The sequence below is a fragment of the Strix uralensis genome, chromosome 1, assembly GCF_047716275.1.
Source record: "Strix uralensis isolate ZFMK-TIS-50842 chromosome 1, bStrUra1, whole genome shotgun sequence".
Classification (NCBI taxonomy): Eukaryota; Metazoa; Chordata; class Aves; order Strigiformes; family Strigidae; genus Strix; species Strix uralensis.
Window position 1 is genome coordinate 53,574,303 of NC_133972.1, and position 60,948 is coordinate 53,635,250.

At 40.6% G+C, this 60,948-nt stretch overlaps 1 protein-coding gene and 1 non-coding gene across 2 annotated transcripts; one reads left to right on the forward strand and one right to left on the reverse strand.

The window, feature by feature from the left end:
• Positions 1 to 30,191: 30,191 nt before the first annotated feature.
• Positions 30,192 to 45,959, forward strand: RAB18 (RAB18, member RAS oncogene family). Its single transcript, XM_074866761.1, has 7 exons — positions 30,192 to 30,396; positions 33,049 to 33,104; positions 38,489 to 38,550; positions 40,529 to 40,601; positions 42,427 to 42,545; positions 42,626 to 42,692; positions 44,203 to 45,959. The coding sequence occupies exons 1-7, from the start codon at positions 30,206 to 30,208 to the stop codon at positions 44,379 to 44,381; spliced, it is 747 nt and encodes a 248-aa protein (XP_074722862.1). The 5' UTR covers positions 30,192 to 30,205; the 3' UTR covers positions 44,382 to 45,959.
• Positions 45,960 to 50,008: 4,049 nt separating this feature from the next.
• On the reverse strand, positions 50,009 to 50,082 carry TRNAN-GUU (transfer RNA asparagine (anticodon GUU)). The gene has a single exon. It is a non-coding gene; the product is annotated as a tRNA-Asn (tRNA).
• Between the last annotated feature and the right edge of the window lie 10,866 nt (positions 50,083 to 60,948).

Consider the following 60,948-nt stretch of genomic DNA (forward strand, 5'->3'; position numbering starts at 1 on the left):
AGCATTATACATCCCCTGGGTATCAGTGTTGAACCATGAATGTTAGCTGCATATAACATTTCAAAGCAGTTGTACTGTTAGCACAAGTACAAACACACTTGATTAAACCATCCTACACTATGAAAAGAAGTTACAAACAATAGATTCAGGGCCAGTTTTTCTCCTTGGCATAGACCTGTTCATAAGGCTTCAAGTAGGTCAATTTACAGGCATAATCTAGGAGAGAGATGAAGTGGTGACACAAACTGTGCTGTTCAGTGAGTAAATTGTACTCCATTGCTAAATTATTTTTGTTTTTCCATTTGTTTTCCTACTACTAAGCAGTGGGGTTTGTGTTATTTGTACAAACTAGCAGGGAGACTTTGCAATACAGAAGTCCTGACACTACTCAAACATGCAGTCATATGCTCAGATCATTCCATGCTCTTTCCACTAAGGCTGATGGCACCCAGCTCTGTCAAATAAGCCATACATGGCCCATTGCTAGTAAAAACACTCTTTTTCCATTAATGGATCCTGACAGGAGGGAAGAGAAGAATCATCCCACAATCTACTGTCTTGAGGTTGCCATTGACAAAACATTTTACCTAAATATTTTCAGGCATTTGATGAGGATCCAGTATCAGATGGATTGGAAAAGGAATAGAAATGACAGGAAGATTGTGAAGATTTTTGGGAGAGACCTGAAAAATGAAAATGTCTTTTCCAGATCTTTCCAACATTCCTCAAATTGGCTGAAAAAGGGAAGGCATTTTGCATCTAAAGACTATTTTAGTAGAGAATCCAGAAAGTGCTACTGGGGGAAAAAACTTACCTTTGAAAACATCTTGGCTATCAAAGGAAAGAATTAGACTGTCACTTGGACGATTAAATTATTTGAAATATGAAGGATACTATTGAAAGGGGTATTGGAGATGATGGATTATACCTATTTGCTACACAGTGACAAAATAGATGCATAGTAGTATGGTTTCTAGTGTGCCTCTTTTTTATTTCTAGTGATTTATTGGCAGAAGGCCTGTAAAAATAACGGAAAATCAAACAAAGCAACCAGTTAGTTAAAAAATGATAGCATTAATACTCTTAATCTGTTCAAAAGCTGTATTTTTATTTAAAATAATATTAGTCACTTTTTAAACAGGGTATTGTATGCTTTGTCTGAGGTCAGAGCAGGTACATGGTGTTTGCATAACTCACAGGGTACAAAGCTCTCTCTGCTATTTCTGGATGCTCAGAACACCACTGAACCAAGACTGCATGTTTATAATGCACGTTTTCTTCTTGAAGCTCATGTATATCTCTGATTATAATTCCTACAAATTACTTGAATGCCTCCGTGCAGTTTAAAGTCATGTGTCAAAGTCAAGTCTTTTTAAAGAAGTGATTTGCAGAAAATGAAAATACACTAAGCCTTTTTATCTTAAATCTCGTCCTCTCAGCAGAAGAAAAGAATCTGAATAGAAGAATACAAACCTGCTCTTATGAAAACCAGTGGAAAATGTATAAGAGGAAAAAAACACATCAACTGCTAATATTGGCAATCTAAATCTTTTGGACACTCTAATAATGAGAATTGAGAGAATGTGTGTTCTGCTGATGAGATATCTCCACTGATGGAGAAGGAACAACCTGAAAATGTATGAAAATTTAGGGGGTACAGTCTAAAAATAATTTACCAGAAAAAACAAGTTTTGAAAAGCCCCATTTCAAAAGTCTGTTTTTACAATGAGGGATGCAAAATAATTCATCAAGTGCTTAATCACAAACTTCTATAGTTTCTTGGCTGCTTGCTAATATGAGTATTACCATCCAGACTGATTTAGTTGGCTCAGCTCTTCCCTTGATGGCTTAAATGATTTACTATCCATCCTTCTGAGAACACAGGCTCCAGGAACACTTGTTCCAATCTCTAGGACATGCCTGCACTGTGCCTGCTCTGAAGAAGGTGGGTTTTTTTTTTGGCTTTCTTATACTTTGGATCAAACTGCTGACAAAAACACACTCATAGGTTGTGAGATAGATTTGCACGTGCCATTTGGTCCAGTTAAAATGCTACAAGCATACTAAGGCTTGCTGAGGACTGAATATCCTCTTGCATCAGGAAAGTTGAGAGTATTAGACTGACTAAGTTTGTCTACATTTACAACAGATAGTAGGTCTGTGACAGCTGAGCTAGGGACAGCATGAATTTAGTAGGGCATATACCATATTTTGTGAGGAATAAGTGCAATGTGTATAAGATTAGAAGCACCTCCATTGTCTTCTTGGTCTCTTTAGCCACCCTTTTGTAAATATCTTTCTATAAAGATTTCAGATTCAAGAGACTTGACCTCAGGATATCAGGATAAATTTGAAGCAATCCCAACTCTGTGCCTGCCTTTTTCTGCCTGGAGAGCCTCCTGGTTTGCTCCAGACCAGCCTGCTGTGTGAACCATCAGGCAGCTGGGGCTCAGAAGACCATATACTGGGGAGAGGATTCCACTCCCTGCTGTTGGAGGGATTTCTGCTCTTCTCTCACTCTTGGCTTAGGGTATGGTACCTTTGGTTTCAGCCCTCTATTCTTCTCAGTCATGCAGGAACGGTGAGGAACAGAGGGAACAGGCAGCTTCCTTTAATTGAAGCATTGTTTTGAATTAACAATAGCAGCATAATAACACCTAAGAGAAAAGGATTTTAAGTAGCGGAGTTTTATATCACATATGTGAGTACCTGCCATCCTGATCTCTAGCAACTTCAAATCCCTAAAGACTCTTCAGGCAGTTCCCCTGCTCCAAACTGCCCCAATCTTCTGGCTCTATGTGCCCACCTTGCTTTTAAGTCTCTCACCTGCTTACAGCATATGTCCTTTTAATTTGCCGTGTTCATTAATTTGCTGATCTCTTTCCACTGTGTTCACAAGAAAACCCATTTCAGTGAGTTCAGCAGTGGCGTAAGGGTAAAACATCTGAGTGAATACCCTTTCTATCATTGGTGTTAGTAGATCTGCAGTCTCCAGGCACTGTCATGTCCTGCTTATTCTTCCAGTGTGCTGTTAAACTAAATCAACAGATTTATACAGAAATACACCAGTAACAAGCACACAGTCATACCCGATTCAGAAAATAACAGAGAGCAGCTGTGATATAGGAAGAGTTGGTAATGCTAACCTTAAAATTGCTGGATCATTCTCTTGTCATTATTTAACTTGAGAAATGACATAACAAGACAACTCCTTTGGGCCAAACTCGGTGTTTTTCATAGTTAAGACTTTTCTGTTAAATGGGAGTTTTGACTTCAGAGTCCAATTCAAGCTCTGTATTAGAGAAAGAGAGAGAAATTGACTGTTGAAATAGAAGCAGGCAGGTAAAACAATTGGAAGCTCTCCTGGATCTGTAAGTGTAATGTTGCGTTTTCTACTCCAGACTCTGCTTTCCTGACTAACCTGTTTGTATATACTTATAGAAATAACCCTTTATTCTGTACAATTTGAGTACATCCACTGTCTTGTCTGCTTTTTCTCTTCTTTTTTTCATGTATTAGTGATGCTCAAAATCATACAGTCAGAAAAGCTAACCTGTTTTACACTTTATGTGTGTAATACAGGAGCACCAAAGGTTATAACAGTTATTCCATTTGCACAGACTAATGTTTGCAAAACATGGCCATAACATTTTTGTTGATCACTGTGATACATTTGCATGCACATTGTTTGATATCAGCAAAGAATATACTTCCTTTGTAACCAAGGGACCTTACATGCAGTCTCTAAGTAGCCCTTTCAATAGGCAGAATTAAACCAAGTTACTACGTGACTGGAAAATCTCTAAAGAACAAGCTTAGGAAATGGCACAGGTGATTTGATAGTTTGAACTGTACCATCAGAGCAGACTGAATGAGCATCCCAGGCCTGTTCTGAGGAAGGCGCTCACCGTATTTTAGATAAGACATAAAACTGAGACCCTTGCTGCTTGTGATCATCAGAGAGCTCAAACTACTTTTGTAGTGTCAACACCAATACGGTGGCCAAGAGTCACACATGTCATTACTTCCCACCTACCCAAATCCCCCAGCTGTTTCAGTGGTATATGATACCCTTCTCTACTTCCAACTCTAAGCTCATGTTCAAAATCATTCACTGTTAAGCAGCTACTGCACTCCCTTTTGGGGTGGGAATCCCTAACTCTTGGGGCTACTGTATAACATTTAATATTTCATCCTTCAACATCCTCTGAAGGAAGGAGACATAAAAGACCAGAAGGGGTACGTGAATGCATGTGTATTTAAAAGCTTGCTACGTAACTCCAGAGCTGAACGCCTCTCATGGCTGCCAGCAGTTTAAATCTCGAGCAGAACTTTGCAGGAGACTCACAGTCGTGATACAAGTGAATTTTCTGAAACCTTGACATTTTTCCTGCTCTTCCCTCAGAGGATAAAATAGGTCAGTTCTACGTATGAGTGTGAATTTTGTGGTTTGGTCTCTTTGCACAGAATCCAGTCCCAAGGTGTCACTGGCAATGACATTACACTGTCTTGGCTATAAACTGATCTTCAAAATACTTTTGTTTCTTCTTTGTAACTCTACAGCAAAGCCCCTGCTAACTTTAGACTGGCTTTCCAGTCTTTCTGGAGTTAATTCTTCCAAAGTCACTATCACCACTATGGAAATGAAGAGAAAGAGTGGGACAGGAATCTGGTAGCTGGCTGTTTTCTCTTACCGGATGTGAGAGGGATGAAAGCAATGTCCTAGTTCAGTGGCCCTTGGCAGATTGCTGCCAGCTTTCTTGGCCTTTTTTAAAATTCTGGTAACTTTTTGGATTTTTCAAGAAGATTGGATCCTTGTGGGTATTTTCCCATTGAGTGCATTGAGTTCTGTGCATTTCAACCATATTTTACTGAACTTTTGGACATTGTGTCCTCCAGGAAAACATAATCTCACAGGAAGTTCCTCCAAGCACCCAGCAATTAGTGAAGTTTTAGCTAGCAGGTAACTGATACTTGGGGGAAAACAGTTTCATTCTGCAAGTAGATAGGGCTGCTATTTATTTCTCATTCCCCTTCTAGTCTCCATTTCTTTTGCCCTTTCCAGTTATTTCTTTATTTCTAATGGAAATAAGCATGGAGTAGCTTTCTTTGCAAGACATCTTAGCAGCAATTACTTGGTTGGAAACTTAGATAGATACTTAGGAACCTTGCTTAAGTGGAATCCATGGTGGAAGACATCCAGGAAAATCTATTGGCAGCTCAGATTGTACTGAGTAGTGTTAGAAGATTTAAGTCTCTCCAGAGATGCTTAAATCTCAACTAGATTCGGCAACTTCAGCATCTGGTGCAACTCTTGTTAAAAAGTAAAAAAAAAAACTTTAAAAAGAAAGATAAAAGTCAAATAAATGTAAGATAGTAATAAACCATGCTAAAGTACAATATCAATACTCATATGAAAGGTGGAACTGGCAGCATGGAATCTGGAAAGGGAACAAGAGATGCAACTGAAACCATATCAGAAACAAATGTCACCAGTCAGTCACTAGGCAAAGATTTTCAAATAGCAGGTCTCTGTACAGGTGCATGGAGTATTGGCAACAGAACAAGAAAAGTTCAGCTGTGACTCAATTTCACTGGGAAGGAGAGAAAGTTATTGATGTAATGAACACAATGAACACAGTTAAGTTTCAGGACTGTCATCCATGTTTTTGTGCATCTGGAACATATTTTTCTTGGAGCACAAGTAGAGATAAATCCCCATTTGAAGCCCAAGGAAGTCAACAGAAGTCTTTAAATTGACTTCAGTGGGTTTTTCACCCAGCCTTTGACTGGCACATGACGTAAGCAGAAGTCTTAAACAAGAATCAAATTAATTCTTTTGGCTTGCCCTGTTGCAGACACCTTTCCTAGCATTTTGGATGGGGAAGCAGCAAAATTTTTATGAAAATATTTTGCTTTCTTGCAATGCATGTGAGGCAAATGCATTGTTGGTGACAAAACCAACAATACCAGGGCCTTATAAACAGCAAGAAATAATAGAGGGATGTGGCTCTACCAGAGCTAAGCCATGCATTTAATTTAAACCTGGATCATTTGCTAACCTGGAGGCAGAGTGCCCAATGCCAGGCACTAATAAACCCTCAATGCCCAGCCATCAGGAGGGTGCCACAGGGACTTAAAATACCAATTTCAGGAGCTCAGAGGTTTCATGGTATTATCCACTATAGTTTTACCTCATTCAGTGGTGCTTAAGTTTCTTTTGGGCTTTCCATGAGTAGGCACTGACCCAGTATTTGGCCTTTAATGAAGAACAGAAGCATTAAATGCTCTTAAGTTTTCCAATAAAGAAGTGAGCCATTACTGAAATTCACTCATTTTATCCTAATAACATTGCATTTCCTGCCAATAGTTTAAAATATGCCGTTATTCTCCCTGAAAAGAAAAAGGTCTTAGCTCTAAAATAAGACTCTGGAAATGATATAATATAAACATGTGCTGACATTAATTACTGTAATATTTATCTATAAAACAGATGGTAGTGCTTTCAAAAATGTGTGAGCAATGATCAGAATGAATTCATTAGGCATTTATACTGCTGTCATGTACTCGCATAGGTGTTGCCTTGGACCCTGCTATATGCTAAGGGGCTCTTTCTTTTTAAGTGAGGTTTTACCAAACAGATGGAAAACATTATTAACTACTGTTTTCCTTTCTTGTCAAAGATGTTTTGTCTAATCATTGCTATAATTACACATCCACATTGTAGTAAATCATGCTGTATAAACATTTAGAACAGAGTGGATTATTAGGGTGAAATGCAAAGTATTCCAGACATTAAAACAAAACAAATACGGACTGGACTCTGCTGAATAATAACAATTTTCAACATCAAGGACAGACAAAACATAATTTAATAGCTTTGGCTTTTCTTTCTTCCATTTATGTTCCATTATTCCATGTACAATGTATCCTGGGTGCTTTCAAATGTCTCCCTCCCCTTTCTTTGTGTGAATATTTTAGTGAGGAGACATTTTCCTTTATACAGCAGCTCCCTTCAACATCTTGCTGCCACTGTTTTCTTCTTTCAATTTAATATATGACCACAAAAACATTCAGGAACAAAGTGGACAACAATGAAATCTAATGGAGGCCCTTTGTTTCCTAAGATAGCCACAAAATTTCCCTTCAGTGGTTTGATCAGGGTAACCAACTATTTTGGGACCAGATCAGCAGTACTCAACTTGTCCACCTGTAGCTCCACATCTGTCAGGTTCAGAATCACAAAATATCAGCATGAAAAAATGCCTTTCTGTCAGGCTTGTGACTCCACTCAAAGGCTACCACAGCCCCACTTTGGGTCACAACCTCAGTTTGGGAATTGCTGGCAAGGGTGGTGGTTCAGTGCAGTTCACACCATGGAGCTGCGCTTGGCCCTATTTGGCCCAGCAGTGCATGCAGTGGGGATGCTTTTGATTTCACATCTATGGTGTGGATGCCTATATTTGTGCTGGTCATCCTTTAAAGGCAGGGGAAACAAATAGGAACTTTTATGGCACTGGATTGACTGTACTGACAGGGTGAATTCTGCTCTGGTGCCCAGATCTTTCTACTTCAAGGATCTCTGAACTTCTAGGATTTAAAAGGTCCTGCTTGAAACTAATATCTTCCTATTATCTCAAATGCTTGTGAATATTGTCTTACAATGTCAGAAAATTGAGTTGTTTTCCCTCCGTAGACATCACGAAAGGTGTCTGTTCAATGTTACAGAGAAAATCCAGATTCCATTAGAGACTGGAAGAACATTTATTGCATCTTACATATGGTTCACACTTGAAAAACAACAAATACCTTAACACTTTGTACAGCTTTAGGACAATTTTCACATCTTCTTTTCTAAGAGTTAGGCTGCATCAACATTTTTCCGTTCTAACTTAGTTAAAGATTATTGCATCAGCTGTTTTTTGCAAGATCAAAAATTTATGATAGCTATAGGAGCTATGGCCAGACACTAAAATACAAAAAGGTTTCATTGGGTTTAGACATTTTCTGCATACTTTTGCATCCAAAATAGCATTGTGCAGTGTCCTGCTATTCCTGAAAGACACTATGGCCAACTGCAGAACTAGCAGAATATCAGTGATAGTGGGCAAATGAAGTTGGTTTGTAGGGAAGATGAAATACTAAAAAAACCCAAACAATCCCCCCAGGGAGATAGATAAGTAACTTGTATGAAAAGCAAACTAACTATATTCAATGGGAGAGGAAGTCTGTCTGTACAGAATTGATTCACCAAGCAGTAACAGCTTGATCCCTTGGTCTTCTGTAGTTCACAGAATTGCAGAATTGTCTAGGTTGGAAAAGACCTTGAAGATCATCTAGTCCAACCATTAACCTAACACTGACAGTTCCCAACTACACCATACCCTCAGCGCTATGTCGACCCTACTCTTAAACACCTCCAGGGATGGGGACTCCACCACTGCCCTGGGCAGCCCATTCCAATGCCTAACAACCTGTTCTGTAAAGAAATACTTCCTAATATCTAGTCTAAACCTTCTCTGGCGCAGCTTGAGGCCATTACCTCTTATCCTGTTGCTTATTACTTGGTTAAAGAGACTCATCCCCAGCTCTCTGCAACCTCCTTTCAGGTAATTGTAGAGGGTGATGAGGTCTCCCCTCAGCCTCCTCTTCTCCAGACTAAACAACCCCAGTTCCCTCAGCCGCTCCTCGTACATGTGCTCCAGACCCTTCACCAGCTTCGTTGCCCTTCTCTGGACACGCTCAAGTAACTCAATGTCCTTTTAGTAGTGAGGGGCCCAAAACTGAACACAGTAATCAAGGTGCGCAGTATCAAGATCTACTTAAAGAATAAAAATGATGGGTTTTTTTTTTTTTTTGTTTAAAAAAAAAAAAAGCCCAGGAAAGCCAGATTTAACTTTCATGATATTTTCAAAGAAATTAGTGTAATTTTCCTCCTTGTATGAATTCTGCTTTTATTCCTATTAAAAAAAAAAAAAGCAGTACAAAACAATGTTTTGCTGCTACAGATTAATATATTTCGATCTACAAACATTTACATAGTGTGTGGAAGTTGATCACGGCTTAGATTTTATCAGCGATGTTCTCTTTGTTGTAATTCCATGTTACCTGAGGAAAACAAAGAGTACAGAGCTGGCTATTTCTGCAAGCTGACTACAAAGTCTACAACAAATGGTGAGAGTTACGGCTTGATTAGTGTCTGCTACAGTGTAAAAACTCATGCAAATTGTTACTAGATCAAAAAAGGTTGATCATCAGTAAATCTGTTATACCTTTCCACAGATGCATTTTTTTACAACTTCTACAGGGCATACCTCAAAAGCCTACCTTCTCAGCTCTCCTACGTGGGTGGCAGAGGGTTTACTCAGCTTAGTTTTGCTGTGTTGAAATGACCCTGCAGTACTATGCCATTTACTGGCAAGGCAGTAGGTGTTTAATGTTGTTCTTCCAAAGCACATTAAGGCCACTGCAACTTTCCTGGCTCAGGAGATGCATTTCCAGCTGCTGCTTCGCCCTGCCAGTATTGCACAAGGACTGCCCCATGTGTTTACCCTTTGTGCCCAATACTGCACTGAGGTGAGGCTGACCGGATGACAGCTCCCTACTTAAATACTGGTGCACAGGGAGGATCAGTCTGTTTGCAGTGGCATGCTCTTAGGGACATATCAGAGCGCCCTCTAACCTTTCAGTAAACACTGTTAAGGACTGCCATGCCACTTATCGCTACCGACAGCAGTAGAGAGGCCTGTGTCTTCTGAAAAAGTGGATATTCAGGATGTCTTTGTGAAGACCCACTGAAATCATGAAAGGAAAAGCTAAGGAATGTCCTACCTGGTACACAAATCCATGACACATGAAGAATATCTCATGAAGGCGCTCTCATACTATGAGAAAGCCAAAACCAGACCTCTGGCTGCTTTGAAGCCACCAGTTTGTATTGGAATAGGCTGGACAATTTGTGGAGCCACCCTCATGCCACCTTTTAAGGCTGACATCAGCAAGCTACCAAGGGCACTGGGACTGACTGATAACAGCAGGACCTCATTCTATACCAGAACGCCTTTGATACAAAGTCTACGGCAGAAGGAAAAGAAATCAGCACTAACTCCTCACCTGGCCACCCTGATGGGGAACCCTCCTCTGGTAAGTACTGTTCTTGTATCACATAGTGGAGCAGATTGTCTGTAGACCCTTCTGGAGCACACATCTGTTAACAACTTTCCTGTTACTGTGGTAAAAGGGTTTCTATGATGCTGCTGGAATTTTCTATTTATAAGCTCCTAAGAGATATGATGATGATATGGTAAATATTATAATATACGGCTAGTGTTTAGGGCTAAAACTCTTTTTTTGGGTGCTAGCTGGATATTGCCATTTTGGGCAGATTTGGGCCACTAAACAGTCTTTTCAATGTTGAAAGTGTATAAGGGAGGTATCACTCTGGAAACAGTGTTTGGAAATGCTGTCCTGCTTTTCCTTTCCACAGACCTCTCCTCATTTCTTTCTGTCAGCTGTCAGCCATAACAAACTCTTACCACTAAAATGTAGCTGGGTAGGTGGATCAGGAGTGGTTGTGGGGGAAGGAGCTGTTTAAGACACTGCTGCTCTAAGAAAGCAGAAGTTCTTAATCATCGAGCCACATGTCTCTCTCTCTCTGTTTGCCGTGGGTGACACAAAACAGCACATATATTCCCCTGCTCTTCAGTGCACCAACTTCAATAATACTACCTCTACTGAAAATGCATTGAGGACTGTGATAACGAGACATAATTTCAACTTGCTTGTTTAGTAGTTGGACTAGTGTCCTGCTTCTCAATGGAGGAGGACAGGGAACTGAGTGTAAAAGCGTCATCTTGATTTCACAGCTGACCCAGCAAAGACCTTCTCTGTGGCCCAAGTGAACGTAGGAGAGAAATGTGAAATACGGAGTTAGGTCCTGGGAATTTTGAGGGGACAAACAACCTTACCTGAAAACCTGCTCTGACAGTGCCTTCCTGCATTCAGGGCACTTGCTTTACAGCCTGCACAGAGTGTAGGTGCTGCGAGCAGCTCCTTCCCACTCAGCTTATGGAGTTTGGAGAACAGAGACTTCTGGGAACAGACCTTCGAATTTCCAGTCCTACAAAAAGGCTTACACCTTGGCATTTGACTTTTTGAGTTACCAGAAGGCTGTCAGGAAGGAAAACCTGGGGTGAAAGTCAGGTGAAACACACCTCAAGTTGGTTAGGTCCTTACTGTAGGAAGAAGGACCAGTCAAAGTTTCAGCTGGTAACCAGATTTATCTGAGCAGTGAGGGGAGCCCACTCAGTGGGTGCTGCAGAGGTGAGCTCTGTGCCCACTGCTGCTGAGCTCCACAGCTTCACTGGCATCAGGGAGTTCTGCAGGCAGCAACACTGTTGCTACCAGGCCAGCAGCACAGCCCTTTGCTACCTGCTGAGGACCTCAAAGGCAGGATTGCAGAAAAGGCAACTGACCTAAAAATGATTCCCATACTAGTGTCTACTCAGCATGGTCTTTCCTAGTATTATTGTTACTGTTTTCCTACTGTTACCGCCATTGATGGGGTATGGGCTAGTACCACTGAAAAAAACACTACAAACACAAAACCTGGTAGGTTTGCTCTATTGCAAAGCTTTTGGCAGACTGTCAAATATATCACTAGAAACTGCCAGCTCCAATAGTGTTTTCTCTGTGCTAGCCAGTAAGAGATCAATAGCAGTGCTAATCATGAAAGTAAGGAGAGATCATAAGAGAGCAGTAAAACAAGGGAAATTGTGAGTTTCACCTGTCATTCCTGTTGATTCTGGATGGTTTCTGCTAGTAATTTCATAATGCATCATGAATTTCCATAAGGCAGAGGGCCCAGCACATGCATAAAAAAACTTTTGGAATTTTTGCCCGTAGGGTTGAATGCTTAATATAGAGAAAAATTTTGATCTATGGAAATACAGGCTGAGATTGCAGTAGGGGACAATTAGCCATCTGGTCACAGGTATTACAGGTTGTCTGGTAAGCCCCAGTGCAGTGCAGAGAACTGTAACCTCCACACATGAGCAGACAGGCCCTATGGCTGCCCCAACAGCCTCTTCAGCTGCTGTTTAGCTTTGGTTAAATGATTCAAAGCTTCTGCCAGTGTGAAACCAGGCACAGGTCCTGGCAGCTGAGTTCAGAGGTTATCCATACTTACACTATGAGTTATGCCAACTCTGCAGGAGTCTAGCTTGATTTGCAGACAAAAGGGACAGAAGATGGGCTAAATTACACAGGATTAGACTCACATAGCTGCATTTCAATATTTGCATCCGTGTGTCATGACGCACAGCAGAGCCATTGATTTTTCCCGGATGCCAGCCAGTGGGGGCACTGCAGGGACAGGACACAATTGGGGAGAAAAAAGGGCTCATATTCCCCCTCAGCAGCCTCCTCCAACCTTCTGTGCTCAGCATGAAGTTGAGAGCAAAAGCTGAAAGACTCTTCAATGTTTCTCTGCTGGGAGGACACTCGTCAGGAGATGGGGTTCATGCCAGGGCTGAGGAGGAAGCAACCAGGAAAGAAGCTTCCAGACAGAAATTATAAAACAATCCCAAAGAGCAGACTTCAGCCATCAGTTTAGATCACAGGAAACAATTTATGAGCCTATCATGTTCTGTTTTTCACTAGACTGAACGCTGAGTATGCAGACATTACATGGTCAGGTTTCTTCCCCAACACATGTACACATATCGCTTGCCGGGATGGAAGGTGATGTGCCAAGCAGCCGGATTTCAGATGTGCAAACGTATAGGGCAGAGAAAAAAAAGTAAGGATGATACTGTTTATACAGTGAAAGGACTAGGCACTCAGACTTTTAAAAGATAGGGTAGAAAAAGCCACATTATAATACTTTTGATAAAAGGAAGTAGCATAGACTTTACAGAACTAGGAGGAAAAGGCCATATACTTTTACTGAAAAATTTTGTGTTGCATTTCATCTGTAATGAACCTAGAGGAACTACGGAAATAGGTTCATCCAGCCCTTGATTGCTTACTTAGAAGAATTATAGAATTTATATCCAGACCATGTCTCATCTCAGACAATGTACTTTTCTGTCATTCATTCAGACACACACAACTGTAATATATTCAGGTCAATCAAAGATGTATTCTGTGGCATGATCAATATGCATGTTGAACCAACTTTAGAAGGAAAGTGCAAGGTCCAAAAGCTGTAGAAACAATAAATAAAACATCACACTACCAGAAGGTGACAATTTATGTTTTACTCGTTATTCATTTCTCAATTTATCCCCCAAGAGTTCAAAAAGTTCAAGCAATTTCTATACTTCTAATACTTTTAGAGTTATGCTGTAGCAGAAAATAATCTGTGATCCTTTATGGAGTCTTATTAGATCAAAGTTTCTGAATTCTGGATGCCTTCTAAACTTGAAATATTTAAATAGTCAATGTGAAATTCTTCTTCTGACATCTGTTAGTAAAACAATAGCTAATGATCACAGTGCTGAGAAGTATCTGTGTTCTTAGCAAGCTGTCAGATTTTATCAGTCTTTGAAAAATTTTTGTAAAAACTTTTCTTTTCTTAAACAATCCTGTTTTGACTTGGATTGTATCAGTCTCCACATCACCACTCAAGAAAAATTAAACTAGACAACAAGCTCGGAGTTGTATATAACCCCAAAGTAATTTAAAAACAATGGAAGATTATATCACCTGTGGATATATGATCTGTTTGTTCTGAACTCCCAGGACAGTGCAATGAGCCCAGTAGTGTATGTGATGTCTGGAGAAGATGTCATCCACTGCCCAAAGCTGCTGGTTCCTGTTCCATGTGCAGGGGTATTATTAGGTGATATAATTTTGATGATGCAATGTTTGAAATTTTGTATCCTGTTTCCATAGTTTTGGTGGGTGGAATTCCTAGGCTGAAATTACCTTTATGTGGTTGAATTAATCTCTCCCATTAAAAGGGGTTGTTTTTATCACTTGTCTGCAGAATCTAAAATAGCAGTACTCCAAGCAGATGGCTATCCTCTTTGTCACAAGACAGAGATTCTGACTTACAGATTGTATTTATGACTCAAGATAGATCTTGGTGGTGACTATTTGCTCATATAAATATTTGCACAAATTTTCCCAGAAATAAAGCTAAACTAAAAATGGAAGAAAATTGTTTGAGTTAAAAAGTCCTTTTTTCTGCTTCGTTTACATAATTAAGATGGAGAAGTGCAAGCTACTCCAATAGTAGACTGCTGTGGAAATAAAGGTATTTTCTTGCAGACATAAAGCTTACAAATTTCCGGTTGTCTGCATAACCTGAAATTGTCTAAATTCATACTGAATGAGGACTGCAAAAACAGCTCAAGCGAACCTAAAACTGTGCTGCCACTGCCAGTGGGGCAACCCCCTCACCCCCTTTGGTTACATGCTCCTGCCACTTCACCTGCACCAGCTCTGCCCTTATAGTGCAGCCACGGGGAAGTGGGACTGACTTGCTGATCTGACAGAAACCTTCCTTCTGCGAGGTTTGTTTTCAGTCAGGAATTGGAGCTTTCCCGCTGCACATGATCAGGCGGCAGTGGGAACATGTATCTGTGAGCGGGAATAAAGATAAAGTCCACGCTTTCGGCCACAGTATGGTCTCAGAGAGGCTTCTGCAGCCTGTGGAGTGCTCCCTGCGTGCCTGTGCTGTTGGAGGATATATTAAGACAATTTGGGCAGCTAATAAAGCCACCCCTTAGCTTTAGTCAAAACAAGATTGTAGGAGCTGCACAAACTCTTTACTTCATGTTGTAGCACTTGAATCATGTAACCCATTTGCTGTATTGGCAAATATATTTCTCTCCTGAAAAAATGCTGCTAAGAAATAATGGATTAGGGAGGAGGCCTTCATTCTGAGAGGGGAGAGAATAACATGATATGTTTCCTAAAATATAGATGGTTATAATCTCAACTTTTGCCCTGGACCTATTCAATCTCTTGTACAAGTTACTAATTAAACCATGCTTTAGTTTTTGCTTAAGAGTCTGTAACACTTTAAAGCCTGTAGGTCCATGTATCATCTAGGCAGAGTTTACCCGCTCCTTTCATGATACATATGAGCATCTGAATTACACAGCAGGATGAGGCTCATTTTGTTTATACTAGTTGAATTGATAGGATATTTTTACTAATAGACACACATCTTAATTTAGCACATTTTTATGCAAGGAAGAAAAACTCCTCTAATTTTGTTTCTTGAAAGGGCAAACCCTGGAACCTGCATTCAGCCTAATCATTCATCTTCATAGAAGGGCCTTTCCATGGAATCTGTGGGGAAAAAATGAACCTTTTCTATGTTGCTACTACAGTCTCAGGGCTACATTAGCTTGTGCAGCTAATCTATTGCAACTCCATGGAGGTAGCGAGGGAATGGCTAGCAGATCTGGGCTGCCCGGTTCTCCCTAGTAGTTACTAGTTATTATAACATCTGGCAGAACACCCCTGCACTGTCTGCTCCCAAAGCATAGAGTCCAGGTACAATTTCCTTTTGCTGTTCCTCAGATGTCACAGGCAGCACAGCAGGACCATGCCTTCAGGCTGTATTGAGGATCTGATTGAGTTTCACTAGAATATGATCTTAGCAGACAATGCAACTTTAAAATAAAGGGAAGCTATGAAGAAGTAGCCAGTATCACTTATGTCTGTAATGCAGGAAGTGCCTTTCACATGTCTAGTAGCCATCTGCCAATGTGCCCTGCAAGCAGAAAGCTTAAGGTGTCTAAAGGTCAAAAGGAAGTTTTCTAATACCAACTTTCTTTGCTTTTGTAGGGCTTTTAAGAGACAATCCAGCATATGGAGCTAAAGTTTCACACTATTTCTGCCTCACGTTATGGCTCTATAGCAATGTCTAGCTCTTTCATGATGCTTTCCGTCACTAGAAACATTCTGTAATGGAGCGTATTTTCTTGTTTCAAATTTACAGATATTGAAGAAAGAAAGGTAATAATAGCATAAATACATAAAGTCATTTTTATAGGTCATCCAGCTAACTGCCTCAAAATTGAACCCTGGCCACCAAATTCTCATGGTGTGATCTAGCCACTACATGACAGGGCCTTCCCTATGTGTACTCGGCCAGAGTGATACAGCTATTGTTTGTATGGGAAGTCATATCTCATGAAACATCCCATAGCCAGGCTCAGGGAGAGATTGTTTATTTTAAACAGAAAGGGTAAAATAATAAGAAGCTCTAAGCAATTTTCAGAGCTGTTGACTTGCACGTGTATTTAAGAAAACATACTATTATAGATCTGTGCTTGCTTATTTGGCTAGAAAGTAGGTTGTTGCTTAGATTTCAAGGCAGGGGGAATTTCTGATCTGTTCAGACCTTTCTATCTGGTTGAAAAGCTTCCTCTGGTTTCCTGACCAGCTTCCTCTGTATTATCTCCCTTCCACAAATCGTTCTTCAAGGTCACCCTTGTATCCTGACCTCAGGACACAGCTCTCCCCATTTCCAAGATCCCTCCAGCTAGGTGAGCTCTACCAAGACTTCCCTGAGAACAGCTCCACCCTAATTCATGTTTCTTTGTACTAGAAGCTGACATTTTCTGATAAATTACATCATCCTTCCTAGAGAAGTACAGAGAAATACTGGAGTATCTCAAATAGCTCAAGATGCTGAATGTTGGTTATCACTAATAAATTAGTCTCCATCTATTTTTGAAAACAAAGAAGAAACTACAGGCCATTTCTGCCTATACAAGTCCATGAACACATCCTGAATAGCAAAACATTTTGTAAAAATACCTCCCTACGTATAGCATTGTGCATTCTCCATTCAATACAACCCACTGAATCAGACTAAATGAACAAAAATTTACTGAAAATATATGCTTGCAATTGCTTGTTCAGTGAGTCTTAAAACACTAAGCAAAATAAGGTGAGGCACCAAGAAACCACAGTTGAGACCAAATTAAAAATTAAAAAAAAAAAAAGGAAAGAGACAAAACCAACAGAAGGGCTAAAAATCCAGGAATTATGTGCCAGGGGTCACTTCAGAGTGTGAAGGAAACAGAGTGCATGATACATGGGAGGAAACCATTATGACTTAGTTGTGCTTATACAGAAATCACTGTAAGATTTATCAGTAGTTCCCCAGGAGCAGGACCAAACCCTGTATAAGTGGGTAGTGAATGAAAACAAGAGTTCTGGTACTGGACTGCTAACAGTTTACATCCTCTTGTGCTCATTGTGTGCATTCAGATATAATGACATATAGAGATTCAAAATAACAAAACCTCACAATTTAATAGTTCTAGAAAAAGTCGCTAGGTTCCTGGAAGACAATTTAACATCAAGGTTTCTTTTCCCCTATGGAAAAATCTAATAATTTCTTAATACCATGTGAAGAATTTCTCTAATTTCACAAACTACAGTTGCATGCAAATGTACTGAAACAGACTGTAAACCTCAGAAATTCTCTGCAAGTAAAAAACTTTATATGAACTTTGTCGTGCTGACATTTCAGTCAAGAAGAGATTCATTTCACTGATCTTAACAGGAGCTGAAAAAAAGTCCAAATGTGAAGTGATTGTAACTCTTTATGTTCAGTAATAAAGATGAAAAAGCACCACCACTGTATTGTCTACTAATAACTGAATAACACTATGCACCTGAAATTAATGGAAAAACCAACAACCAAACAAACTCAAAAGCCCACAGAAGCCCAGAACCCCTGACTGCCCGTGGAAATGCCAAATAACACGTTTGCTGAAATGCAATAGCATTATTCATGCATCGTCAAGTATTAGTCAAGACAGAGACATAGGTATCATGCCTTGAAAAAATATTTTGTTTGAGGAAGGTGCACGGATTATTAAAAGGTCACAGAAAACAGGAAATGACTCATATCTCCTGCCACTTACAGGGATGAAAATACTGTGCCTCATCAGCTCAAATTGTAATGGTGATGATTTAAACCTGTATTATCTTGTTAAAACCACTGTGAAGGCAAAGGATACATAAGATCAAAGGATCAAATACATACGAGATCTGCAAAAGTGCTTCCAAAGCTCAGTGTGCTTCTAGGACCTGAGGTGGAAAGCTCAAGTGACAAATGGAAACCAAAGGTTTAAAGTCCTTAGCAAATACTAAGTAGCAATTGGTAATTGAAACGCTTGTGGGAAAAACTACTTTGACACAATAGATGGTGGATGATGGAACAAAAGATCTTGAAGGTTGAATACAAGACCTTGGGGACTATAGTGCTATATCCAAAGACTAAATGACAGATCTAAAAACTGTAACTTCATTCAGGTTACCGGACATACTATAAACACAGAGTCGAGCAGACGAAACCAGAGAATCAAGGGGAAGTATTACAGTGATGCAGGAAACCCAGTGGAAAAGTAATCTTTTCAAACCCATGGGAAACAAAAAACTTTGTGTAACTATATATGTTGTATAACAGAGGAGGCTTAGGGGAAAGACAAGGAATAATCCTCTCATGCCAGGAAAATTCAGTCATCTAATTCAAACTCCTGGTCCAGAAGAACATATTTTGGTTTGTTTGCAAGTGTTTTGGCTTACATGTTGTCATGAGGAGATGACAGCAGATTATACTTAATGCTGCCATCCAGGACATAAAGCCTGATCACTATTTGGAGACAGATATCACCAAGAAAAACTCAGTATGTTATAGGGAAAATTCTTGCCTGCATAAGTAGGGCTTGTTTTCTCTTTCAACAATTTCAGAGGCCCTATGATTTTGCAGAAATGAATACGGTTGGGCTCCATTCTAATGAAAGTCTCCATGCATTTGTGCAGTGGAAATATAGAAATAATAGGAAATCAGTACCTCAGCTTGGTATTAAGGAGGCTTGCTCATTTACTGTTTCCTATCAAATGAGAAGTAAGGAAAAAGATTCTGAACATGAGCTGTAGATTCCCATTACAATTTTTTGCAACAATATAAGGGTACTATTAGCATCACTACAATTTGACTGTGTCCATCTATGTTTTGGCTTCAGTTTTAAATGGAGATTGTATTTTGCCTTGCTTTCTCTTTTAAATTGGTCTTCAAGGTTGATGTGTTACAGAGTTTCTGGCTTCTACCCCAAAGAGCTGCACTTCAGCAGTTGTTAAAGAGCTGCCTACAAAGTTTACTGATAACACTTGGGAGACAGGGATTATACAAATATATTACAAAATCATTGTCATTTCTTATGATAGACTTGATAGCAAGAAGTACTGCCTAGCTACACCTCTTCTTAACAGGGAGTTGCAACAGGCTACCAGCATGCCTCAGTAGAAAGTTTCATAATAATAGCATATTCTAAGTGCAAGAGAAATGTGATGAAAGTGCAAAAGAGTTACTCAACCACAGTACTGCGACTCCTTCCAAAACCTTGATGTGCTGCCGTTTTATAAGGGAAGATCTAATGATGCACAATGTTTGTTATTATGCTGCCATGGCCACCTTATGAGGAACGTGCTTAAGGGAAAGTCGAATAAAGACGGCACAGTTACACTAACCTTGGCATAAGCCCTCTGTTGGACACAGAAACAAGGGTCCTTTGCCGAGTATATTGGTGGATGAAATAAGCTGTGCTTTTAAAGGAGAGAAGGACATCACATTCTTTGCACTGTATTTCTTTTTAATGCCACTTTGAAGGCACTCTGTCTGCTGGAGGTATTGCCAGAGACAGATGGCCCATCCTGAGTGAGATGCCCATTTCCACTGTCTCCCTTTGCCACATTCATGCTATCATAAATGAACTGCTACATGGTTTCTCTTACAGGTTTTTACATTCCTATCTTATCACCCAGCATGTGTGTTAGAGCAACCTTTAAGCCACATGGTTATTATGACTATTAGTATTAAGGCATTTCCTGGTTGGAAACTGATTACTTAACACGCAAACATCAACAGTGTAGGATTGGGAGTGTGCAACGGACTGCCTGACCAAGGCTATCCCAGGGACAGTGATGTGACAAGCCTCTGAGCCATGGTGACTCTCTTGGAGAGGCTGAGAGGACAGGAAACTCAAATAATAATGAAAACCTCATTTACCTCCAAGGTAAGTTAGATAAAACATCATGTCTAGACTTGGTGCTAGGAATGAAGATTTGAATTTCAAAAATAACTTCTGTGCTAAACAAGTAGTTCAGCACAGGAGGAAGAACAATTATTGATATTGTCCTGGATGACAGGAACAGTCAGAATGTAACTATAAAAAAGCTGTACTGTAAGAATTATATTGAACAACCTTGCAAAAATGACAAAACAAGGAAAATCCAGTACCTAAAAAAGAAAAAGATGGAGACGACTTAAAAGAAGACTAAAGGGTAGAGTGTAGGCAAAATGCAGACTACTTAAAGACACCATACTTGAAGCTCAGTGTAACTGTAAACCACCTGTCAGTAGCAGCTTTTGAAAGATTTAAAGGGCCAACATGGGTAAACAGCAAGATAGAGGAGATTTTAAAATTAAGAACGTATCCCTCGTGGCACTGAAGGCCAACAGTTTCCTGGTTTGTATTAGGAAAAGAATTGCCAGCAGGTTGAGGGAGGTGATCCTCCTCCTCTACTCAGGTAGAGGCCACACTGGAGTGTTGGGTCCAGTTCATCAGAAAGATACTGGCTTAATGAAGCCAGTTCAGTGAAGGGCTGTGATTATGATGAAGGGACTGGAGCTTCTTTCATACGAGGAGAGATTAGGAGACCTGGGACTGTTTAGCCTGGAGAAGAGAAGGCTCAGGGGGATCTTATCAATGTGTATAAATATCTGATGGGAGAGAATGGAGAAGAGGAGTCAGGCTCTTCTCTGTGGTGCTGAGTGACGGCACAAGAGGCAATGGGCATGAACTAAAATACATGAAATTCCATTTGAACACAAGGAAACACTTCTTTTACTCTGAGGATGGTCAAACACTGGAATATGTTGCCCAGAGAGGTTGTGGAGTCTCCATCATTGGAGACACTCAAAAGCTGCCTGGATATGGTCCTAGGCAACCTGCTCTAGCTGACTCTGCTTGAACAGGGCGGTTAGACTAGATGATGTCCAAAGGTCCCTTCCAACATCATTGATTCTGTGATTCTTCAGAAAGTTGAAGCCTCATTTCCACTGCCTCCCTTTGCCACATTCATGCTACAATAATGGCTTCTGCAAAGTTAATTAATTCTGCACAAATGCATCAGAGCTCTTTGAGAAGCCAATGCCACATACAGCTGATGCATTCTACTTTGCATTCAATAGGTGTTCAACAAGAGTCTTCATCAAAGATCATAAGGAAACTAAGCTGCCATGGAAAGAGAGAGATCTTCATGTGGATAAGTAACTGGTTAGGAGATAGAAAGCAAAGGACAGGAGTTAAAGGGAGTGGGGATTCACAAGTGGCATCTGAGAGGGAGACAAAATGGCAAGACAAAATTCAGCATATGTAAGTGAAAAGTAATTCATCCTGGCAGAAACTGTCACACAAAGAAACAGAGAGCTGTGATTGTTAGCCTGGAGAAGAGAAAGCTCAGGGTGCATCTTATCGCCCATATATAAGAAGGGTCGGAAGGATGATCCGGGAAATTACAGGCCTGTCAGCTTGACGTCGGTGCCTGGGAAGCTGATGGAGCAGCTCATCCTGAGTACCATCATACAACACGTGCGGGATAACCAGATGATCAGGCCCAGTCAGCGTGGGTTTATGAAAGGCAGGTCCTGCCTGACAAACCTGATCTCCTTCTATGACAGGGCGACCTGCTTATTGGATGAGGGAGAGGCTGTGGACGTAGTTTACCTTGACTTCAGTAAGGCCTTTGACACCGTTTCCCACAGCATTCTCCTGGCAAAACTGGCTGCTCGAGGCTTGGATGATCGCATGCTTTGCTGGGTAAAAAACTGTCTGGATGGCCGGGCCCAGAGAGTTGTGGTGAATGGAGTTAAATCCGGTTGGTGGCCAGTCACGAGTGGTGTCCCCCAGGGCTCGGTTTTGGGGCCACTCCTGTTTAACATCTTTATTGATGACCTAGACAAGGGGATCGAGTGCACCCTCAGTAAGTTTGCAGACAACACCAAGTTGGGTGGGAGTGTTGATCGGCTCGAGGGTAGGGAGGCTCTGCAGAGAGACCTGGACAGGCTGGAGCAATGGGTTAAGGCCAACTGTAGGAGTTTCAATAAGGCCAAATGCCGGGTGCTGCACTTGGGCCACAACAACCCCCAGCAGCGCTACAGGCTTGGGGAGGAGTGGCTGGAGAGCTGCCAGTCAGAGAGGGACCTGGGGGTGTTGATTGACAGCCGGCTGAACATGAGCCAGCAGTGTGCCCAGGTGGCCAAGAAGGACAATGGCATCCTGGCTTGCATCAGAAATAGCGTGGCCAGCAGGGACAGGGAAGTGATCTTAACCCTGTACTCGGCACTGGTGAGGCCGCACCTTGATTCCTGTGTTCAGTTTTGGGCCCCTCACTACTAAAAGGACATTGAATTACTCAAGCGTGTCCAGAGAAGGGCAACGAAGCTGGTGAAGGGTCTGGAGCACATGTCGTACGAGGAGCGGCTGAGGGAACTGGGGTTGTTTAGTCTGGAGAAGAGGAGGCTGAGGGGAGACCTCATCGCCCTCTACAACTACCTGAAAGGAGGTTGCAGAGAGCTGGGGATGAGCCTCTTTAACCAAGTAATAAGTGATAGGACAAGAGGTAAAGGCCTCAAGTTGCACCAGGGAAGGTTTAGACTAGATATTAGGAAGTATTGCTTTCCAGAACGGGCTGTTAGGTGTTGGAATGGGCTGCCCAGGGCAGTGGTGGAGTCCCCATCCCTGGAGGTGTTTAAAAGGCGGGTTGACATAGCGCTTAGGGATACGTTGTAATTGGGAACTGTCAGTGCTAGGTTAACAGTTGGACTAGATGATCTTCAAGGTCCTTTCCAACCTAGATGATTCTGTTCTGTTCTGTTCTGTTATCAATATGTACCAATACCTGATGGGAGTAAGTAAAGAAGATGGAACCAGACTCTTCTCAGCAGTGCCCAGTGACAGGACAGGTAGCAACGGGCCAAATTAAAATGCAAGAAATTCTGTCCTTCCATTCTGTGATTCTGTTTAAAAAATATCCTAAATGTACATTTGTAATGAAAAGCTTTGACCTGGCTGTCACCACTCCAGAACAAATGAGAGGGCAGGATTTCAAACAGATAAATACTGGTTAAAACGTATGAGTAAAAAGACAGGAATAAATAGGCAAAGGAAGGAAGTAGAAAAAATTATAATACATAGGTCTATGAAAACATCAGCTCATGGCTAACTGGTAACCAATAAAATAGACTGTTAGAAAGCATTAGAAAACACTCATAGAATAAACCAGAAAACATCCCATTCTCAGTCGTAGGGGCACTCATTTTTTGTGTACTTTGTCTAGCTCTAGTCTTCTCACCTGAAAAAGGATACAGCAGGAAAGCAACTGTACAGCAAAGTGAAAATAGGATAATTAAAATTCTAATGGCTTCCATATGAGGAATGATTAAATACACCACAATTCTTCTGGCTGAAAAAAATAAAACTGTGGGAGGATATGATGGAGATCTACAAAATCATGTGTGGCATAGAGTAAGCAAATAGACAGTTGCTCACGGTCACACCTAATTTGAGAAGGGAAATCAAATGAAGGCAGCAGGCAGAAAGTATAAAACGAAAATAAGGATGTATATGTAGTTAACCTGTGCAACTCTTTGCCACAGGAGGCTCTAACTGTTATTTTGGTTTCACAATACATGGATGAGAAATTCTATGAAGATAAATACTGCTATTATTTAAGAGGTATACAGCTATTGTATATGAAGATGCCATCACTATGGGCTCAAAACTGCTGGTCTGCAGTAATATTCTGGGCAAGTATCATTACATGCTTGTCCTGTTCGTATGCTGTTGCCTAGGCAAAGCTGCTCGCTGCCACTGGTGACAGATGGACTTTGCTCTGACCCAATAAAACTGGTTGCCATAGTAGGCCTTGATTTGCCTCCATTTGAATTTACATTTCTGCATGCATTTCTTCCAGGGAGTGTTACAGATGTAATGCAGATTGTTGTTTGGCTTACTTGGCAATCCCTGCCTTGATACTGTGTCTCTGTCCTTTGTCCACTAGATCCTCTGATTTATCAGGGATTGCTTCACAGTGTGTTGTGCAAAGGGCGAGATACTGATGACAGTGGATTACTTAATCCACTCCGTCCCGTTCCAACAGCTAATCCTGCAGGCACATGCGACCTAATGCTAGATGAGGTACGTTATCCCTTCAGAGGGGATTATAGATAAGATGTTTCACAGTAGAGAAGGGGTTATTTCTTCCCTTCCCCCCTTAACGTTAACCATGTTAAGTAGTGAAAGCAACTGCAGATGGAGAGATGAATATGTTCTTTACTAAATGCAAAGTCACTCCATTCCAGATTTCCCCCCCTTGAAATGATCCTTTAAAGTACACCCTCTCTGAAAAGGGGAAGAGTTCTTTCAGAACAGCTGCTTTCTGAGAAGGAACCCTTTCCTTCTGAAAAACACAGATTTTGCTAAAGCAGAAAGGTACTGCACACAGATGCGTGCCTACTGTGTCTCCTTTAGCAAGTTAATTGTAGTCATAAAACGCATCTTGAGCTCTCTCACCAACATAGGGAGCCCAGAGCGAATCCTAAAGAGGCCTTTGAAAAACTGAGGAACCAATGTGGAAATAGTAAGCTTTGGAAATGTATTACTACTTTTTATTTCATTAAGACAAAGGGGAAGCACTTCATATCAACCTTGTCTGTCAAATATTCTGTCAAATTTTTTTTCCTGTCTTTTGATCTCAGTGGCAAATATATTGTGTTGCAGTGGATACAAATATTCTTGTCATGAAAAAAGAACAATTCACAGCACCCACTGTTCAGTATGTTCATGAAGTGCACATGAAGTGCAACTGTGGGAAAACATCCAAACTTTGTTGTTCTTCCGACACCCTTTGAAAACTGTTGTCTCACCCTTTTCATTGTTGACAAGCAGTAGATGATAGATGTACTTCAAATACGAAAGCTGTTTTCTTATTATTTAAAATGTAATTAATGTTTTGTACGGAATCTAACAATGCTAAACAGGAATGTACTTCTGTATCATTATTGTTTACATATTTCGATGGTTGCTTTAGAGACATTTAAAAAAAGAGTATTTAGCATCCAGTCTTAAAAGCTGCCCTTGGTTTAAAGGTTCTTGACATGATGCAGAAAGATAAGCTGTCATTTTAAGACTACTTCTTGCATAGTTGGGATTAAATGATAAATCAATTTATCTGAACAAATTTCAGTGTAAGTAGGAGGTGGCTAGACTTTTTCACCATTTTCCAGCAAAGAAGTAAGATGTGGTGTCTCTTGAGTGTTACACATTGTTTCTAGCAAAATAACATTTCAAAGCCTGCAACTAAGTTTTTCATATTACCTTCACCAAGCAAATTATAAGAGCACAAAATCAGGAATCTACTCATGATCATTATGCAATACTCAGTTAATGACCTCAAAATACATGTTGTTTTTTTCTGAAAAATACTGGTATATCACTCTCATACACAACTGTAGCTTTTTGAGTGGCTGAAACACTATTTTTCTTGTTGTTCTTCCCCAAATAGCTGATTCCTGTCTGTTACAACCCCAGTGCTGTGTGTAATTCACTGTGTTGACTATAAGCAGTGTATTTTAATTGCTCAGAGCTAATGTGCTTATAGTCTTAAATCCCCCTTACTGTTCACAGATACTGAGCAGGCACTGAGAGGATCAACAGATGGGAGTGTCCAGCTCTGGCTGCTGTTGGAGGTGGGGAGAGAAACATTATTACTTAGCTGGTTCACAAAAATAGGCTGGATTCTTTAGAAAAGGAGTGGCTGGCCACAGCAGGGTCATTTACATTGCAGTGTGGTCTCCAGAGAAATCCTGCCCAGTTCTGGGACTGCAGCAGCACTTTCACTCCTCGCTATTATTTGCTGAATGTGAAATCATATGGATGTGTTGACTGCGTTTAAGGATGTCACACAGAAAAGGAACATCCCTGACACACTTGCCAATAGTCACTTTTATAAACTTTGCAAATTACTGCATGAAGAATTAAAAAAGAATGAACATGTGTATGTGTGTCATTTCTGCTAGGAGGGACCGGTGATCTTAGCAATCATGCTTGTTTCACTGTGAATCATAACTCCTGACTCACTGCCACGGCAACATATAGGTCAGCCTCAAGATCCAGTATTGGGAGAGCAGGATTACACTGTGCAACATGAGACGTTCTCTCTGAAGTGGCTGAGCTTCCCAGCTTCTGCTGGACGCTGTGCATAGTTGGCATAACTGAGAAAATCTTTGAAAGTACCAAAGAATGAAGCACTTTGACACCTGGAGACGTGCATCCCCCTGAGACTTTTGTGTACCTAAACAATCTAAACAGAACCTACACATTTCAAGGCCTCTTTTTACTTGTAATGTCATTGGTGAAGGGAGAGAGAGGAGGGTAGCCGTGCAGTTATGTAGCCACTCTCCCATCATGAATTTCACAGCTCATGCTAATCGAGGCAGTGCTGGCAGGGAAAACACAAACCCTGAACTCCCTTGACACATCAGCCCTTGCTGCTTCTGCAGTCTTCTATAGCAAGTGTCATTATCCCCATGTTTAAGCTGTGGAAGCCAAGGCAGATGGTTCAAGTGAACTTACCAAAGGCTCCCAGGTGCCTTTCAGACACAGAATGGGGCTGGAGGAGCCCTTTGTTGTTTATTCCAGGTTGTCTCTCACATTACTGACTCATTACTGACACTCTCATCTCTGTTGCTAAGGTTACACTGCAGCTAGTGCAGCAGGAACAAACTGGAGGGAGGTCTTTCTACCCTTTATTTGCTCAGGGTGGCTGTCTAATGGCACTGTGCTATGCAACTGGTCTGAGGTTCCCTGCAGACACGCAAAGTGTGATGGCCCTTTCATTATAGATGCCAACCCTAAGGGAAGGACTAAATAATTCCCCATCTTTTGAGAGATGTAATCACAGTTACTCAGTCTCAATGACCTGTTTTCATGGTCAAGGATATAGCCAAGTCTGTAACATAGTGGACAGGGAATTCTGATGCTGAGAATACAGAAGCTATCATTGTTAAGAAGTTTTCCCTTCTTTGTCACATCCCTGAAGTAATCAAAACTTCAGAAACTCAGATCGCATACATTTGTGTGAGCTGAGATGGAGCTGACATTTTTTCTACTTCTCTGAGCCCTGTTCCTGGCCAGGAACCAGGCAGCCTTCATGAAAGACTGTCAAAGGCACGAGGGGAAACTCTGAAGTGCAAATTTCATCTCTCTCTTCTCAATACGTGGTGGGGCACTGCCTTGGAACCAGTTATGCTAGTTTTCTACCATCGGACTGCTTCCCTTAGCAGTGTATGAAGAATAAGGAAAGTATATGCATAATTATTTACAAATACTATAGGAGGACAAGTTGATCTGCTTGGTGCAATTCAGGGATCACTGAGAACAAATCAAAAGGAAACAGCATAGCATAAAAAAAAAAAAAAAGGCAGTTGAAAGATCCCTGGTGTTGTTCTAGAAAGACTAATTATCAGGGAGGGCTAACCAAGCTCTTACGGCTTGATGCTCCCACATCTGAGGTCAGGATCAAATAGGATAGTAAATGATTAAAAGAAAAAAAACCCTCCAGCCTTATTGAAGAAAGGGATTGGGTTAGTTGTCATGAGTAACCAAGGACTCCTGATGAGTAGTGGAAATCATACAAGAAAACAGGCAGACACCCATGAATTACAGCTGGCTAGATGTCTCTCACAGCTCAGAGATGGCTTCACTGAAAGAACCCTATAAAAGCTTGATAGGAAAATAAGTACATATTTTTCCCCGATTCATGAACATCTCTCAGTGAATAAATAATACTCTTATTTTGAAGGAGTTAGATCTGAGTGACTTAATTATGAACTACCACTGGGTCCTGTAATAGGGATGAAAAATGCACAACACAGCCTGGCTTTCCAGAGTTAAAATAGATACACAGACAGCAAAGAAGTCGACTGCAGCAGCCAGATCCCATCTCAGAGTGAGAGGACTACATAGTTCCATCTGAAGGAGAACAACACAGAGAAACACCTATTCTTAAAAGGGATGCTTAGGAAGGTCTAAAGTACCACATCCATAAGCATGAGCTATGGGACTGTTCATTTAGAGCAGGTTTTGCCTCCTTTCTTGTGTCTGCTAATCATTAAGGTCAAGGATCTGAATGCCATCCTGGCCAACCCTTCATTCTGAGTGAGGTATAGAATTATAATCTGAATCAGGACCAATATCCATATTGAATAGTTTGATTCTATGGCTACAATGGAAAAAAATCAAATCCCAGAATACAAATACTCTTCAACTTCAAGGGATTCAGTATCCTTAGTAGAACACTTTGCTGTGTGGGAATACAACAGAAGGTTGTCGAGGAGGACTGTAAACACGCTCAAGTAACTTGCATCTGGGTTGCCAAAACCCACATATACCACATTAATTGTTGTTTAGGTTTGTGTGCTAGATGGGTAGAATGTCTGTGCTTAGATAACATAGGCCTGTGAGAGCCGCAGAGGCACCCATCGAACATCCTTGAAATTCCTGACCTCCTGTGGGAAAGATCAAAGCACAGTGGGAAAGTGCAGCTGTGAAAATCCCCGATACATACAGGCGAAAGCAGCAGGTTTGAGATCTTTTCTTTCTTCTCCTCTTTCTGGCTAGCAAGGACCGAGGTCTGCGGTATCTGTGTTCCCGCTTGTGTGCCTCTGCCTGGGTGCTGCTGCAGAGATCCCCTGGGTCACAAGGTAATGAGAATAAATTTGCTCTTTGCATTTCATCCGTGGTTTTGTGGTTGTTCCTGCGTTCTGCCTGTGCCAGCTCTCACACCTTCCAAATTCATATTCTCATCCTGTTCCATGCTAAAACCCCACAGCGCCTGCACACTTCAACAAAAATTACAGGGTATAGACATACTGCTTTCTTGTACGACTGCAAAGCACAATCCAAACCACAAAAACTAACTCACACCTTCAACAAATCTTAGATTATCACTAATAAACAGGCACAGTCCTGGTATAAACACAGCAAGCCATTTGCACATGTTTAATTATAGAATATGCCTCCATAATTTAATAGGATAATTATTGTTACTGTACTCATCCTGGGAGTTTTCTGAGGTAAAAGAGGCAGGAATGAAGATCCTGAAAGTGGAAGGAGCAAGGCACCAGAGATGTTTACCACACAAAAGAATGGTTACTGTGTTGACCCTGTAACTCTTTTGAAGGCAACTGCCCAGCAAAACCAGGACTGTGCTAGAACCATGCCCTCTGCAGCCAGCATTCTGACAGAAACCACCACAGTCTCACAAGTACACCTGCCTTGTGCAACCTGCTGGCATGGCTTCATCTCTTTTATTCGGTGTGACTGCAGAAGAGCCTAAGGCCCTTTCCTGTGCTACCGAGTCTGTCTGTGGAGATGAACAGAGGCTGCTGAGGTGGCCCAAGGACTATAGCACAGACCAAGGGTAATTTCAGACTCACATCAGGCATGCGCTTGATTAACTTTAAAAGGGTTGCACTTGCTTACACATGGTCTGAGGTAGGTTTCATGCCATAATAGCAGGTTAGCTGAATTGGTTATAAAGAGGCTCTCTCAGTAGAATCAGTTTTAGAATATTTAGGGCTTTTAATGGAGGATGGAAGATTCTGCTGGCAGGAAAGTGTGTAGTGTCACATATCAACTGGCCTACGCGGCTGGACATGGGGGGAGGTGTAACCAAACGAGCCCATTTTTCTGGTGGTGGGTTGCTGACTAGTTGTTCTTCACCTCGAGAGGTGGCTGCTGGCTAGCTACCATGGTGCGCCTCAACCCTCCTCCTTCCCCTCCGCAATTTCACCCGGTTTCTCTTCTCCACCGACCCCGATTCCTGACGCCAGCAAACACCGGCAGCCCGAGGGGAGTCTCCCCACCCACCGCCAGCGGACAGCGGGCGGGACGCGACCGCCCCGCAGCGCCCGGCGGAGCCGCCCCCTCGGCCCCGCACCCGCCCGCGTCCTGCCGCGCACGCGCACTGCCTCGGCCGGGGTAAACAGGCGGCGGGCGGCTCCGCGGGGCTCCCGTCCCTCTGCGCGTGCGCCACCCGCCGGGGCGGGGCTGTTTGTCTCCCCCCCCTCCCGCCGCGGGCACACCTGAGGCGCCCGCGGCGCATGCGCGGGGCAGGCGGCGAGAGGAGAGGGGCGGCGGGGCGCGCAGGCGCAGGCGGTGCCGCGCAGCCTGCGCAGGGAGCGGCGGTTGGGGTTTGGCCGGGCCGGGCCGGGCGCGCTGACGGGATGGACGAGGACGTGCTGACTACCCTGAAGATCCTCATCATCGGCGAGAGCGGCGTTGGCAAGTCCAGGTGAGGGGGCGGTCGCCTCCCCCGGCTTCTCCTGCCACGACGCGGGGCGCCGGTCGGGCCGGGCCTGGTCCGGTCCCCAGCGGCGCCGCGCTGGACAACCCCAGCTCCGCCTCGGCGGCCGCCCGGCCTGGGCGCGGCCTGCCCTCGGGAGGGCGAGGCCCAGCGGGGGGGGGCTTCCTCGCCCCTGCTCGGCCAGCCCTCCTGCAGGCGAGAGGACGCCCCTGCTCGGGGCTGCCTGCCCCTGCCTCAGCCCTTCCCCAGCCGCCGGCCCCGCGGCGGGGAGGGCAGAGCTGGTGTCTGCCAGGCCCGGTTGGAAGCAGGCGAAGCAGAGCTCTGCCGGCCGGGCCGGGGGGATCCGGGCTGCTCTCTGTCCGGTGCAGCCTTGTGTCGTGTGAAGACGGGCGCACTTGTACATCGCCGCAGCACTTTGGGGTTAATCTAGTTCATAGTATGTACTTGTAGTGACCCAGCACTGGGGGGGGGGAAGGCATATAAGATAGGCACTGAAGTAGTTCTACCACTGATCCTTCTGCTGAGTAATTATATTCTTTCTCAAGTACTTCGAGGTTGATTTCCTCCCCCATCGCCTGCCCTTCCATGGCTTTTGTCTAAGCTACCTTTTTTGTCTTGATTACTATTTTTTCCTTTATTTTTTTGTTAGTGCCATAGATACTAATAAAGAAAGTGGGAAATAAATGCAGGAGGACATCTGGGAATGTACAGTAGTCATGTTAGATTTGATGTTTTTATGTCGGTAATCTGAGTCTTCCACCATGACCCAAAATAACATACAAGTTTCTAATTAGAAAAAAACCCTTTATTTGTTAAAAAAATCTGTCAGTCATTGTTTTGCATTAGCTACTGGATTGATAATCTAGTACAGTAGGCCCCTGGTGACAGACATGATCTGAGCAAATTTCTTTTAGTTGAGGTCATCTCTTTTTTTATGTGGTCATACGGAGGAACTTTTCCTGAGACAGTATGCACAGTATTTTTGTATACCTACTTATATGCTTATTTCTTCACATCAGAAAAGTTGTTAAAGTGACTTTACGTAGAGGAAATATTGCTATGAAATGATAGCACTATAGTTGTTCAGGTACAGGAACTTAGTAATGAACTATTCCTGAATTTGTGTCACTTAGCTATTATTTGACTAGGAAAGGTCAGACATTAAACTGGCGTTAGGATGGTGTAGTAAGCGGTTGGAGTCCTGACGTCTGAACCAAATGCTGTCTTAAACCTGGCCCTGTGACTGTGCTGTACTTGTAGAAGAGGATATCTGCATATGAAAGAGAGGTGGGGAAAGTAGAAGTTGTCTGGACTTAGTGTTTAAGACTTGTAAACTGATGTTTTTATTCTAGTGGCAGTATGAGGATTCCATATTTTGCCTGCTTTGAGTGAAACTAGTTTTGGTTGTAACTGAAAATAGCTGCTCTTAAATAGCATCCTGATACAACTGTCTGAAGGTATCACTAAAAACCTATATGCTATCAATTTTTTAAAATTATTTTTTGGTAAATAAAGCTACCATTTGGTTTTGGGGTTCCAGAGTAATGAAAAAAAGGTTGGTCTGTGGTTAACTTAAGAGTTGTCACCTAGCTTTATTGAAGTAAAGGAATTTCTGTAGTCACTTTTCTGTCAGTGCAGGACTGTGTCCAAATGCTAAAAAGGACTTGGCTGCTAAATTCACATGCAAGAAGAGAAAAGAGGAGAAAAAAGACGGGGGTGGGGGGGAGGGGAGGAGGATGGGTGGGAGACTGAAAAATAGAGCTCTGTTTTGTTTCTCTAGCCTGGAAATGAATAGAAGCTGTCAGTCATAGCAAACAGCTGTCTGCCACATGGTAATATACACTTGCCACAGATGCATAAGATGGTGATTTTAAAAACTGTATGCTGGGAATCTTTGTCTCTTGCCAAAATACTTATGTTTGGCACAAGTACGGTGGCATTATGGGCACTTTTTCGAGGGACTCTACTACATAGTGTGATGTGCTAGTACATCTTTGTGGTAGCTGTTCTTTTGGTAGCAAACATACCCATCAGGATAGGGGGAAATGTGTCTGTGAAAGTCTTTATATATAAAAAGGTACAAAATTGTGAAACAGTGGTGAGCTAATTCTGCTCTTAAACTTCTGCATCTTTATTTCTGATGTGTGTAGTCCTTACTGTTCCACTGTGTGCCCAGTTCAAGGAGTTAATTCTGGGGTGAAAAGCTGACTTGGAATTTTCTTCTCAGTCTTACAGAAATAGTGTGTGAGGCAATATGAAACCAAAAAAAAAAAATCTTGCTTTTGTACTGAATTCTGGGAGAACAAAAATAGAATAAGATAGAAATAAAACGCTTTGAGAAGCAAACCATGTGACTGTTCAGTCAACTGATTTGACAGCTTGTGTGGTACTTTGTTTTCAAAGAGACACACTTGGTAATAGATGCAGAGAGGAGGCCTGGGCTCTTCTAGCAGAGCATGTCTGCTGTATTATTTTCATGATCCATTCTTTGGTTTTTGTAGGCGAGAAATCGTGGAAAAATGAGATATGTTTTTATTTATGTGATCTCGCTGTTACTTTCAGACTTGTAATTTATAGGCTTCTGGCAAGCTACAGATATGCTGTAATAATAGTAACTTACTTTTCTTCCCTTCCTATCAGCCTTCTGCTGCGGTTCACAGATGATACATTTGACCCGGAACTTGCAGCAACGATTGGTAAGTATGTGCTGATGCTACCTTAGAAAAATTTGTACCAACTTCAGTACAAAACTGTAGTTTGTTCAGACTTGCCTAACAGGTAATGAAGTTCAGACATGTCTGTTTTTCTGTAAGGAAAGACTCAGTTTTAGCATGCAGTGCTCATTGGTGTAGAGCATTGACTGTACTGGCCTGTAGTTGTCCCCTTTAGGCAAAAATATATCCTTGGCTAGGAAAACAGATATAAATGTCACCCTTCACCATGAAGATGGAAGTCATAGGTATAAGCAGTGAAAAGCTCTAGTGGAACGACCTGTAGTTCAATGTTTGTCAGCATTTCGGGTAAAATGGAAATGTAAGAGCTACTGTTATGTCTCTTACTGATTTATTTGTGCAAGATAGCTGTCAAGTTGTTTGAATAGTAATATTGCTGTCCAGAACTTGTGTTCTGTGTAATATGATACTTGGTAACTATCTTAAGAAGCCTTAAGACTCCCTTTAGTAACTCCTAACAATACTAACAATGCAACTCCTGACAATGCTAGAGTGTACTGGACTCTGTGTGGCTTCTGCTTTTCCTCTATAGGGAGGAAATTACAATGTGTCTTTTTCTTGCCTACTTAGTAATCAATTCCTTGGCAGCTAGACTCTTGAGAAAAATGGAAGAGAGCCAAGAGTCTAGAGCTGCTGGGAAAAAAAGCAGTGACGTGTCATTGCTATGTCAGTGTGATGCCTACCAACAGTGAAGTCAGTTGTGCTGGAGGAGAGTGACCCAGAATGCAGGATATACTATGTAGATAGTTGTCAGAGGAAGCAAAATGAAACTTCTAAGAATGTGATGGAGGTCTGTGCCAAATTAATAACTGAAGCAATGGAAAACAGAGATGACTTTTCCACACAATGCATTTCAGTTGCATTTTTTACTTTCTCTGTAGGAAGAGTTCTGGCTAAGGACTTGTATCAAATTTTTTCCTTGAGTTCAGCTGTTAACCAATTAAACAGAGATGGCTTTGTTTACTAAGTCAAGAAATTGATCTATTTTTCATTAGTGTTAATAAGATACAGGAGTACTGTTTCATGTAAAGTACTGAGCAGCTGAGGGGAGGAACATGGCCTATTTTTTTTTTTGTTCATTTCATTGCTTGTAAAAAATGAATTTGTGCAAGTAGCCCTACCTCAGTTCATGAGGGAGGATAGGGTGGAAGGAGGTGAGAATGGAACAGACCAAGGGGTGAAGATGGCAGTCTTGTATTCTATTCTAAATAGTTTGGGCACTGTATATACTTCAAATCATGTTACTTTCTTGGTATGTGGTCCAGAAAGCAGAATAGCTACTTCAGCTTTCGTCATGTTTTGGGTACCAATAGACTAGTTTGGTCTCAGTGTGAGCATCTTTATTGGATTTTTTTCTTCTTAATTGTCTTGGGGTTTTTTTTGTTCTATTGTTAATACATAATACTCCATCACTGTCAAAAACTGACATCAGTGCACTATTTGAGAAACTAAGAAATGATTTCCTGAAGTAATTCTTCCTCTTTGGGATTTGCCAAAATGCACAACAGCATGTGGTAGCTAATTATTGGCTGTTAAATAACAACAACTCAAGGTTTACTACTGGCAGGTTCTACCCTGTTAGTAATAGAGTTTCCTGGCAGGTCCTACCCTGCTGTGATGGTAGATCTTTTCTGATGTGGAAAAGGAGGAAAAGTACTCAAATGTGAGCATTACTTCAAACAGAGTTTGGGTTCTGAACAAATATGCTCATCTGGAATGAACATGATTGTTTGACAAAAGGAAATTTCTAGAGACTGAGCAAATGCTGGCCTAGGTCACCCTAGCTGTTAGGATTTATTTTTGTGCTGATTAAACACTATTTAATTTTGAGTTTGAGGACTGAAGAGATTTTTAAATAATTTTAAGGCTTTCCTGTTGAGACTGAAGGGTATGTTGCTTTTCCAAAATGAATGGATTGACTACAAATAATGTCATCTGCGTACTGACTGTTGAACTGGTTAAAGTGACTATATCTTTTTATTTGGATTAGAAAGTGAAGAGATAACATGCTATATGTTTAAAAAACCCCCAAACCACAAAACAAACAACAAGTGCTCACAAAACTACAACACTGGGAAAAGCTTCGGCTGCAGCCAGTTTGTCCATTGCAGTGACCTGCTGAGATGTACCTTATCTTTGTAGCTTGCACAAACCTACTGGGTACAATTTAAATGAAACCTTAAACTATTGTTTTGTGTGGGTGTGTTCAGAATTTTGTAAAAAATCCTGTGGTATTCTCAGAAGAATAAATTGCCTTGGGCAAATACTTTGACTTCAGTAGCTTCAGTTGGATTAACCATCTTTTATTCAACCTAGCAGATTGCCTGTCCTTGCGTTCTCTTGAGGCGAACTTGCTCACCAGGCTTCATCACATGGATCTTAGCAGACTGTTTTCTGTATTGTCCTTACTGCTCATGCTTGTCTTTACTTGCTTGTTCTTTGTATGAGAGATTCTAGAGAAGTGTTCAGTGCAATCCTTATTTCGTAAGTGATGTATTGCACAGATCTGTTATCTCTTAACTTTTTAGCCTCCAACTCTAAGCTGTCCAATTTGTCAGTTACCTACAGCACAAATAATACTCTAGCCAATTTTGCACTTCCTGTAAAGATGGCATGGCATACTGGCCTAAAGCGGGGAGCAACATGAAGGTGACAGAGCTATTCCTTGCAGACTCTAAGTCCGTAGTATATTAGCGTGTAGTGCTGGGTTTGTTTGCCTGAGGAGGTAGGTGTCAACACACACAAGTACAGTCTGGTAGTGCCGTCTTGCTTCTGGCTGCTTTCCAAGGCATGGTGGAAAGCACTGTCAGCTTTCTGTTGTCAAGGGTAGAAACATTGCTCTTGCAAGCTCAGAACTGCCACCTGTCACACAAACATGTCTGTATTTCATTGAAGTATTTAGGGAACATAAGAACCCCGTTTGTTCAATTTAGTAAGATTTTCCTTGAGCCCTGCATTTTTTTCTACTTGTCCTCTTTTATGGCAGATTGATAATCAAAAACCTAGTTATTTAAAAGATTTTTTTTTTTGGTAACTGGCTTTTGTATGTGTTGAGCTCCTTGATTTACTAGAATTATATTTGCCATGTCTTGATCATTTTAAAGGATATATTTTGGTGTTCATTTTTGTACTTTTGCTTTTCCATAATCAGTCTATAACACATGGTGTTTATTCATTGCCTTAGTTTCTTAATTTACTTGCATTGCTCATGCAGAATTTAAGGCATTATCTTTTAAGTGAGCAGCAAGGCTAACATAAAGGTGTATATGCACTTTCCATTAAATGAAAATTGTAGAACTGTGTAGGCACAAGATACTGAATCTGTTTACTGAATGGGAGAAGGACAGTGTCTTCAAAATACACCTAATACGATTATCCTAAGGAAAAAAAGTTTTCCTTCTTGAAATTACTATGACATACTTTTGATTTGTTACATTAAGTACCCGATAGACTTGTAATATCTACATTTACAGGTTTTGATGTCAGACTAATGGATAAAAGGATGTGCTATGAGCTGTTGGACAACCTGGCTGAGCAATGGTGATTTTTACAGTTTAGGGAAAGCAATATGCAATTACAGTGGAAGAAGAGATTGTATTAGTCTAAAAGTTACTGTTGAGTGCTGAAAAATTGGCAGGACAGGATGTTCTTTAGGATCAATGTGAGTCAACTTGCTAGTGTAGCAGTCTTCTATGTAGAACTAGGTAAAGTTCTAAGAACGGGTGCTTAAAACAGTGACTGTTCTTTTCTGTGAACATAACTCTAGAATAATGTACTATCCTTGTGCGTGGCATGGAGCATTATATTACTGCTAAGTTAGGGAATAAGAGTCTTAGTCACTGAAAAAACAGAATTCTGTTCAGGTACTGCAAAAGTTAATGTAAAGGCAAAATTTTGCTTGAAATAGAGTATGGGCTTCTTCCAGTGCAGAATGTAGTCTGAAAATCACTTGACACTTCAGGGAGCACTAGTGAACTGAAGCTGTGAAACAGAGGAATAAAAATTGTATTTTTTTAAATAAAGCTTTTTTAAATGTCAGTTGCAGTGAAGTTGTAAGTCTGCTTGTAATGTGCAGTTTCTTAAGCATCCTTTATACCCTCTGTGACTTCAAGCTGAATGTATTTTGACAGCTGTTTGCACTTGTTTGTAATCTGCATGGCCTTGGGAATATAAATGCAGCACACTTATCGTGAGGCCCTCCTTAAATATTTTGTGTTAGAATAGTTACATTCTTCTTGTAGCAAGTACTATGACTACCATTTCAAGATGAAGTGCAAAAAGTTTGCTGTTACACTTGAAAGTTGTTCATATAAAGATACCAATTTCCACACTACTACTTCATTTCAGGACTGCTGCCTGGTGGGGAGTGAGAGTCACTCCAAAAATAATTGCAACATACTTCCAGTTACTTGCTATTGGTAACCTAAGAATTACATTACAGCAAAATGGATCATAACTGTACTCAGCCTCTCAAACTGATGTATGTTCTTATATCCTTTAAATTTGCACAGTCGTTAGCATCTTGTCATCCTTGGCTTGAGTTTTGTGCTGCTTGTCCTTGGGCAGGTGATAGACTGCTAGTTCCTGTGTATTTAAAAAAAAAAAAAGCGGGGAGGCATTGTCAGATGTTAAGGTAGATGTCTTACCAACAGCAAAACTGTTACCGTGTTGCCTGTTTTTCTTTTCTTGGCCACTGAGTGTGGTATTGGTGAGTCTTTAATGTTGCTGGAATCCCTGTAAGAGATACATTGCATGTTCAAATGATCCGAAGCTTATTTGGCATGTTTGTTAGAAGAATTAGTGTCATCTAACATTATTTCTCACAGGATAGCAATCATGTAGTAGATGAGTCTGTCTATATTGGTTTACCTCCGCATGATGACCTTGATGGGCCTTGGTCAGATTGAGATAGGGAGACAGAGCAAATAGCTACCTGAATGCAGCTTCCTTCTTTATTTTGAAAGTATGTTGTTCTTTCAGACCATGGACGTACTCGAGGAGAACACACGTATGAGTAATGAATAGAAAGTTAATCCATTTAAATTATAAACTCAAATACTTGTCCTGGAACAGGTACTTTAATACAGTAAACGTAGTATTTGCCTTAGTTCCATAAAATATTTTGAGTCAATGGCTTAAAAGGCCCTTAGGCTTTTGCAAAAGCCTGTCAGCAACCAAACCTTTGAGTTTTGAGCAAGGCTCATAAATAGCTAATGAAACTTACTCTTCCAGTTCCTGTCAACACACAAATTCTTTTCTGAGTTTTTTTTTTTCTCTTTTCTCTTTACTTTCTCTGTCAAAAATAGCTGTAGTATGTTTGAAGAACTAAAATATTTTTCCTTCTCTAGGTGTGGACTTCAAGGTGAAAACTATTTCAGTTGATGGAAACAAAGCCAAACTGGCGATATGGGTAAGTCTCTCCTAAGTTCTTAATGTATTGCTTTGCTTTAGGAATAGTGATGGCTTGTATAATGTACAGTTTGTATAGAATCATTTTCTATTTAATATAAAGGTGATTTGGAGGAGTGAGAGGTTAATACTGAACCATTCAGAAGGTGGAATGAACTGTGGGACAACTGGCTAATAGGGCATTTCTGTTGCCTATGAGTTTCTTCCACTGCACCGATTCCAGGTCTGGTTGGGATAGGAGCAGAGAAAAGGAGGAATAAAATGATACTAAATCAGTCAGACTTTAAAACAGTGAATGGGGCAATTCCTAGTTTGTTTTAATGAGTAGTTCATTGTTTAACTTCTAAAGAGTTAGCCCTCACTAGTCTGAGACTTCTCCGTATACATCATTCTTGTCTGTACTTGACAGGTTTTAAAACAGTGCACTTCTTAACCTAAACGTTTTAGGCAAAATTTCATAGTGTATTGATAGGTTAAGAATTACTGTTGTGTGCTCAATTTATGCTCAAATGCTACCTCTCTAAACAATTTTTAGCCTAAAAACTTCATAAGCCTCATACAAAGACTTTTATAGGCTCGAGGTCAGTGTTATTTGTAGTAGATGCAGCTGAAAGAGAGAGAGGCAGTGTTTGTAATCTTAGCCTTAGTGTTCAACATCTACTCTAGTTAAAAGTAGAACTTCTAAATTCATGGCAAGTGAAGAAAGAAAAAATACTTCAAGCTTTTTTTTTAAAAACATTCTTCATTCTGCAAACCAGCCTTCACACTTGTGTGACTCGAAGCACCTTTTGAATATTCAGACCCAGTTGTGATGACTTGTAGCAAGTAAGAATAAAAACCTTGCTTCTCACATAAGATACCTGACCTTTACATCCTTGGGAAGTAGTAATGGAATGTGAAGTAGTATGTATTGCAATACTTCTATTGCCTTGAGGGTGTTTCATATCTCGGTTAACAAACAGGACTTACGTCTTAGTGTGACAATAGTAATCATCACTAAAATAAATGGGTTTGACAAGGAAAATAACCGCATCAACTTGATGAATAGACATACAGGAGAAAAAACAGACTCATAGCAGAATGACAAGTGATCATGGGATGAAAAATATTACATAGAACTAATTTAGGATTTATCTTCTTTCCTATTGATGAATATGAAGAAATAATTCTGAGGTAAACTGGAAAAGAGAAGCTTGTGAAGGTGTATCATGACACAGAACCAGTTTGAGATATGTGGGATTGGCTGAGTGACTTCTAGAATGTTGGAAGTCTAGTTCAGTTATTCAGGTCCTTTTGCAGGAAGCCGTTTTGAATCCACAGTGTTTCATGTGCCACTTCTAACCTGCGGTAATTTGGATGAAGTTATTTATATCTTCTATGCATAAAGTCTGCAATGAATGTGCACTATAACTTAATCTCTGAGAAGAAAACAACATTCTATTATTTGTTTTTTTCAGAGCTGTTGACATTTTAAATTTGAGGATGTAAATTCAACCTAAAACCAGAAGAACCTCTGCCCTATTTCTCTTTCTGCTTTGTCATAGCATGTTAAATGCATTTATCCTGGCAGTGAGTCAAATTTGGTTGGACCAAGGTGATTGACATGAGGGAACTAGTTTTGTTGCCATGGGTTTTGATGCTTGTTACAAAATCTTACTGCTGCAGCTATTCTTCTTTCTTGCTGGTTGCTACCATACTAGCTGCAGAACAAATGCTTCCACAGAAATGGCTATCTTACTGCTATACAGTCCAGTTATTTACTACACCGAACAGTTTAAAGGTGTTTCCCAGAACAGACTACATACAATCTCAAAGTTAATGTGCAGTAAAAGAGCAGGGGAGGGTATAAACCCAATCAATCTGGTAGTTGAATATACTTTGAATCTTATTTTGTGTGTTCATTAGAAGCAGAATACCTGAGAGCTAAACTAGATTCTGCTCAAATTCTGACTAATGGAACTTTCTAAATGGCTTTTTAGGATACTGCAGGTCAGGAGCGGTTCAGAACATTAACCCCCAGTTACTATAGAGGTGCACAAGGTGTTATCCTTGGTAAGTATAGCTTTGCATGCTATTTTGAATAAGTTTGTGGTTTTCTCATGCATTGACATTACACAAACTCATATAACCTTTCTATAATATCTAATTGATATTAAAAATCATTGTAACTATGTTGAACAACTCATATATTAAAGGATCTTGAATTTGATGTCAGAGCTCTTTCTCAGGTAGTCAGTCTCACAGGCCTGAGAACCACTGATTTTTGCATGAGATTAAAAGCTACTGCTATTTGAAGGGATAGCTTGGAGCTATCCCTGTGCTGCCGGGAATTTGCCTTTTATTTATTACTTCTGTTTTTTGCCTGTGCTTGCTAAGCTGACTCAAAAAAAATTTTTTTTTTCTCTTCTCAGTGTATTCTTTCTGTATCAGTATGTATACAGCTTTTTCTCTTCCTTCTCCCCATTCCTTTTTCCTAATGAAATTAATATAAACACTGTGGAGTCTGTTTGGGATATTTTGCTATTTGTGTCTCCTTACTGATGGGGAGTTATACCGTCAGAATCACTTAGAAAAGACTAGCTGGGAGCATAAAAAGCATCAGTCTGTGTGGGAGAAACCCAGGGCAAAACCTGTAATTGCAACTTCACAGTGAAGTCTCTTTTGCTTTTCTTTTTATATGGAAACCTGTTAACTAGGCACTGAGCTCTGAAGTTCTGCTTCTCCACTGCTATAAGTGAGGAGCTAACTAAAGTAAGGGCAGGGAAGTAAGTCTATTTTTTTTTTTTTTTTTTTTTTCCTGAAGTCATGTCTGACTTGAGAGATTCTTGGTAAGATACTGTGTACAGTTAAATTGTTTAGGTTGGAATAACCTGTGTCATGAGACTTCCTGGTATACGCTGTTTTGTATGTACTGTTTCCCAAGTCTAAGTTGCATTATCTTCCTGGTATAGGAAGATGCTGTCAAGACATGTCTTGTCAAGTCACTTAGTTGCTGGCACTGAACCTGCCACTTACTGTTGAAAGCTGTGAAAATAAGGACTGTTTGGGAGCTAGAAAGTTCTGCTGTTGAGATTTGCGATCTCATTTTATTTAATAACCTTCTCCTGACTATTTGTTTGTTAAATTACTTCCTAAAAATAAGGTGGTTCATGAAAGCCAAGCTATAGATTTGAGTGAAACAAACTGTTTATGCCTGTCTGCACATGGGATGTGAGAATGAAGGAAAAATACTTTCATAGCTTGAAATGGTAGCTATTAGATAGTTGCTGGGTAGTGGATTTTAGGTTTAGCAAAGTCTGCTTTTTGTCTGCCCTTTCTGCTCCTAGCATGGCTTATTACTTATATCCCACACAAATGCTGAATAGTTTGAAACACTGAAATGCTGAAAATTCAGTAGTTCACTAGTGTTTGTGAGGATTTGGTGATCAGTTTACTTTTTTTTAGTTAAATCAGTAGCATAGCAGTGGTGTTAAGTCTTAATTATCACCAGTTAACTCAGTGCAGAAGGTCATGCCATCCCCTTTGCATAAATTTTGTGTAGTCATGTTAATAAGTATCCTACATCAGGGGTCTGCAAGTGCAGAGTTCTTCGGAGAATGATAGTCTCTAGCTTGTAAGCTAGGATGTCTCAAGATAAATTAGTCTGAGAACAGTAGATGACTGAATCTTAGAGTTGCTCTGCATTAGTATCATCCGTGATTTGAGTTGGTGGATGTTCAACTCTTTTTCCAAATACTGTCTTGCTGTAGTAAGTAAATTGGAATCCTTGGGACTCCTTCAGTTTTCTAATTCAAAAAACTGTAATTTTTGCTCCTTTTGTAACAAGCTGTATTTCTTGGAAAAGTATTGTGGAAATAATATTGCTAATATCTTTCAGTTTATGATGTCACGAGAAGAGATACTTTTGTCAAGCTGGATAACTGGTTAAATGAACTGGAAACTTACTGCACAAGGAATGACATAGTGAAAATGCTAGTTGGAAACAAGATTGATAAGGTAAACTGAATTCAACTGCAGTAAGTAATCTGTTGGTGTGTTTTGTTGTTAATGCGTATTAATGCTATGTCTTATTATAGGAAAACCGTGAAGTTGACAGAAATGAAGGTCTCAAATTTGCAAGAAAACATTCCATGTTGTTCATAGGTATGTTACGGATACTTGCAGGGATCTTACTTGATTTTTTTTACATAATGAAAAGTACCACTTCTGTAGGACTGATTGTCTTTATACATACAATCCAATTAATGATATTTCTCAGCTGCAGTAGGTACAAAGATAATAGGTATTCCTTTTTTTTAAATTGTCCCTAAATGTGTCTAGATACCTCTTCTAACTGTGGACGAGTATACTGAAATTCATAAGGATTAAGGGTGGAATACAGGCTCTACTGTAGTCTGACCAAACCTGTTTTAGGTTTGGGGTTTTGTCTGAGTTCTTTTCCCAGCCGACTTGCTAAATTAACAACAGAAGCAAAATGAAAGAGGGAAAACTGGTACTAGTGGCCAACTTTCAGTATAGCAAAAGAGCTGGTACTTGACAGAAATCTGTATTGGAACCAGTATGTAAAAATAGGTAGGAATATAATTAACTTGTAAGTGGTTGGTGGGATTGAATAATGACATAATCATGACAGGAGAAAATATGTTGGTCTCATCTTGCTGCAAAATGAGATGGGTCTCATAGGCAGAGCCTTGTAATGATAAATTAAAGTGGGTAGTGACGTTATTCTTTATGCATAAAGCTTATTACATGTTTCATTCAAGGATCAGCAGGGATTACTTTATAGGCTGACTCCAGTAGCAAAGCAGTTCATTGACATGTCCTGTACTTGCTTATGTTCCTCATCTCTGACTAATGACATACCTTTGTCTAGTACTTTGCTGTGTTTCTTTTTAGCTACAGTGTCAGATGTGGAAATTGAAGCTCAAAGTTGAGGCACAGTGTTAAGTGCATGGAAGATGAAAAGAAACACAAAAATTTAACTAAATATATATATATCTGCATGCTACATATGGCTAAGTATATGCATGGCTGCGTAGAAGAACAGGGCAAGCCCTAGTGGGACTCAGCAGTTTCAGATGGTGTCTGTTGCTCTCATAATACACTCTGAGCATATTTTTTGGGCTTAGCCAAAGTAAGGCTCCTGAGTGAAATTACCTAGAATTCTGCTAACTGCAGAAGAAATTAGATCCATTATTGCTTTTTATCAGATGAGTGGTATCATGGAAGCTGACCCAGAATCCTACAGAATGGATCCTTGCTGCTTATGGTCGATGGTACTGCAGTTCTGTCTAATGTACAGAATTGAAAAACAGAATAGCAAGCAGGTTTGTCAGACATCTTAAGTTAGTAGAACCCTCCTTTCTTCTTACTGAAGTGCTATCCACAGAAGAATAAAGCTAAGCTGTAGCTGTCTCCATATATTCTAGTGATGTTCAGTTTGGAAGCTGTTCTGTTAAGAGTCTTTTGAGGTGTCACCTTATGTGGCGACAGAAATCTGCATACCTGCTAATTTTGGCACTGCTATGTTGTTACAGAATATATTGTAGAAGTTGTAAGTCTAGGTTGTAGGTGGAGACTTAACTGAAAGGGAAATACTAAACAAGTTAATGGAAGCTATGCTAACACGTGACTTCTTGCGTCCCTTCTCCAGAGGCAAGTGCAAAAACATGCGATGGTGTACAGTGTGCCTTTGAAGAACTTGTTGAAAAAATCATTCAGACTCCTGGACTGTGGGAGAGTGAGAGCCAAAACAGAGGTGTAAAGTTATCAAACAAGGAAGAAGGATATGGAGGAGGAGGAGCATGTGGTGGATATTGTTCTATGTTATAAACTTTGGGAAGCTTATTCTTTGCATATTTAAACAGATAGTGACATCTTTCTGTACATAAATTCATTATATGCTATTTTTAGGGACCTTGCAGTTTGCACATATTTGTTTTGTATCATGGCAGTGAACACTTGTAGGAAAAATGTTCTGCAGCTTTCCTAGTTTGAAAATGTTATGGTACGCATGCCCAATTTGCAATCTTCAGGTTTTTATAAGTAGCATTAATAATGTGCGAGAAAAAATGCACTAAAAATTTTACGACTGTATACATTCATCATATAACTACTCTAAACAAATCCATCTAACAGAAACACATTACTGCATTGTCTGCTCTTATTTTTAAATACTCTTGAAATTATAGAACTATATAGTGTGCACAGATCTTGAAAACAGTGTGAGCTATAAATGTTACATTTCATCTCTTCTAGTAAATGTTTTTATGGTACTAAAAAGAGCAAGATTATACTGTTCTTGGACAAGTCTGCTAAATTTTTGTCTTTCAGCAGAGCTGTCTAAAATACAAATTGTCACAGGCCATAGTTGATATCAGCACGTTCTTGAAGAGATGCTTTGAAAGCTTTCTTTGCAAAGCTGGGGGACGCCCTTTTTTCTTTTTAATCATTACTTCAGTTGATGGCTGAACTGGAGTTTTAATCCTGTGATATTTATATACTAAATTTGTGGTACTCCTGCACTCTAGGTTTTTACGATACAGTCTACTCTAGACTTGCTGTAGAAAGTCTTCATTATTGGCAAGGGGTCTGAATGACATCTTTGTTCTTTCATTGTGAATCAGTTTGCCACACTTCGGTACAGATGCCTAATTTTCCTAAATGTTTGTAATATAACTTTATCTCAAACTGTAGCTCACTGTGGCTGTGAAGATCTCTATCACATGTCTGCTTTGTGCGGCTACTTGTTCAGAAATAAACTTCCTGTCACAGGCACTAAATGGGAAGCTATAGGGCTTCTTGATCTCTGTATGGAAAAACACTATTGCAATGAGTATTCACTTGAATTTACTGTATCAAAGCCAATGGTTTGGTTCAGAAGACTTGTATAGACTAATAAATTTTTTTTTTCCACAGTATTCAACTTTTCTAACCTCTTCCTATTGTAGAGTTGTATATTTTCTAGCACATACAGTTTAAACAAGGTCGCTTCTTACAGCCAAAATTATTTCTGATTTCTGAAGGACAAGACAAGGATGCTGTGTTGTGTTGTTTTGGGGTTTTTTTTATCACTGTAGTGCAATTGGTAACTGAACTATTGGGCAGTTTCTTGTAAATATAGTGAATGACAGTACCTTTTATTACTGCAAGGTTTTGTGTAAATGTCAGCATATGTGACCTGTATTTTGCAGCAGGCCTTGGCTGCTTCTGTTAAAATACACTATTCTTCCCAAGGAAACTGTTTTCTATTCTGTTTTACACTTGCTAGAAAACAATACCAAACTCTGAAGACTTAACCATGCTAGTTATTTTTACCAAATACTGTATCTATAGTATTGTTAATGTAGTAGGAAGATTTAAATGTGTAAATGCAATTAATATTAAATATACATACGTATTGTATTAAAATGTTAGATTTGTATTACTGTTTCATGCAGAATATGTGGGCTGAGCAAACCTTGTTTGCTAACACTGAGGTCAAAGGATTTTGGTTTTTGTAGGCTAGCAGTAGAGGAAACTTGTAGGAGCATTAAAACTCTGAATAACTTAATTATTTTGGTATTACTTCAGCAATATTGAGCAAATATCATAATGCTGGCAGATGTCTGTAATATTTCCGTACCTGTTTTCCCCCTAGTCTGGGTTATCCCCATGTTGAGAAGAGACTTAATTTTCAGCTTCTCACAAAAGGTCCTTTTATCACAGGACCTGGATTCATCTTTTATTCTTCATTTGCCAGACCTGACAGCTCTTGTCAAAGGGAAGAACTGCAGAGTACTCTGAATGGTGGGTATTGTTCTGCAAAAGAATCAAGTCATTTGCTCCTTTTTTCTGGTGAGAGGAGTATTCTGAAATGGCATATTTAGTGAGACTGAGAGCAGTTGGACAGCTACTTTTCTTAAAGCAGATGTTTTCTAATTGACTTGCAACTAGCTTTTCTATCTTCATCTTTTAAGCATGTTTGGTTATGTCCCTTAGGAAAAGCCATTCCTCGAGTTTCACCTCCTTTCCTCAATGCTCTGTCAAGAAGCTGTGTACTGGAGGGGTGGGTTCCTGTGCTTCCAGTATTTGTTAGAGCAAATTTAGCATCGATTACTACATATTTTTTTCAAATTCTTCCTCTTTGTGGGGGTGGGGGATGAGACCTGCTATCTTTCAAATAAGACTGTTCCCATGCTTTCAAAGTTGTTTTTCCCCTCTGCAGGTGAGAACTGTATCACTATTCTCTCCAAGTGCACTTTCTGTTGTAGCTGTAATGCAAGCATAGCTGAAACTATTGCAAGCAGTATCATAACCTCTGCTTAATACTGATTTAAGCCTGTGTCTTTGTGGAATATTGAGTATTGCAGTCAGAGAAGTATGCACAAGAGATCCTTCAGTCTACCTCAGTAGGTAGCTGAGGGATGACAGAGATAGCTATTGTTTGCTGTTCATCAGGTGATGAGAATGTGTCCATTTCCATGGCAGATAGTTCTATAAGAAAATACTAAACCAGAATGAGGTAACTGAGAAATCTTACATGATCATGAAAGACAGTTAAAACTGAAGTTTCCAATTCATTTACTTGTAGTCAATGTTAAAAATACCAGCAGTTAAGTACTTGTGGCTGGCAGAGGTTTTCTGTAGTCTTCACGCTAGCCTGGAAGAATATGGCACAGCAGTTACATCTTGAATTTAGGCTTGAGAATACTATTAAGTGTTGTTATGGTTTTGTCTTGGATTTCTTCTTCCACTGTTTTAAAAAGAGAGGTGGGACAGATTTCTCGTGGAGATTTCAAGATTTTTTTTTTTTATTGCTAGTGGGGCTTTTATCCAAACTACAGCATCACTTTTCCTGTTCTACTGCAATAATGAGATCAACAGCTGGCTCAAAGTAAGTCTTAACAAAATGAAAACGTGAGTTCAGTAAGTCTCCAAACGATAGCAATGGCTGTCTCATCAACCTTGGCAGAACTTCAGGAAACAGTGGTGTTCTTGTTGCTGTCACATACCACCATAGTAACTGCTCTGTATGCTTAATTTATAGTTCCCCTGTTTGCGAGTAACCTATCTATAATGAACTACAATAATCCTAATCTTGCCCCATAGTTTAGTGTAGTAATTCTGTGTTCTGAGGCTGAACTGGATGCATTTTTTCAAACACCTGCAAAATTTAGGCAGCCTGTGTTGTAATCAGCAGGTTCCTGCTATTTAGCTACTGGAGAATTGATACAAATGTTTAAGGTGCTGCATCCAGCCTGTATGTGCTACCTCGTTCAAAGCTCCTGCAGGAGTTTTCAGTGTCTTTCTGTCCTTCATGGAGGTGTCAATAAGCAACATTAGTATGAGCAGGGCTTTTTCATGTTGCCAGACAAATCATTGCATGGTTTTCAGAGCTAGTTGAGCCTTCAAGGACAAAATAGAAGGTGTTTTTCCTGGTCACTTTCCAACAGCATTAGCTTTTGGGGGAAAAAAGAGAAGCTCTCCATTAAAACTGTTCCAAGTTTTGTAAGGTTTCCACATACCTTGTTCTTGAATACCTGTGGCACCTTAATTAAAAATTGATGAAGGGTTATACAGGCAAAGAACTGTGAAGGCGTGTTTCCAAACTACTGTGTGCTTACATTCTGTGGCTGATTTTAATACAAGAGTAAGAGGTTTTACCCTTGCCCTTGTGCCTGAGTAACATCTGGTCCTTTCTGTTGGAGTAAAAATGGTCATAGTGATTAACTAAAGATTTTTTTTTTTCCTCATGCTACTAGTTTCTGTAGCATCTATACACATCTTATGTACAATGATAGCAAAATTCCTAGTGAAGTTCAAGAGCTCTTGAGCTCTAGTTCTTTATTTTAGAAGCTTAATAAAAATCTCAGAAGCAGCCTTAATAGAAGTGTCAAATCATGATTGGAAGGAAACTTTCATAGTGTTTTCTGTGTACAATCAGCTCTGGATTTACTTGGTTCTGGGAACAAGTCTGGTTGGATCTTTTCGGCAAGGAGTGATTGGTTCTCAGTTGTTAATGCTTGTCAGGCTGGACTTCCTGATCTGAGGAGTGTGGCTGTCAAGATGTTCATGACAGCATGAAGCTTGTTCTTTAACATAGCTAGATCTGGAGCTTCTCATTACTATTTAGGATTAGGAATAAAGCTGTAAACTGGGCTTCAGGGAAGAGCAGTAGCAGCCACTCAAACTGTGAAGGCAGTTTTAATAATATATAACACATTTAATGTATGATATGTTACATAAACAAAATATATGTATATGTAATACATATAGCAAGCATATGTAATATAATTCTCAAACATACTTTTGTTACTAATATACTTTATTAAAATATATAATTATACGAACAATGTATATATTTTATTTTGGTTAGAGATTATGTATCATCTCTGAACTTCAGCTTCAAACATAATGAATTATTTTAATTCAGGGTAGGTATGAGAAAGATGCAAAGCCTGTGGGCAGGTGTCGTCCAGAAGAACAGAAGGTAGGATGCCTATGGAAGCAAGAGTTGGGCTTTATATACTGATAATGCCTGAATTTGGTATGATATCAAAGCTGAAGTTCTAGATTAATTGCGTACTTGGCGTGCCAGAGGTCAGAGATCACATCTATCTATCTAGATGTGATTTGATTTAGATTTTTTCCTGAACAGTATGCTGAACACAGAAGGGTTGAGGTTGGAAGGGAGCTCTGGGAGGCCATCTGGTCCAACCCCCCTGCTCAGTCAGGGCCACCTAGAGCCCATTGTCCAGGACCCTGTCCAGATGGCTTCTGAGTATCTCCAAGGAGGGAGACTCCACAACCTTTCTAGGAGAAACCTATGCCAGTGCTCAGCCACCCTCACAGTGAAAAACTGTTATCCTGATACTCCTGAACCTTCTGTGTTCCAGTTTGTGCCTGTTGTCTCTTGTCCTGCACCTGGGCACCACTGAGAAGAGCCTGGCTCTGCCCTCTTTGCACTTTCCCTTCCAGTATTTATATACATTAATAAGATTCCTTGTGAGAGCCTTCTCCAGCCTGAACAGTCCCAGCCTTTCCTCGGGGGAAAGATGCTCCTGTCCACTAATCAACTTTGTGGCCCTTTCAGTACATCTGTGTCTGTCTTGTACTGGGGAGCCCAGAACTGGAGACAGGACACTCCAGGTGTGGCCTCACCAGTGCTGAGGAGAGGGCAAAGATTGCAGTGCTCTTCCTAATGCAGCACACATCAGTGCACCACTGATTTTTATGAAGTCCTGTCAAATCTCCTAATCCCATTTTGATCTTTTGGTGCAATTTACTGACCTCCTTTGCTTGCCTCATGTTCACTTGGTGTCTACCAGGACCCCCAGGTCCTTTTCTGCCAAGCTACTTTCCAGTGGGGTGGCCCCTAGCATGTTCTGGTGCCTGGGGTTGTTCCTCCCCAGGGGCAGGACTTGGCGTTTCACCTTGTTGGACTTCATGAGGTTCCTGTTGATGCTTAAAAGGGAGCTCGTCCCTGGGTGGGCTCGAACCACCAGCCTTTCGGTTAACAGCCGAACGCGCTAACCGATTGCGCCACAGAGACTGATACGCAGCATTTCTCTTCAGGAAAGCTGAATTCCTTCCTGATCGTGTCTGATAACTGCTGATGGTGGTGGCTGTATGTGTTGGACAGTGACAGACCAGTACTGCTGCACATTGCTGCAACAGATCTGATGTGTTGTTGTTTCAGAATGTTGTAAGAGATGGAGGGTGTGGGGATAAGTGCTATTACCTCTTGTGGGGTGTGAAAGATGAGATTCTTTTAATTTGAAGAACTAGCTATTTCTCACCACTTACCTCCCTCAGGAGAGGAGGGCTTGGGGTCATGTCATGCTAGGCCATCTGCTAGTATTTTGGAGGTGGGTTAACAGCACTGTCTCTCTAGCCAAAGCTACAGAAGGGCCCTGAAGTACACATGTGCTATTTGTGATCACAGGCATGACTAAGAAGTCTGAAAATCTACGTGGCTCTGAACGTTAATGCAATTAACGCAAAACACAGGTATACTTCAACATGGGTTGAGAGACATCTGAGATGCTGACTGCAGAATTCTCACTGCATCTGGGAATGGGGGGTTGGAGATGAGACAGCTCTTGGGCAAACCTGCATGAACAGCAAAGATTTCATGGCGAAACTTGCATTTTTTTTTTTTTTTTTAAGTTTCATAGGTGTACTACCTCAACGAAAACACTGATAACTTCAGTTTGTAGTGGGCATGTGTATTTTTCACTGTCATTTACCAGCCAGGAGAAGATGGATCCTTTCATTCTGTATGCCCTTGCATATTGATGGAAACCAAAGGATAAGAAATACTGAGAAACATGACAGGAGCTGAGCTCTGTTCAGCTAGTGAATCTGTACCTGTTTATGTTTAGTTTCCTGCAGAAGGAAAGTGATTTAATATCTTAGCCTTTTTTTGTTGTTCATCTGGTAAAGAAAATACAGCAAAATGTTGCTTGAAAATGGTTGAATTGCTTTTAAAAGTTAGGAAGTTTAATCTCTGAAAAGTTGCGCTTTGAAGTGCTGCTGACAGCATTAGTTGGTGAAGTGCTCCTGTAACTGAGCTGTGTAAGTGTAAGAAGATGTGTGGGAAATTGTTTTAGAAGGAGTTTGAGCTATTTTCTTTCAGAGGGATAGGAACTGGTAGGTGGAGAAAAACGTACTTTCAGTAGTAGCAGCTGCAGATAGCCTCTCCTAGTATGGAGTTTGACAGAGAGCAGTTTCCTTTCCCTTCCTCTCGTGTTTCAAGCTGTGCTTGTAAGGGAGTCTACACCATGTGCCTCAAAGCCATGGAGCAGGTCTGTCCCACAGTGTGCACTGGGGTGTTGCTTCACCGGCTGCTCCCCTCAGGAGCTAATGGGGATGGTACTCAGCTCCTGCCTGGCCTGCCCACCCTGGTGTCCTTCCACTTGGATCCCTGGCACAAGGCAAAGGTACAGGCCCAGATTTCATCCTGAGCTGGAATTGGAGGGTAGTTGGGCTCTATAGGCCTGGGAACTAAAATGCCTTCAGGGGTGGTAGGGTTTAAATGTAGCCATAGGGAGGAGTCCAGAGAGTTGCAGAGCCAAACTTGCTCAGTACAGGACCTTATGATTTTTAGTGAAGTGTTAATAATGGTGTTTCAGACAGTTTCCAACATAATCTGTTGGAGCACTGACAGCATTCAAGCTTTGGCAATGATGTTTGAATTAACTGCAGGCATTACTCATACGGGTTTTTCTGTAGCTTACAGTGTTTGAGTCAAAGTTTGTAGGAGAGGGAAGACTTACTAAATTAGCAGATCTAGTTGGAAGAGGCAAGTGTTAAGGCATGGAGGTCCTTTTCCAGGTCAGTGAAATGGCAGCAATAATGCTATTATTGCAACATATTGCTGTTCCTTGGTGTGAACCAGAAGATGTAAGGGTACCCTTTTGTGTCAGGTCTGAATGCCTGTGCCTCACTCTACCTTTGTAACAATCCAGGTAGAAAAGACAGTAAATGAGTAAGGGTGTGAAAAGCATCAATAGAGCGTTAAAGTGGCACAGATGTGGGAGGTAGTTCAGGTACCCCTGGCAGTCTGGCTGAAGCAACACAGAGCTCAATAGTTGAACGTACCCCTCCAGAAAGCAGGGTGCTTCCTGGGTCTTCTCTGGTTTGGTGCTGCAGCGAGCGTAGTTGGGAATGGACCCGCTCTGGCTGTGAGGCTTGACTGACCTTGCTTCAGGGGCAGGAGCACCTTCCTACTATGCTGCTTCTTTCTCCTAGGATTGTGCGCTAGCTAGCAAAGGGAATGAAGGAAAACTTCTGTTGTATCACAGGCAAACGTGATGAAATATTTCTATGGACTGAGCAGGTGAGTGTAGCCCTGGGGATACCCTGCCTGTAACTTTCTTTTGCCTAGAGAGGAGAAGCAAACGCTGTGAGGCTGGAGCAATCAAAAGGAAGTGCAGTGATGTTTCCCCTGAAAGTTGTGGATAGGCAGCAGTGATACCTGAAGGCCTGCATTGATACGCTTCCTTTCTCTTGTGCTCCTCAAAATATGAGTAGCAGTCTTCTGAGATTAGTGGAAATTATTTGCTATATATTTCACAGTAGTAGTCAGAAGCAATAAAAGCATTGAAATGCATTTCCCATGCCCTACAGAGAAGTCAAAATTATTTGACAGTATACAGATCGGAACATTTTATCATACTAGCTTGAAGTCTTAATACATCCTTTGTTTTGCAGACTTAGTCTGGGAAAACAGAGCAAGAAAGGCCTTTAAGATACCACTGTAGTCTTTCTCTCTACCCTAAGAAAGGATCAAGTACACTCAAACCACTCATGTATTTAAAATATTCTTACAAGAAGCCCAACAATGAAGATTTTATTGCCTCCACAGACAACCTCTTCCACTGTTTTTGGAACCTTAATAATGGAAAGCTTGTCCTTCTGTTTAACCTTTATTTCCTTTGCTGTAATGACAGTGTGTTACCTTAGCCGGGGCTTCTACTGAAACCTGCGTTTGCCAAGTGATGCCTACATGCCTAATAGAACCAACCTGAAGATTGTTTCATTTCTGACATGTAAAATAAAACAATTGCATTTCCTGCTGGACAGGAAAGCTGCTTGTTGTAAAGTGATGCCTTTTCAATTTTTTTCTTTCTGGGTAATACAGTACAGAACTAGAAATGTAGTCTCTCTCTGAGCCTGTACCTCCTTTTTTTTTTTTTTAATGGATCAGTGTCTGGAAATGAACCATATCAAAAAGCTTAAACCTAGTAATAGACTTAGTTCTTAGTGTGGCTCTGAGAAAAGCAGCTTAACTGCTCTGTGTCTGTCTACTTTGTATACAGGAAAACACTTCTAAGGCTTTTTTTGTTCACTAAAACCTGAGGTTTTAGTTAATGACCCTATGGTAGTCCACACATTTCAGAATGTCTACTTCGAGTTTTGTCTCCTAGCTGAGTCCTGAAACGCTGTGGTGTTGTTAGTAGCCACTTCTGAGCTGAGGCAAATCCTTGGGGATGATCAGCCCCAGTTGTGCCCTGCTGCAGTGTGGCAGGAATCAAGTCAGCGGACTTGGAAATGCATGCAAACACGTTAAGGGAAAACAAATGCTGAGGAGCCCCTAATTTTTCTGGCAGATGGTGTTTTGAGTGTTTTTTCTATCTGTAAGTAAATCATATAATTGAAAATGGTTTCAGTTCAGTTATTTAAATTCATGTTTTCTCATTTGCTCTGTGCTTATGCTTCTGTTTTGATGCAGGCCTGCACTTGATGGTTCCACGTGCTTTCCTGCTGCATTTAGCCCTGGCAGCGCTGTATGGTTGAAATCTTTCAGAGTGGCTGCTATTAATATGTTAGCGACCACATGTAAGTGATTAAGATTAGTGTGGTTTCCTTGTACTTAGTGGAAAGTTCTAGGTCTAACATTAATTTCATAATAAAAGGAGATTAGATTAGAAATTTTTTAGGGATGTTCAGTCTTATAGGCACGACTGAAAATGGGAAGGGAAGAAATTACATGGTGCTGAGACAGCAACATAGTTTAATGGCAGTTTATCCTAGAGAATACCATGATATTTTGTAATTACTTGCAAACACTCACTGTCTGCATTGCAAGTAGGATTACTTTGATATCTCTATAGGGGAACTGTTAAATGTTAAATAGTTGCTATCTGTTAGCAAGAGGTTACATTCCTTCTGAATGTTTTGCTGCTCAAATCACGCCCTAGAAATATGCATCATGTTGAAGGAGAGTGCTGTCTTCTCCCACAGAAGAGACAGAAATCCATCCTGCACTATCAGAGCTATCAGTGATAGTAGAGGGCTGGAAAAGAAGTGCTCTGCAGCTTGACCTGCACCTATAGTGCAGGCAAAGTCTTCTGCGTCTATCCTTGCAAGTAGCATGTACTCTTTATCTCCTTTGATCCCTAGATATTTTTACAACATAACTGATATGGGGAAGTGAGGGAGCAAATTAGGGGGATGGAGGAATGAAAAAGTAGGCCTGTGAATGTTAAAGAGAGAATCTGCTTATTTCTGTCTCCCCCAGCCCCAGACTGCTTGCAAGACAGATTGAAATAAAGGTCCCTTTTTAGGACTATGTCATTGTTCAAGTGCATGTGTGCATTGTATGAAAAATTATACCTAATCATGTGTAAAACAACTTTAACATGTGAGTTTGTGTGTGTTGTTCTCTGTAACCTCTGCCTCCCTTGCAGACTCTCCTGTAGGTTTTGCAAGGGTTAGATGAGTTTCCCACCAAGCAGAACTCTTTCTTCTAGAGCTTTTATCTTTAAAATGACCTATTGAAAAATTCCCCTTCTGCCTGTGCAAAACTGATTTTTATGAAGTTCTGTCAAATCCCCTAATCCCATTTTGGTCTTTTGGTGCAATTTACTTTTATTCCAAAACCTAGCTCTCCAAATTTGCCAAAGAAAACACTGGGCACTATAGAAAGACCACTTTAAATGAAGCTGTTCAGAGGAGCCTGTTAGGAAAATAAAAAAGTAAAAGAAAAAAAAAAAGACAAAAAGTAATGTGTTTTTCATATCTTATATATGTTTAAAAAAATCTTTATTTTATCCTCTGATTAGAGACTAAGTGGACCCTTGAAACCACAATCTCTTTCCTTACTGAAATTTTATATCTGTCAGTTAATAAGGGGCCATGAAAGTGCTGGAATTTTTATTTAAAGACCAATGTGAACATTACAGTAAGTTATTTTCAGGCATAACTAAGAAATGCTGCTAAGCGAGACTTTTCAAGCTGATGTGAGAGAAAGAAGATGGTATATTTGTCTTGGTCACCTGCAGCTATCTATTACCATAGTGTGAGCTCTCTGCAATCATGAGCCGTCTGCAGTGCTTTGAGATAAACTTGTAACTGCAAGTAACTTGAGTAACTGCAAGATGGGTCTTGATTTCTGTAGAAGCATTTAGGTGGCAAATTCCCTTTGAGTATTTGGATACAAATTATTTGTATAAAATCCCACAACAAACCTGCAGCTTGAGCTAACATGTCTGAGTTCCCACCTAGTGTCCTTGACTCCAATCAGTTCTTTCCCCCTAGTTCAATAGTTGTAGCTTCCCAGTAATAGTTCAGTGATGCTCTATGTAAGCTTCATTTAGGCGCACCAGGAGTATGGGAAATAGGGATTATGGCCTGATCCAGGAGCCATTAATTTCTGTACCCAAAGTTTGCTGTGCACTGTTGCTCTAGTGCTATGGCTTTGGCTAAGAGAGAGTACGCAGTTATGGTTGCTCTGGATTAGAGCATATTTCAGTTACAGTTTTGCTCTTGGAAAGAATGAAGTAGAAAGAATGTGCTGGATGTGTATGTTCTTTCAATGGATTCATCTTCCTGAATGATCCTGATGTCTCTGTAGGGTTTCTTTGCCCTTTTTCTCAGCAGTCTGTCAAAGTTTGGGTTTTATTTGTGGTTTTTTTCTGACTGTTACTAGCAGTGACTTACAATTTTTACAAACTCTTGATGAAAATGGAGTGCCTATAGGGTTGTTCCTGCACTACTGTCTGAGGTTGCTGGCTGACATTCACCTTGTGAGCAATGTCAATTTAATGTACTAAGCGTGGGGCTTATGGATATTGTGCAGTGTGGGTTTTTTCTTTAGACAATTTGATCATGACGTGTCAGATTCCTAAAAACTACATCATTTTCCTCATCACTAACTTTGTGTTTGCCCCAAAGAAGGAAAGCAGATTTTCCCGATGAGACCCACTTCCAATAAATGGTGTTTAAAAATGTTTAATTCTGCCAGCTATTCTACCTTATGGCCAATCTCATTTAAAGAATTATGCTCTTAACTCGTCTCATGTTGCCATTTGTCCCTCACCCAACCCATTTTGGGTGAGTTACATGCAACTGTGGAGGCTATAAAAGTCTTTAGCAATCCTTTCAGGCCCTGGCATAGTTCTGCTCTCTGGTACATGCCTCCAAGCAGCACAGTGATTAAAATACACTTTCATTCTTTGTTAATGGCATACTGTATCATCTTTCTACTACACTGTCTGGGGTTAATGTCTATATAGCTCCAGAGCTTCCTATTTGCCTTTTTGGATACTGATACAGGACCATAACTCTCTACTTCATGGAATTTCAGTGGAATTCAGTATCTGTTAGACACAGCTATCAAAAGACCAGACATCATCTCAGCTAAGTGTTGTAGGATTCTTGGATGCAAGTTACTAAGAACTATTTATTCTCAGTAGGAATTTTTTAATGTTCTCCCTAGTTATTTGTGGATTGGAAACTTTCACAGGGAGGAGGAAAAAGAGCTCGGGTCAGATAAAAGGAAGTAGGTGGTTGACCAGTGACTGTATTTCACCCCTTGGTGCTAGCCCCAGAAGGGCTGAGGAGCTTGGGCTTGCTGGTATCGGGTCAGTGTTAGCTGCTTTCATGCATTTATCCTGATTCTTGTGTTGATCATACTCCTTCCAAAAATGTTTTTGATTTAAATGTTCAAGTTGAATATTGTGTCCTGGATCACAAGAGTTGTGAACTTGCGGGAGTCATACATTCACACAAATACAGTGTCTTAGCCTTGCTGACCACTCTCCTTTCACAGGCAGTCCTTATCTGAAATCTTGCTTTTCTATCATGCAGTAGCACAGAAGCTTGTGGAGGGATCTCCCTTTCAGATCAAAGGCAAAATCTCTCAGCAAAGCTCCCTGACATTCTGCAAATGCAGCTCTTTGTGCCTTACAGATGGAGAAATTGAACCCTTCTGTACATGCCAGCTTCAGGCTTAAACTGGCATATTTTCATTTATCTTAGTAAGCATGTTAAAAATCATACCTTTAGTTAAACTGGTTCAAGCTGGCCACATAAAGAAGGCCAGAGATGGAGCACACAGGATGACTGCCTTAAGACTGGGCAAAAATGATGGCTTTATCTTGTAGCGGCTGAATGGCTCCAGCTGGCTTTTGTTGTATCGTACAAGAAACTTCTGTCTGAGGCAGTGTCAGGATTAACCGCCTGGCTGGTTTGTTCCCTTTCTCAGTATGATACTCTGTCAGACTTCCTGGATGCTCTGAAAATTACTGTAAAATCACAGGTAGGAAAGTAACTTCCACAAAGAATAACTCACCACAACAGGCAGATCTTTGGAAAGCAAGGAAATTCTTTAAAAAAAAAAAAAGTTATTAATCACAGAGTGAACCAAGGGAGATGAAGAAATACAGCAAGGGAGGAAGAGCAAAACTGATTTGGACCAAATGCTTTTCAAGGTCTCTTCCATAAGATGGCAGCAGCTTATTTTGTGAACTGGACTGGGAGACTGATGTGAAAGGGTATCTGGTAGAAGCCCTACAAAACAAGCATTCAGTCTTCATGGGCTGTATCTCCATTTGCTTTGTACACATTCATTATAATTGTCCCAATATAGATCCGTTGGTAACCTTAACTTTATGTTCTAAACCATTTTTTTGTTGTTTGGTACAGTGGTGATTTTATTTTACTTTTTCTAAATATAGGCACAGATGCTAAGAGGCAAACTCCGCAAGAGTATCAAATGACACTTTTGCATTCGCAGGGCTTGAGTGTGCAGGATGCAGGGAGAGTGATAGGGTTGTTTAGGCCTATTTTGGATTTTTTTTTTCACTTTTAAATTAAACTGTTCAACTTCCCTGATTCTGATTTCTGTGTGTTGATGGACCATTACAGTACAGCCCAAATGGGGTCTGTCACGAGCCGGTTCTGACATTGCTCCTCTGTCCTCTAATTCAGACTCTGGCTTGGTGAGGACCCCAGGGCTGGATCTTGTCTGCAAGTGAATGGGCCAAACACAGCAAGTGTGAGTGGTTTCCACAGGTATGCTGGGAAAGAGATGCACCCAAATTACTGATGACAGGAATCTGATAGTTTTAATCCCAGAGGAGAACTTGGGGGTTTAGAGGCTGAGAGCATCCCTTTCTTAACTATTGGACATGCTTTTCTGCTGAAAACAGCCACTGAAGTGGGTTGCTTTAGCCACTTTTCCTTTCTCTGAACCATGCCCCAACTTGAACTAGGAAAAGAAGGACTTTCGGCTTTTGAAGTTGGCCAGTGGTGAAGTTTAAAGTCTTCGAAGAAGTTATGCTTGGCAAGAAATGCAGTATTTTAAGGGGTCATTTCATTGTTACTGGTGTGCTGCCTGATTTATACCAAGGAGACTCCTGGAATGTGTGTCCTGGTGACTTCTTTCTTTCCAATTAACTTTAAAGAAATAAAAAGAGAGATGAAAGCAAGTTATTTGAATAACATTTAAAATGTTTTATTTATTCTAAAAAGCTTCACATTCTTTCCAAAAGTCCACTTTCTTTCACTTTCAGAATGGAGCCTTTTTCACCTCAAACTATTTGTATTGTGATAGCATCCAGAGATTCAGGTCAGGGTGGCTCCACAGGGCTTGGGGAAGCAAACTGGGTGAAATGAAAAGTAAATGAGAGCAGTTCAGGGCATATGGGGAACATGGGGTGTGCAAAGTTGGCTTGTGGCACTGAGCACAGGAACAGATTACCACAGAGCTGGAGCTTGGATGGGGAGGACCAAGTTCAAAGTGCCGTGCCTGGTTTATTCAGTTTAGGTGGAGTGGATGAGGCTGACAGGGATGGCCCAATATCTAGCTGAGTGTTAGCTTAAGGATGGGGCTTTCCATGGTCGCATAAAGTGCTTTTGTTTTTCTTTTGTGCAGTTTTGTTACGGAACAAGTTAATGGCAATAACTTTGGTTAGTAACTAGTTCCTTGGAGCAAATGGGTTTAAGTCAATTGTGTATCAGATGTTGCCACATATTACTTTGGTGTTTAGCCACAAATAACTCATGACGATATTTTTGTATTATAATACACCATAATTTACTTCTAGCAAGCAAGTAATTCCTAAGAGACAGAGTGGCATTCAGCCTATACGTTCTTTGGTCTGCTCTATATTGAATCCAACACAATGGGTGCAGCTGAATGATTTAATGTCATCCTGAAAGAATTCACACAGGCTGCTGAAAAAGAAAACAGGCCATGGAAATAAATTGTAACTAAATGTGTTCTTAAATATAGGGCTACAATGCACACAGAGGTTGTATAACACTGTCCCCCGCTGAACTTTTTCAACAGTCTTGAAGCCTTACCCTCCTGTGGGAGAAGAAAAAAAAAAAAAAAAAGGCATCCTGTAGGGTAAATGCCACTAAACAGTAAATTCTGTGAAATGCTCCTTTCGTGTCAGACAGGTGGAAGTTCAGGATTCCAGGACAGTTTGGGAGAAACAGGAGATTCATACTAAGCATGAAGGTATTCTGTTTATTGACACACTGGTTAAGTAAGAGTGAGAAATCCAAGAAATCTGCTAAAATCTCCCTACTAGGTGGAGGTAACGTGGGGAGTTTTCAAGTCTGCTGTGTATCAAAACAAACAGTTTGATAGTTCACTAGGTATTCATGGACTGGGGGGAAAAAAGAATTTGTGGAGCTGATCAATAGCTTTTGAATAGGTTGGCCTGAAGTGGTATATGCCAGAGCTGGCACTTTGTACAAATGTAGCTGTTCCTGGGGCAAGATCCTGACACGACACTAGCACTAGGTGCTGGCTTGCGTTACAGCAGAATCAATAGAAATTCAGTGTTTTGCCTAATAAGCCCAGTTACCTGCTGGACACATAAAGGGTTGATGCTTGTTTCATTAGGGTAGAGAAATAGCTCACACAGTCACCTCTGGCTTGCACCACTTTTAGCAAACTGACTTTGTTTTGATTATGGAGGGGTTGTGTTTTAAAATTGTCAGTTTTCAGCTCAAAGGGGCTATTTACCTTTTATTTACTGGAGAAACCGTATGATTCCTTTCATTAGAATGTTCACTAATTCTGCTCTATTTTAACTATGTCAGAAACCTACTAAAAAGGGTTCAGAAAATTTCCGTGCCAGATATTTCAGTGTACTTTATATGATTTATTTTATTCTGCTTCTAGCTTATTTTATTTAAAATTAAACTTGAATGCTTTCCTGAACACAGGCCTAAATAAATAATTTTTATTTTAAAAACAATGGAAGTAACTTCAACCAATACTCAGAAGGATATCACTGAACAAGTGTAATACTTGCTATGTGGCTTTGTGTGCCACTCTTGAAATGGTACCTGTGGCAACTGCAAATCAGATTTTTTTAGTACAATTGTCCCCAGTGCCACAATAGGATCTGCCAGTTAGAAAGCTTACAGCCCCTGAATCCCACTGAACTCCAGGGGGGTTCCTGTGAGCTTGAGGATCTGCATCGAGGTGAACTTTGTTGCAAAATGGAGGCTGTGGTGTTGAAAATGCCGTGACAAGGTAGAGTTCAGAAAATGCAAGTCCTCTTGCAGCATCTCCTGCCTGGGGGAGTGACATCTTTATGGCTGCAAGGGTTTAAGCAGCTTGCTCTTTACTAGTCTTCTAGTATTTAGTTAAAAGGTAGTTAAAAATGGA

What these genes read in the sequence shown, in the direction of transcription:
- RAB18 (XM_074866761.1), top strand. Translation starts at nt 30,206, where the DNA reads ATGCGCGGGGCAGGCGGCGAGAGGAGAGGGGCGGCGGGGCGCGCAGGC. An exon ending in AGCGGCGTTGGCAAGTCCAG is followed by an intron (nt 30,397 to 33,048) that starts GTGAGGGGGCGG and finishes CCTTCCTATCAG; the next exon opens with CCTTCTGCTGCGGTTCACAG. An exon ending in GGAACTTGCAGCAACGATTG is followed by an intron (nt 33,105 to 38,488) that starts GTAAGTATGTGC and finishes TTCCTTCTCTAG; the next exon opens with GTGTGGACTTCAAGGTGAAA.